This window comes from Bactrocera tryoni, unplaced genomic scaffold (genome assembly GCF_016617805.1).
Source record: "Bactrocera tryoni isolate S06 unplaced genomic scaffold, CSIRO_BtryS06_freeze2 scaffold_189, whole genome shotgun sequence".
In the NCBI taxonomy this organism is placed as follows: Eukaryota; Metazoa; Arthropoda; class Insecta; order Diptera; family Tephritidae; genus Bactrocera; species Bactrocera tryoni.
In genome coordinates, this window is record NW_024395910.1 from 12,100 (window position 1) to 84,188 (window position 72,089).

The 72,089-nt window shown below is 37.7% G+C and overlaps 1 protein-coding gene and 2 long non-coding RNA genes across 3 annotated transcripts; 2 read left to right on the forward strand and 1 right to left on the reverse strand.

The window, feature by feature from the left end:
- Positions 1-7,880: 7,880 nt before the first annotated feature.
- Positions 7,881-8,828, forward strand: LOC120780142. Its single transcript, XM_040112429.1, has one exon. The coding sequence runs from the start codon at positions 7,881-7,883 to the stop codon at positions 8,826-8,828; it is 948 nt and encodes a 315-aa protein (XP_039968363.1).
- A 2,245-nt stretch (positions 8,829-11,073) lies between these two features.
- LOC120780144 lies at positions 11,074-35,635 on the reverse strand. The gene is made up of 2 exons (XR_005705820.1): positions 35,497-35,635; positions 11,074-11,347 (listed from the first exon to the last, which is right to left on the reverse strand). It is a non-coding gene; the product is annotated as an uncharacterized LOC120780144 (long non-coding RNA).
- A 429-nt stretch (positions 35,636-36,064) lies between these two features.
- Positions 36,065-36,342, forward strand: LOC120780143. The gene is made up of 2 exons (XR_005705819.1): positions 36,065-36,184; positions 36,243-36,342. It is a non-coding gene; the product is annotated as an uncharacterized LOC120780143 (long non-coding RNA).
- Positions 36,343-72,089: the final 35,747 nt, after the last annotated feature.

The following is a 72,089-nucleotide window of genomic DNA, read 5'->3' on the forward strand; positions in this document are numbered from 1 at the left end:
TATAGAGTCGTTTCCTTCAGGCATTTCCATATACAGTTCAAAACTGGAGGAAATCGGATAATAACCACGCCCACCTCCCATACAAAGGTTATGTTGAAAAACACTAAAAGTGCGTTAACCGACTAACAAAAAACGTCAGAAACACTAAATTTTACGGAAGAAATGGCAGAAGGAAGCTGTACCCAGGCTTTTTTTTAATTTTAAATGGGCGTGGCGTCGCCTATATCTCAGGAACTACTAATCTAATTAATTTTACAGCAAAATAAAAAAATATGTAAATGACGGATTATGAAATCTCGATTATCACTTTATCATGCGAGAGTATAAAATGTTCGGTGACACCCGAACGTAGCTCTTCCTTACTTGTTATTTGCTCTTTTAGTTCCCTTATACGATTTCTTGAACACCTACATATGTGCCTCAGCTGATGAAAATGATATTTCGAATTCATCAATTAAAGCTTGTTTTAAGGATATCCAATCACGGATTCCGGTTTGGCTTCGAACAAATGCCCTAGCTGTTCCTCTGAGAAGCTGTTTTCCAAAAATAAATTTATGTATTTCCGACCAGCCTACTATTGTGCGTTTTCTTCAAAAGATTCTGCCCATTAGTTTACTTCCTGCCCGTCTGTAACGTTAAATAACGCTAAACTTTCTTTAAATTCTCTAAATGTAAAATGAGGAACCGTGGGTGGCACCGGACCTTTACCCAACACACTTTCACAAAGCGGCTCCACTGATTCGACCTCACTCTCGCTTTTATCGTTATCGTTAAGAAGACCGTAGTGTGTCAGAAGTCTGTCTCGTAATTCCTTCTTGCGTCCATTTGTCGGTAGCCCTGTTCTTTTAGCATTTCTTTTAACATTGTCACTGTTATGTTTAATATGGTCTGAGCCTCCATTTTGAGTACTTTTTTACAATTATGTAATGCAACAAATGATAAATACAAGTATATATAATCTTATGTGATAATGTTTATTTAATAAAACTGTATGAAAGTAACCTGTGATCCTCGTTGTTACACGAACCAGCCGATCGAGGTTTGCTGTTGGCGATGAACACACGCTGCTGTTGCCAACACACTTTTCACCGCTTGACGCCGACACTGCTGCTGCAACCCGTTCGTTGCCAACTTGATAGTAACGCGTAACGCTCGCTGTCTGTTACGCTTATACACTTGTGTTGCCGTACCCCCTGCTTCTGCTGCGCTATTATGTACGTGTGTTGTATATGATGCGCTGTTGCGGCGCAACCGTTTTTGCTGTATGTCTTGTTTGCCGACACGAACCAACTCCAATTTGGTTGTTGTACACATACCGTAACGTCGCTGCTTGCTATGCTTCTGCACTTCTAGAAAACTCAAGTGTACTAAAACTGTACTTCACCTGTATTTTATGCACCTCCAAAAACCGCTTCCAACACTTAGATTTGTCTCGCTGCTCCACTGTACAGTCTACCAGAATCTCGATCTGGTGCCGAATGCTGCTGCCTTCGAGTTTGCTTTTGCAATGCACAATATGGCCAATAAAATCGGTTGAGTTGAGCCCCCAATTTCTAGGATAGACGTACGGCTAACCGACCAATATATAGGAAAACGTAGATGACTCGCTAAGTCCGATTTGCTGGAGACGAATGATCTACTGATGTGCAGAAATAAGAGACTGGACCATTTTCACTTCACAATAGATCAATTTTACTTTTATTAAGAACTGGTGCTTTTAATACACTTTGCAATGCGAGGATTAATTTTACTTTTATTAAGAACTGGTGCTTTTAATACAGTTTTACAATACTTAGATCAATTCTTTATCAAAGAAGTGCTGCTTTACAATAGATAGATACTTTATAAGTCCGTTATTGGTTTTATTCCGTGCGAGTCCCTTTTTCGTTCAGTCAGTGTTGTCGTGTGTCAAAAACGTTCAGTCCGCACGGTCGCATTTCTTTGTCCTACATAAATGAGTATAATACTCGTAGAAAAATTTTCAAGACGATGATATACATAAGTTGAAACCAGGGTGAGTGCCTGTCCGCCCAAGGGTTAACTTTAGTGATAATTGAAATGAAAATGACGACTGTACACTCACTTCTTCCAGGAAGGTCTCCGTGAGACGTCTAAATCTGCTGCTTTTGTAGCTTCGGTTCTATTGAACTGAAGGGAATTTCTGTTTAATTTATTAATGCTGTAGTTTCTAAATGAAACTAAAAATAAGTAAAAAAAAAAAATTTTAAATAAAACTATCGAAAAAATTAATTCTTCTTTATCGGATTTTTTCGACTGCTTTTGCTTCCAAACATTTATTTTTATATTCTTGCAACCAGTTGCTATAGAATAGTTCGCCTAACGGTTGTACGTATCACGTACAACTAATTGAAATAATAAATATACAAGGTGTGTTCCAAAATAAATAGGACTTTTTTAATCTAGCGCCCCTTGGTGCCGCCATCTACATATATATCGACTGGTGCATCTGCTATCTTTATCGATTGTCCAGTGAAACAGTGAATTTCATGACATTTCATTGAAGGTGAAGTTATTGCGTTTTAAGTGTCAGAATATTTGTGTTATCGGTGCGAAAATGAGCTTCGAACAAAGAGCCAACATTAAATTTTGTTTTAGAATTGGAAAAACTTTTACTGAAACGATTGATGAAACAAGTTTATGGCGACGATTGCCTTTCCCGTAGCAGAGTGCACGAGTGGTTTCAAAGTTTTCAAAGTGGTCGTGAGAACATAAGTGACGATCAACATGTGGGCCAATCAAAATCCGTGATTGCCGGAAATTCCATCGAAACTGTGCGTGAATTCATCAAAAATCAGTCGAAATCATCATTGACATTCATGGAAATGGAATTGAACATCTCCAAAACATCGATTTATCGCATTTTGACTGAACATTTGGGCTTACGCAAGGTATGTGCACGGTTTGTTCCGCACAAATTGACTGACGACCAAAAATTGCTCAGAATCCAACATTCGAAGGACGATTATTTGACCAAAAATTACATTTTAACCATTAACCACTCCCCGTACTCACCTGATATGGCGCCATGCGACTTCCTTTTCGGCTCTTAAATTCGGCCCTCACTATTGCCTTCCCCTCAAGAGAGGACAAGGGTGAGGTACAAATTGGATAATTGAGCAAAATCAGAAACCAAGCGGATATCCCAGCAATTAAATAAAGCGTTTTTGTTCTGAAAAATAGGATGCTCTCAAAAATATGTAAGTATTTATATTCACAGATAGCCTAGCGGCTTTCGAGCTAGATTTGCTAGCAAAAGTGGGAGGATTCTGTAAAAAAAATAGAATTTATCTAAGGTTCTTTTGTGAATCTATTAGTACTATTAAATTCTCGTCGAAGATATCCTAATTGATATATCTGAACCATTTATTCGGAAATCTGAGAATGGTATAGAAAGTAGGACCCTTGTACCGCTCACAAAATACTGGTTATCGGAAAATATAAATTCTCAAATAATAAACTAATATAGAAAATATAGGTATTAACTATTCGACCATCTCGAACCATATACCATTTAAAGCCCCTAAATGCCAATCATTAAAAGCTTTGTTTTTATATATATCAGATGTACTCTTATGTAGTTACACATATATTCTAATGGAATGTAATATATTATTCTATGGATATTAATCATGGTAGTTATTTGATTTGAAAACTTAGACAAAAAACTGTTTTGATATTGGGTAGTAGAAAAGGTCTTGAAATGAAACTTGAGAAGTTTACGGAGACGATGCTGTATTAGCTCGTGCAGCAAAACAATGATTCGCTCGCTTCCGTTCTGGAAATTTCGATTTACACAGATGAAAGTTTTACACCGATGGAATAATGCCTCTAGAGGAAAAATGGCAAAAAGAAGTCGACCAAAATGGTACATATTTGTATAGTTATTTCTAATATATAAAATTCTCGTGTCCCGGTGTACGTTATTGAACTCCTCTGAAACCGCTCGACCGATTTTCGTGAATCTTAGCGTGCATATCGGCTAGGGTGGAGAATCGGACAACATCTATTTTTCATCCTCCTAAATGTTAAGGGAAATTGGAAATTGGAAAATTCCCAAAAAGTAACATTTTTCCATACAAATTTTTTTTTCAATTTTTATTTGTTTTGTTTTTCAAAATTTTTGTTTGTCAAATATTTGAATCATTCAATTTCGGTCGCATGCTTTTTTTATTCCGGCTGTTCAAAAGAAAAATTATTGAAAATTATTCAGTGAAAACGTTATGTTTCACATAAAGTTATCAATTACAGATTGAAATTTCTTACGAAGCCACGAAGAGGTCGCGCTAATATCGATCGGAGTTCCTTTTGCCATCAACGTATGGCAGCCCAAGACAAATGAACGACTACTCCCAGGATGCAATGACATACATGTGGAATTATGGAACGCGGTCAATCAGCAAGCGATCGTCACGATGTCACAGCACGACTTTTCCAACAACAGCAGCGAGTTTGATGGATTTTATCTTGAAGCAACATATGGTACATACATATATATGGTGCTGTTAGATGCTGGATGTATTCTTTGAGTAGCCAAAAAAAAGTTAGCCGCACGCACTCATTCTTCTTTGGTTGGTGGATGGTGGTTACACCTGATCAAACTGATGAACTCATTTCTGCGGAAATTCCTGATGCAGAGAAAGATACAGTATTATACCAAATGTTGAAAACCAATATGGTTCATGGACCTTGCGGACACCACAATCCCACTTCGGGTTGTATGTCTGATAATAAATGCACGAAAACCCGTCGAACTCCGTTTCGCTATTGAACTCCTCTGAAACCGCTGGACCGATTTTCGTGAATCTTAGCGTGCATATCGGCTAGGATGAAGAATCGGAAAACATCTATTTTTCATCATCCTAAATGTTAAGGGTGGTACACTCATACATTTTTTTAACTTTCCGCGAAGAAAATTAAAAATTTTCTAAAATCGGGAAGTTATTGGACCCGCTTATAACTTTTGAACGGATCAAGCAATTCAACCCTACCCAACGGCATTTCAAAGAGTTTCACTTAACTTAGATTTTCTAAAATTTTGAGCTGATTCGGATCACTAGATTTCGAGAAAACTCAAAAAAAAACAGCAAAAAAAAATTTTTCAAAAGTGGTTTTTTGGGAATAACTTCTAAACGGCTATATCGATCAATTCCATAAACTAATCAGCACTCAACCTCACAAAACTACGCCGATTACCGCAAACCGGGTCAAAAACGATCAATTTTCTTGCGAGAAATCGTTGACGAAAGAAATCGCAAAAATAGATTTTTTTGAAATAACTCTGAAACGACTCGACCGATTAATTCTGACTTATCAGCTTTCGACTCTGAAAAATCACGTCGATGGCCGCAAACCGTGTCAAAATCGGTTGATTTGTTCGTGAGATATCGTTGACGAAATTCTATCCGCATATCCGCAATAGGGTTGCAAGATGGCAACCGAATATTACAATTGTAGTACGATAAATTCTTATTCATAGTTCATAATTTCAAGTTCCTTTAATTATGAGAATAGGGATGAGGGCGATGCTGGTTTTCTGTCTTACTCACTATACATTTTTCAGCAATTTTTTTTTTGGTTTTATTTGTGTATCAATCGTAGCAGTTTTTTCTGTGCAACTCTCATGTTAATTTTACTGTCATCATAAATTTATCATTCATTTCCAGTGTAATAATTATTTATTCACAATTTATTAATCTGACAAAGACAGTTTTAACTCTCAGTTTATTAAGTGATATCATGTAAATAAACACGTGTTGTAAGCTCCCGTCAACAATGGCCATTATCGTACCTGTATATATTGTTCTTAACTATTTTTTGAAATAGTTTGAAAACAAAACGAAAAAGTGTAGGTGATTAATAAATATACCGGTTTTATTATTGTAGAAGGTAAGTCAAATAATAAGCAAATGAATACCATATTATGTCACTGTTTTTCATCAATGCACTGATAGAAGGATTTATTACCTATTAATAATTTAATTATTGCCAGTCAGCAATGCCAAAAAAAGCAAAGGGGCCAATTTGAGTCGTCGAACGACCATTTCTAGAGCCATGCGAGATATAAGAGCATGAAGATCAAGCGACCAAGTTCAAGAAAATAATGCAGATACGCGTGTGAGAGTGAGGCAGTTACGTGAATCACAATCACAAGAGACACGAGATGAAAGAAATCAACAGAGACAATTAAAACGAAGAGAAACTCGCAGATTCATAGTCGACAGACGTAGAGGAATTGACCAACAACGCAAACAAGTTTATCGAGCATTAACATCAGATTCATTTCTTCGACTAGCATTCCAGTACGAGCCTGATGTTGAATATTACGCTCATTTCAAAGTGGTTATAGGTACTTTGGAAAAGGATTGCTCGCATTGTCATGCACTTAAATTTAAAAATGAACCAGTTGGGATGTGTTGCTCATAAGGAAAAGTACAACTAACTGAAATTGAAACACCACCTGAACCATTGCACAGTTTACTTATCGGTACAGATCCAGATTCTAGCCTGTTCCTGAAGTCAATTCGCACATTTAATTCATGTTTCCAAATGACATCGTTTGGTGCAACAGAAATAGTTAATAATATTGCTGCAAACAGTCAACAATTTAATTCAACGTTCAAAATCAAAGGCCAAGTATATCACAAAGTGGGCTCATTGCTGCCAATGCCAAACGAATCTCATAAATTTTTACAAATCTACTTCATGGGTGGCGAGAACTCCGAACGTGCACTCGCCAATCGCGTGGATGTACGTTGCGACCACCATAATCTCAATTCAGCTTTTGCCAGGCGTATCGTCAGCGAGCTGGACGCTCTGTTAAATGAGCAAAATGAATTATTAAAGTTATTCAAATCACACATGCCCAAGCTACAAAGTGACAATCACGCAATTGTCATCAACCCTGATAGAACACCAGCTGGAGAGCATATACGTAGATTCAACGCACCTGTTGTTGACGACATTGCTGGAATCATGGTTGGCGACCGTACATCTACGCAACAAATTGTGATTCGAAGAAGAAATAATGATCTTCAGTTCATCAGTGATACCCATCGTTCATATGACGCTCTCCAATATCCACTAATTTTCTGGAAGGGACAAGACGGATATTGCGTAAATATTAAACAACGAGATCCCGTAACAGGTAATTCTTTTATTATTAAGAACATAATTATTTGGTTATATTATATATTACAGGAGCTGAAACAAATAAGAACGTTAGCTCAAAGGTTTTTTATTCATATCATTTGATGATTAGACGCGGTCGAGACAACATCATTTTACGATGTCGTGAGCTTTGTCAACAATTTATAGTCGACATGTATGTGAAGATAGAAAGTGAAAGACTACGATACTTGCGATATAATCAACAGAAGCTCCGTACGGAAGAATATATTCACTTACGAGATGCTGTTGCGAACAATGCTGACACTGCCGAAATCGGTAACTCTGTTATCTTACCATCATCGTTCGTAGGTAGTCCACGTCACATGCAAGAACACATTCAGGAATATGGACGACCGTGTCTTTTCATCACTTTTACATGTAATCCAAAATGAAAGGAAATTACATCGTTGCTATTACCAGGACAAAATGCAATACATCGTCATGATATTACAGCACGTGTGTTTAAACAAAAATTAAAGTCTTTAATCAACTTTATTACAAAATTGCATGTATTTGACTCCACACGTTGTTGGATGTATTCAGTTGAGTGGCAAAAGCGTGGATTACCTCATGCTCACATTTTAATTTGGTTGGTCGACAAAATACGTGCTGAAAACATCGACAGTTTGATTTCTGCAGAGATTCCAGATCCGTCTACTGATCAATTACTGTTTGATATTGTTACTGCAAACATGATTCATGGTCCGTGCGGAAATCTGAATCGTTCATCACCTTGCATGGTAGACGGAAAATGTACAAAGCGTTTTCCTAAAGATTTTACTAACGATACGGTCACACATGTTGACGGATATCCAATATATCGTCGAAGAAGTACCGAAAATGGCGGACAAACTTTCATTAAAACTATCAGCTACGCAGACATCGACATTGACAATCGTTGGGTGGTACCATATTCACCTCTGCTGAGCAAAACATTCAATGCTCATATTAATGCTGAGTCATGCAGTTCGGTAAAGAGTATCAAATATATTTGCAAATATGTGAATAAAGGGAGTGATATGGCTGTATTTAGAATTGAAAATACTAATGTACATTCTCCTCCGTTGAATCAAAATGATGAAATTACGAATTACCAAATTGGCCGGTATGTCAGTTCCAATGAAGCTGTCTGGCGTATTTTCGGTTTCCCAATTCATGAACGGGATCCAGCAGTTATCTATTTAGCTGTCCACCTTGAAAACGGCCAGCGCGTATATTTCACGAACGATACAGTGCTTGATTGTGCTATAAATCCACCAAAAACTACGCTGACCGAATTTTTTGAACTGTGCAATCGTGCGGATGCTTTTGGTGCCTTCGCACAAATATTTCTCTACTCTGAAGTTCCACGGTATTTTACATGGTCTCAAAAAAGGAAATGGATACCCCGCAAGCAAGGGACACCAGTTGATGCGCCTCCAGGTTTATTTAAATCAAATACTTTGGGTTGTGTATATACAGTCAATCCAAGGCAGACTGAGTGCTTTTACCTGCGACTATTGTTGGTTAATGTCACCGGGCCATTGTTATTTCAAGATATACGTAAGGTAGATGGACAACAGTATCCTACGTATAAAGATGCATGTCTTGCTCTAGGGTTGCTAGAAGACGACAATCACTGGGATACTGTCGCTTGCTGAAGCAACATTAAACTGCACAGGATCACAAATTCGTCTACTATTTGCTATAGTACTGACTACATGTTTCCCGGCCCGAGCACAAATGTTGTGGGATAATCACAAAGATTCAATGACTGATGATATATTGTATCGACATCGTACAAGGTGCAATGATCTAACGATATCATTCAGTGATGCAATGTACAATAAAGCACACATTGTCTGTATGTGGCTTAGATTTGGAAACACCATGCTTTTCCCACGGACAACTATATGTGGCATATTCTCGCGTGGCAAAACCCTCCAGTTTGTTTGTGTTGGCTAAAGACGGACAAACCAAGAATATTGTACACTCTATTGCACTGAGAGATTAATTTTTTTTCCAATTGCCATAATTGATAGGATAATATGAATAATTATTTTTGATATTTAATATTAATTTATTAACTTAAATAAAGCATACTTTAATTGTTTATAATGCTTTCGATTACAAGTACATCCCAGCACACTTAGTAGCAGATAGTTATTTTTATTGAACTAAAAAAATGTTTCCTAGAAATAATATAAATGGCAAAACAACGTTTGCCGGTTCAGCTAGTATTATTATAAATATATAAAAAAAATTAGTTGAAATTTGAATAAAAATACGAAAAGTCTTTTTCCCAATAATATTATGGAAGGAATTTGGTTAAAATTAATGAACTAGTTACCGAGGTATTAGATTTGACCCAAAAGTGTACGGTCACACTCTAACATTCGATACCGATTTCAAAACTAAAAGGTTAAATTTAACGATGTTTAACGGCTTTATTTAAACCTTTCTAAGCCGGACCAAGTGGATATGGTTTCATTCACTTCCTTCTTCTTCTTTGTTGCCGTAAACACTGCGTAAGCCGAGTTTAAGGATGCGTATGATGAGTGACTTGTGGAATTTGGTCTTTGTTCGTCGAGGGAGGACTTTACTTCTCGACTGCCTACTCAGTCCAAAGTAGAACTTATTCTGCGTTGTATTTCGAGGCTGAGGTATTAATATTGGTTCCAAACAACTGTCAACAATGACGTGGGAGCCTAGTCGCGAGTGTGATGACTATTTGTTTGATGACAGGAGATATTTCACCTTGATCTCGTTCACTGCCACACCCATTTGCTTCGCTTCCTTTTTCAGTCTGGAGAAAGCAGAACTTATTCTGCGTTGTATTTTGAGGCTGACAATATAGTAGGTGTTAATATTGGTTCCAAACAACTGTCAACAATGACGTGGGAGCCTAGTCGCGAGTGTGATGACTATTTGTATGATGACAGGAGATATTTCTCCTTGATCCCGTTCACTGCCACACCCATTTGCTTCGCTTCCTTTTTCAGTCTGGAGAAAGCAGAACTAACGTCGCGATTGTTGGGTACATTGAAATCAATAACATCGGCATACGCCAGCAGCTATACACTCTTATAGAAGATTGTATTTCTTCTATTCAGATATGCAGCTCGAATTTTTTTCTCCAGGAGTACATTGAAGAAGTCGCACGATAGGGAGTCGCATCGCCAGACATAGCGGCATAAAGGCACCATATTCTACAAAAAAGCTGATGCATGCTTATAAGATAAGATAAGTTCTTCGCCGCTGTGTTTGAATAGCTCTGCCAGCAATCCATTGGCTCCGCCGCCTTGTTGCTCTTCAGCCGTGTAATTGCTATTCGAACTTCTTCATGGTCGGGCAATGGAACGTCTGCAGCATCGTCATGGATTGGGGAATCGGGTTCGCCTTCTCCTAGCGCTATGCGTTCACTGCCATTCAGCAGACTGGAGAAGTGTTCCCTGCATAACTTTAGTATGTTCTGGGCATCAGTTACTAGATCACCTCTGCATCTTCTACAAGAGTAATCTTCTGTTAGTCGCCGCATCTTTTAGAGGAACTTGTGAGCATTGCCACTTTCGGTCCCCTTGTCAAACTCTTCGTGCCCACGCATCTCGGTCTCTCTCTCTTTTTGTATGCAAATGCGTCTCGCTTCCCTCTTTAACTCTCGGTACCTATCCTACTTTGTTTGGCACTTGAACATTATGCAAAGAAAATGTATGCTCGAAATAGCAAATAGCGAGGACAACCGCTTATTACGACTATTCAATGGATAACGATTATTTTCATAATAAAATTGAATAATTTGAGAACGTTGTTCTTACCTTTATTTTTCCATGATGAAATTGTTGATATTATTGAATACAATGAAAAAAATTACAGATTTTTACGTAATAAAAATGACCGAATCGACACTTTGAAATCATATCATTCCTATTGGAAAACCCGTTATTTATTCAAATTATTTTTACATCTTGATAGAAGAGTATATTTAGTATTATATCTAGGTATCAGTGGCTTATTATTAGTTTCCCTTGATTGTATGTTAAAGTTGTTACATCGAATGTTTAAAATTTTCCTTCGATTGGAGGGTATTTATAAATTACTACAAATGTATGCTGATATCCACACTTAAACACTTCTGAATTCTCGGGATTGTCAATTACTGGTATATTTGCATTTTTACTAGCTTTAATGTAAGGAAGTAGAAATATTTATTTCTTGTAAAGTTGATGGTAGTAATTATATCTAGCAGTTCTCTGTGAACTTCGTTTAATACCATTTGTTTTCGCAAATGTTTATAGTTGAATTGCGTAAATAAATTGAAAAGATTGGAGTTTACGGCTCTTTGTCTGCTTCTATGTGTTAAGTCGTCATGATCGGGAGTACCAGCTAAGAATTTTAATGTTGAACCTATGAAGCCTAAACTTCTTCTATTTTGCGAGTTAGTAGTTGATTTTTTAACATTTCCATCTTCTATATGCTATTTTGTATTGATCCTATTATTGTTACATAATGCTTAAACACTATCCTTAATTTTAACATATGAAATATGTAGTCTTCCTTTTCGAACAAGTAGGATGGGTCTGTTTACGTTAATAATTTACGGCTGCAACAAGATAGTGGTCTGATTTGATGAACCTCGGAGCGTACACACATCTAAAACACTGGAAACGAGTCTTCCGTCTATCACAACATGGTTGATCTGGTTGATGGTTTTTCGATTTGGAAACAGCCAAGTAGCTTGACGAATTTTTAATTTTTTTGTTTTGGAATCTAGTACGAATAACCATATTTCGGGCCCGGTGAAGTCGATTAGCATCAGCATGGGGATGTTCCCTCGTGGAGGCTGAGTTTACCGACCGTTGTGCAAAAGATACCTTCTATGCCCACCCTGGCGTTAAAGTCGCCAAGCACAACTTTGACTTCGTGGCGAGGGCAGCTCTCAAATGTAAGCCGTCATAGAAGACATTTTTGGTCACATCGTCCTTCTCTTCCATCGAGTCGTGGGCGCTTTACTGCGAATTGCGGGTACACGTTCATCCAGCGGAGTGAATGCCAGTACTCTGTGACGGAGTCTCCTTCCCGCCACGAATTCCACACAGAATTTACACTCCTCTATAAGGCCACTATAGGTAATGCCACCTATTCGCCTCAGTCTTTGTCCCGTCTATTGCATATCTTGGACGGCGGTAACGTCAGCCTTTACTCTAACGAGGACATCAACCTGCTGGACAGCGGAACGTTCCCTATTAAGGGGCCGGACATTTCAGGTGTATGCCCTTAAATCATAGTCCCTCTCATGTTTGCTAGGGTCGTCATCAAAAGAAGTGTTTCTCTTCGAAGGCTGATGCTTATTTTCCATTGGTGTGTTTTTTACGTGGTGTATCCCAAACCAGACACACATCCCTGCGGAGGAGATATTTCGCCTTCCTACTTAACCTGGCCTTCAAACGGATGTTTTTGGCTACCCAGAGGATACTTGGTCTATGATCGGAAGTCGTGAGCTGCTTGAGCCATATGTAAAATAATCGTTTCTGACCACTCCCATGTGAGCGGCAATCAGAGAACTGTCCTCATTTGCGTGAAGTTTTAAACATCCATCTTCCAAAAACAATTACAAACTAATAAGTACTTATCGCTTACTACCAGATAATTCCTTAACCTAATTCTGTCAAAATGAAATAGATTACTGGTCTTTACATAAAAACTTTTATTATTTATCGTGTCCTTAAAATAAAATCTCGTAAGATGTTTTATTACCTAAGTAATTTTGTAAAAATGGACAAAAAATTCAAAGAATGTCTTATTTGTTTAAAAATCGCTAAATACAATGCAAAAAATTCTAAATAACATGCGTCCGACAACGTCGCCTACCTTCCACTACTGACCGTTCGTGTTAACGTTGTTTGCGATGAATTAAGAGAAAATTCTTTTGTGGTAATGAATGTCAAAATGGATTTAATCGGATCAATAATTTGCTTAATCTAATCGAAAGATTTTCGAACTCCCGCCGAATTTCTTCCGCAAATATGTCAGTTATCCAATAAAATTTGGAGAATGCACTTTCGGCCAAAAATGGATAAAATTCGGTTAAAACTTGCCCTAGAAGCCATGCAAATGGTGATGGTGGGTGATGTACGTTAATGAAATTCAGAGATCATCGTTTTCTGTTAATCATATGAAATAATGCCAAAAGTGGATAAAATCGGGTCAGTACTACTCTTATCTCTCATATACCTAGTAAAAGATTTCCAAACTTCTGGTTGGTTTTAGAACACGAAATTCTTTATAATCAATCACCCAAAAGGCCATAACTCATAAACTAATAGTTCGCAAGCTGTCAAATTTCTACAGGTACATATATTTTTATGGTGTTATATTAGGAATAACATCTATGTATCCGCTTACCGACTTTTCGGCCCACCTATTGTATTAATAACATGTAAGAAATCTTAGAAAAATTAACTGAATATATAATTTTAGTTAAATTAGTCTACGAATTATTATGTTATCAAGGTTGGAGTAGTATCAATTTTATCCATTAAGTATAACCATGGCATGTACTAAATAATATTTCTTGAATTTCATTAAGGTACCTCATATGAAATCACTCAGATGGAGCAAAGTCAGCCGGATGTTCGAAAATCTTTAGACTAGGTATATGGGGGCTCAGGGAGATATTAACCTGATTCAACCCATTTTTGATATACAGAAATATTATGGTCAAGTAAGTTTTCTGTATGTATTTCAATTCTATATCTCACACACTAAACGAAATTTTCGGTCAAATGTCATATAGATACTGGGGTCCACATATTCGGTACCTAGGGTATTGAGCAGTTTTGGTTGGATTTGGACAACTTTGGTCAAAGGCATACTTTAATGGAATTATTACAGCAAATTTTATTCCGTTATATTAAGTTCTTCTTAACTTGTGTACTGGAAAGTAAAAGATTCAAATGAAATTTTATTGATTTATTGTACTTTTAGCAGTTTTAAACAGTACCATTACAAGGATATGAACACATTTTGGTCAAAAGATGGCATACTTTAAGGGAATTATTACAGCAAAATTTTATTCCGTTATAATAATTGCTTCTTGATTTGTGAAAGAATCAAATGGAATTTTAAATTATGTTATACGGGAAGTAGGCGGGGTTTTCCTCCGATTTCATTCATTTTCACACTGTCGTTAGTAGTTCTTATAGTATTCAAGCTTAGCTAATTTAGTTCTTGTAGCTTTAGTAGCTTATACAGCTTATATGTATACATTAAACATATTAGAAGGCGAGGCCACACCCAGTTTTTCAAAAAGGTGAACAACAGGTTGAAAGAGTATAAAAGATATTTTCCTGTGGCCGAAAATAAACATCTAAAGTTGACAAAGCGGTGTCGTTTGAAAAAAAATTTTAATTTTGCACAAAATTCAATCCGATTTTGTACGTCCAAATTAATTATTTAAAATCATCGAGATAGACCGAGCTTTCAATCTAAACGGACGTGTATTGATGCGCTCCGTAGAAACTTTCTTTAAAAAAAAAATAAAAATAAAAATAAACAAATACCAAAAAAGTGCATTAAGTGCAAGCGTTAGGCAATAACGCCGAAAGTGTTAATAAAAACATAAAAAAACACAAAAAATTAGACTTTTGGTAAACAATAAAAATAATTAAAAAAACAAATACATAAGTGCGAAATAAACAATAAAAGAAACAAAAAACCTGAGCGCAGCGCAGCCCCACCAACAAGGCCGTACTTCAGCTTTATCGAACCTGCGAATACAGGTCATAACAACAAACAAGGCAACGGTGAGAATGATGAGTCATCGAAGCGAACAACTGAGCAGCACTATAAGCAGAGCGTACTAAATAGAAAAGCAGCAGAGAACGGCAATCCACAACGGCCATCAACAAAAGTGACTACACCAACAACTAAGCAGGTACCATCAAGCGCGCAGGCAGCGAAGAATAACTTAACGCAAGGTGAGAATGTACCATTAAAAAAGGCCAGTCTGTGCAAACTACGTAAATATAAAAAGGAAATTAAGTCCTTCAAAGGGAGCGCTCAATCCTAAAAAATTTCGAGTCGGCACACCAAATATGAATAAAACGGGAGTTTTAAATGGCAACGGATTTGCCTTACTAAGCAAGAGTTCAGACGACGTTGCGAAGGGTACCTCCACAGACGTTAATGCCAAACCCCCTCCAATTTATTTGCGTGAGCGTAGCAGTAATGATCTCGTTGCTGAATTAAGTAAAATTGTAGGTACTAACAATTTCCATATAGCGCCTTTGAAAAAAGGCAATATAGATGAAACAAAAATTCAGTCCTACACTGAAAAAAGTTTTATGGACATAGTTAAATTTTTGTCAATTAAAAACAAGAATTATTACTCGTATCAACTGAAGAGCTCTAAGGGCCTAGTTGTTGTAATCAAGGGTATAGAGTCCGCCGTAGACTCTAGTGAAATCAAAGAAGCATTGGAAGAATGTGGCTTTGGAATTAAAACAGTTGTAAATATATTTAATAGAAACAAAGTACCACAGCCATTGTTTAAAATTGAATTGTTGCCGAATTCGAATCAACTTAAAAAAATGAGACCCATCCAATATATAATTTGAAATATTTGCTGCATCGTAGAGTAACTGTGGAAGAATCACATAAAAGAAACGGTCCGGTACAATGTACTAACTGCCAAGAATATGGGCAAACTAAATCATACTGCACTCTACGCAGTGTTTGTGTGGTATGTGGTGATTTACATCCCTTTTAAATGCACCCTTAAGAAAGAAGAATTAAATAAAAAATGCAGCAATTGCGGAGAAAATCACACTGCTAACTACAGAGGTTGCCCTGTATATAAAGATTCGAAATCGAAGTTGTCGCAGGGCATTCAAGCACGTCGTAATCAAATGTCACAAACTCCCCGTAATGAAATTATTGCAACCTCAGAAAAAAGTTCAAATCCTATTACTTCTAACAATAATAATATGCAAGGACGCTATGCAAATGTGGTGAAAGGCAACACTGTGCAAATGCAACTTCCGCAAAATCCTCCAAATGGAGGTATAGAAACTATGATTATAAATCTTACACAGTGTATGACAGAATTTATGTCTACTATGCAAAACATGATCCCAGATTTAATAAAATCACAAAATCAAATGCTGCAAAATTTATTAAGTAAAAAATAAGCTACTAAATATCTGTATATGAAATGCTAACGGTGTTAACCAACGTAAATTAGAGATTATCAGATTTCTGTCTGAAAAGAATATAGATGTATGTAATGCTTATTTTAGAAACTCATCTAACATTAAAAAATAATTTAAATATACCGGGATTTAGACTATATGTTACAAATAATCCGGATGGTAAAGCGCATGGTGGCACGGCAGTGTTGATTAGAAATCGTTTAAACCACTGTGCTCTAGAATCTCATGCTACACCACAGTTACAAGCTACAACAATATCACTAAAAAATCGGGGTTGTGACTTAAACCTTACGGCTATATACTGTCCACCTCGTTTTAAAATTAAAGAAATCGAATTTAAAGACTTTTTTGGAACACTAGGTCAAAGATTTCTAGCAGGTGGAGATTACAACGCAAAACACACGTACTGGGGCTCACGTCTTATTAATCCGAATGGACGACAGCTGTATCAAACTGTTATAAATAGGCACAATAACCTTGAAATAATATCTCCTGGTAAGCCGACATATTGGCCTAGTGATCGTAAGAAAATACCAGATTTAATTGATTTTGCCATAAATAAAAATATAGATAAATCGCACATAACAGCTGATACATGTACTGATCTATCTTCTGATCACTCTCCTGTACTAATAAAGTTATGTGAAGACTCCATATTCGTTAATCCAAAGGTGGGTCTAACTTCTTATAAAACGAATTGGCTATATATAAAAAATACGTCAGTAGCCACATTAATATTGAGTACAAAATAAATACAGGAAGAGATATTGACGAAAGCATAAGAGAAGTCAATGATATAATAACTAGCGCAGCTGTCTTAGCAACACCAAACAAAAGCTTTAATCCGCTTGGTCTCAGAAAAATCTCTAATAAAGAAATAGAGATGCTTGTAAATGAAAACAGACGTGCAAGACGTGAATGGCAGATAAATCGCTCTCCCTCCACTCAGCTTCAATTGAAAGCTGTTGTACGTAGATTAGCGCTCAAACGTGAGGAAGAATTGAACACCAAAATGTGTATAAAGAAGCTATGTCCAAGTTCAAACAAGCAAAATTCCCTTTGGAAAGCCCAAAAGTCCATGAAGCCACCAACTGACTCCAACATGCCTTTACGAGACTTGGGCGGAAATTGGGCTCGAAGTGACGAGGAAAAGGCTAATTGCTTTGCAAATCACATAGAAAAGGTATTTCAACCCAATTTGCCAAAGAACAACTTTAAGCTGTCAATCTTACCCAACACAGCTAAAGAGTCGCTCGAGTCTCTTATGACTTCACCTTCTGAAATTATTGGTATCATCAAAAAACTTAATCCAATAAAGGCGCCGGGACATGATAATATTTCCCCAAAAATGCTAATTGAGTTACCAATTATTGCTGTAGGGGTGCTGTTAATAAAAAATGAGAGACATTTTTTGCAATTAACTGAAATATTATTTAATACCGAATTCTATTGTTACATTAATTGTTAAATAAATAAAGCGTTAAATAGAGTGTTAAATAATGTTAAGTAATGTGTTAATTAAAAAATTTGGTCTCAACTGCACCCTCTGAACGTTATCGACGCACATTGGGGTAAAATGTGTCGATTTTGGAGATTAATTCAAAAATCAAAATTCAAGGTACAAGTAAATTTTTGGTATCAAAGAAAAGTAAATTTTTGGTATCAATAACTGAAAAAATATTTGGCAAAAAATTTACAGTTTTCTTGTAATATTCTCTGAAAATTGCAAGTTTATTTCTTTTTGTATGCGCACAGTGATATACGTGATTTTTTTAATTTTTCGAAGTTTTTTATTTCCTTTAACTGGACAAATCTTGAGTAAATTGTAATGGAGCCTTCTTGTTCAGGTATTTTAGTAAATACAAAAAGATTTCATTTGTGTTTTTACGTGTCTCTAAGTATTTTAATTTTTTTTTTGGGCGAAAGCCTTAAAATATTCGGATTTCGACCTTATATGCAGACATATAGTTGTGAGTTAAGCGGGGTAAAGCAAATCTTGTTTCATTCCTGTAATCTATGGCTGTTGTAGTTTCTTTTTGTAAAAAAAAAAGTTGCGCCAATACTGCGCACTTTCTCAGTATATGCATTTCTTTATGCGAACTGCCTGGTCAAATATACACGAATTTCTCAAGGCAGAAGAAGAACAAATACAGCAATTGCAAAAAAAAAGGTTGAAAGATAGTGAAAGAGGTTGCAAGTTCACCATCAAGAGCGAAAAAATTTCATAAAAGTATTGCCAAATCATCACTATCACAGCAAATGTCCAAAGAAGACGCTTTATTTGTTTTGGTGGAAGCAAAGTTATATCGACAACAGTACAATGTTATATTGCAATCTGCTCCAGATAGGTTTCCTTGCTATTCATATGTCCAATCAGCAAAAAAAGGATTGTTATCCTAGACGTGAGAGCATGCATTTTTGCGAGATTTCAGCACAAGTAAGCTTGCAAGCCCTTTTAGACCATACCACTGAGCGTATAACTTTAGCCCAAAATAACGTTATTAAAACATTGAACGATGAGGAAATGACGAATTTATGCTTGTACACTAAGTGGTGATTCGATGGAAGCTCTGGACACAGCTCATATAAGCAAGCGTACCATAATCCGGGTGCAAATGATTCATCAGTTTTCATCACCTGTATTGTTCCAATCAGGTTGATTTGTGGAAGCAAAATTATGTGGCAAAATCCGCGCCCAGCTTCTACTAGGTTCTGCAGGCCTTTAAAAATTGAATTTGTAAAAGAGTCCACAGCTGTTTCTAGAACTGAAAACGAAAGAGTTGGTATAGAAATAAGAAATCTTGTTAATTCGGTTATACCTTATGGAAATAAATATTTGGAAGTTAAACCCAATTTAATTTTATCTATGGTTGATGGAATAGTATGCAACGCATTAACAGAAACAACATCTACACAAAAATGTTATTTATGTGGAGCTAGCTCGAAAGATTTTAATAAAATTGATGAAATGGTGAAGAAAGTTGTAAAAACAGAAAATTTACAATTTGGGCTTTCAATACTTCATGGGTGGATTAGGTTCTTTGAATGTCTTCTCCACTTATCATATAAATTGTCTATAAAAAAGTGGAAAGCTCGAACAGAAAGCGAGAAAATATTAGTCTAGGAAAATAAAGCACGGATTCAAAAAGGATTTAAAGATAAAATTGGTCTGATTGTTGACCAACCGAAACCTGGCTTTGGGAATTCTAACCATGGCAATACAGCTAGGCGTTTCTTTCAAAATCCCGAGATGTCAGCTGCAATTAAAACTAAAGTTGACATAAATTTGATTAAAAAGATACTCGTAGTTGTTTCTAGTGGGCACGATATTGAGGTACAGAAGTTACGTGACTACGCTTTAAATACAGCAAAATATTTCGTTGAATGTTATCCTTGGTATAACATGCCTCCAACACTTGACAAATATTTTATCCATGGACCAGAGATAGTGATGAAGAAACAGTTTATATGTTTTAAATAAAATGTGAAGTTTAAAAAAATTAAAAATTTAGAAAACCGATGTTCAGCATATTTTTGTTTTTAAGATATAAAAAAAAACAATCAAAAAACTCGAATTGCATTATTTTCTTACTTCTTTATGATTAATTAACTAAAAAAAATAACTTTTCCATAACTAGAAGACTTGTGGGAATTAATCTCCATTTTGAGCACCATTTACCCCACTGTGCGACGGTATGATCGTTTTCCCACTGCCTACTTTGCTAACTAGACTAATTGCTCCCGGTTTCCCAATTGGACCAATCAGAATGCGCCACGTCAGTTCAAGCGTAAGCAAGTAGGACTTAAAATAATTGCTCCCGCTTTGCTTATTAGACCAATCACAACGCGCCACGCTAGTTAATACGTAAGCAAGTAGGACTTACGAAGATTACGTGAGTCATGCTGCCAGATCGTTCGTAACACTCCCCCCCGGTATATCCTGCTGATCAGGGTGTATCGAATTAATCACATCTAGAACGGCTATTTTGGCGGCAGGTCTCTCAAAGATGCCACAGACAGTCTTCAGAGTGGCGCTTCTGACCTTTCCATCTTCACTCTTTCGTACTTGGATCACTCTGCCTTTAGTCCAGCAGTTCCGTGAATTATTACGATCAACTATGTATGCTATATCACCGACTTCGATTGCTTTTGCATCTGTAAACCATTTACTTCGCTTGGTTATGGTGGGCAAGTACTCCACTATCCAACGTCTCCAGAAGGCGATTGCTAGTTGCTGCGATGTTTGCCAGTTACGACACAATAAAATGTTCTCAGTAAATGGTTCCGCGATTGGCTTAACTCCACTGGAGCTACCTAACAAGAAGTGGTTAGGAGTGAGTGCTTCTTCCTCTTCGTGGTCGATCGGGATATAAGTTAATGGCCGAGAGTTAACCGTCATTTCCGCTTCCATTAAGACTGCACGAAGAAGTTCATCATTGGGGCGGCTAGTTGTCAAAATTTGAAGCACCTGCTTTACTGACCGAACTAACCGTTCCCACGCTCCGCCCATATGTGGCGAAGCTGGTGGTATAAAACGCCAGTTGGTTGCAGCAGAAGTAAATGTTCTTGTTATGTGATTTTTATCAATCAGTTGAAATGCTAACTTCAACTCCTTCTCAGCACCTTTAAAGTTTGTACCATTATCACTCCATATTTCTACCGGACTACCTCGGCGGGCCATAAAATTACGTACAGCTAGAATGCAGGAGTCTGTCGAGAGTGAGTATGCGCTGCTCTGGTTGTTAGGCAGGTAAATAATACTCCGTATCTCTTCTCCGTGCTTCCGTAACCAGGAGGGGACCAAAGTAGTCAACGCCTACGTAGGAGAACGGTCGACTAAATGCTGAGGTCCGGAATGCGGGCAGAGAGGCCATCATGGGTGGCCGAGGTTGAGATTTTCTGTTTTTACAGTGCTGACAATTGCGTCGAATCTTATTAGCGACTGTTCGTAGTTTTATGTTCCAATAGGATTGCCTTATCTCATTCACCACTGTTTCCAAGTTTCCATGATGATACTTTACATGGAAGTGGTTAATGATCAGGTACGTAATATGATGATTTGAGGGCAGTAATATTTGATCTGGTCGCCCTGTTATCTTAACTCTACCATTTATTCTCAAAACGCCGTGATCATCCAGATAAGGTGATAGCTTCAGAATATTGCTGGATTTGTCAACTGGCTTTCCGGCTTCTAGAGATGCGATAGAGTCTCCGAAGTTGTCGTGTTGAGCCTTTCTCCAAAGATAACATTCCGCTTTACGAAAATCTTCAGTAGTTGGTCCATTACCAACAGGTTGATTATCTCGAATAGTGCTTAGCCAGAGCCGAACACAATACATTGTCATAGCTGTTGCACGAAGTAGACGGTTCCAAGTTGAAAATCTCAGCGGTTCTGGTACAACCTGATGTTGTTTTGAGGTTGGGTGATGAAATCAAGTAAACTGTGGACGGAGTTCTTCAGTTGCAATGCACTGCAATTCATCAGACATAAGCCACTTATCAGGCGAGAGGTACAAAAATGATGGCCCTCTAAACCATCGACTGTCGTTAGAAAATCTGCATCACCATTCCATTTGCTTGCTTCGTCGGACACGTTTTCCTCAGATCGAAGCCAATGCCATTCCTTGACGTCAGTCAGCTCTAAAATTTCACTAACCCGGAAGGCTACAAATTGTTTGTAGCGCCGGTGATCGGATCGTAGCCACGCTAATACCCTTCGGGAATCTGACCAGTAAACGCAATTATCAATGTGGATAGAGTGCGATTCGATAACATGTTTGGCGAGGCGAGCCCCTAGAAGTGCTGCTTTCAGTTCTAAACGGGGAATGGATATTAGTTTCAATGGCGCTACCCTTGTTTTGCTTGTGATCATTGTACAGCTAACCGTATCACCATACGAGTATCGAAGGTAACAAACTGCTGCGTACCTAGTTTCGCTTGCATCAACGTATGTGTGTAATTCGATTTGTGGAACTCCGCCAAACACAGTTCCCATATAGCATCTTGGAATTCTTAGACTCTCTACTTTCGGAATTAGTTTGAGCCATCTTAGCCACTTGGCAAATTGGTCATCAGGGATTTGAACATCCCAGTCGCATCCAGCTCTCCATATCTCTTGTAGGATAACCTTGGCATATATTACGTAAAAACTGATGAGTCCAAGAGGATCGTAAATAGTCATGACCAAACTCAAAACTTCGCGCTTAGTGGGCCGCCTTTGATGAAGAAATATGTCGGAATCTCTATACTTAGCGGACACGCGAAATGCGAAATGGTCACTGGACGTAATCCACCACATGCCTAAAACCTTTTCAGTAGGCAGTTCACAGTCAAGATCGAGAGATAGCTCATCGAGCGGATCCTTATTTAGGGCAAATAATACCCGACTTGAATTGGACAAAAAATTTCTTAAATGAAAGCCTCCAAGTGCATGGACATGACGAACGTCTTGAGTTAATTTAATAGCTTCTTCTTCGGTGTCAACACTTACCAACATATCGTCGACGTAGTGATTTTCGGTAATGCACTTTGAAGCAAGAGGGAATTTCTCTTGAAAATCTTTTGCATTCTTATTTTTTACTTATTGCGCGCAGCTTGGTGAACATGTGGCCCCAAATGTCATAACTGTCATTGCAAATGTAGTCGGCTCATTGGCGTTTGGTTCATACTAAAGAAAACGTAGGAAGTTTTGGTCTTCTTGTCGTACACGAACTTGGTGAAACATTTCAGCTATATCGGCTGTCATAGCAATTCCCTTTTGTCGAAACTTAAAGAGCACCGAGTGTAGAGAAGTTGTTAGGTCTGGACCTTTCAGCAGCATGCTGTTTAGGGACACTCCATTTACCTTAGCAGCTGCGTCCCAGACTAGTCTAACCTTTCCTAGTTTATTGGGGTTAGTAACTGCGAAAATCGGCAAATACCAATATTTTTTGACGGCGGAGTCGAGAGGTCCTAAACGTCTGATATACCCCTTTTGAATATATTCGCGTAACTTTGTGTGAAGAGTTTCAGCCAAATCGTGGTCTCGTTGCATCCTTTTCCTTAGACAATTCGCCCGAAATAAGGCCATTGATAAGCTATCGGGGATTTCAGTGTCCGGGTGCTTCCACAATAAGCTGGTCGCGAAACGACTTCCAGTGCGAACGGTGAATTTTTGTAGTTGCTCCAAAGCAACCTCATCCTCCTTAGACATTAAGGAAACATGTTTGGTGGACACACCTAAGTTCTCGAGGCAAATGTACGCTTTGGTGATTTCAAGCAGTTCAGCTTGAGCGGAGCAATCACAGATATGATAAACGTGGTGTATAGGGTCGGTACCGGCTTTATGCATCAACCCTTTCAAGGTCCAACCTAATTTGGACTTTTCTGCGATTGGACCATTTTCTCCCCCATATATGGATTTTATTGGAGATCCGAGAGCCGCGTTATTTAAGCCTATCAGCAGTTGTGGAGTGGCGCTTGAATAGGAGTGCAATGGCAATCCTTTCAAATGTTTGAACTGTAATCGTAGTTTGTTAGCGTCGAGCGATTGAGTAGGCAACTGGAGTTTCTTGACAGAGCGAACCCCTTTAAGAAAAAATTGCCTATGCCCATTTACAGCCGATATGGTAAGGTCGGCTACGACAGACTCGTTCTCGTACCGATGTGTGTCGCCAGTCCAACGTAGGCAGAGTGGTTGAGGTGTTCCTCTTACATTCAGCTGTTTTAAAAGCTCTTCGTCGATTAGAGTAAGAGATGAGCCATCATCTATGAAGGCGTACGTTGATACACTTTCGTGACCAGAATGTATGACTACTGGTAGTATTTGAAACAGTGTGCTTGCCCCTGTTGCTATATGCGCATTAATATTGGCAGAATGCTCTCTGGCTATCATTTTGACATTATTTGACGCTTTCGAAGCTACAGTTTGATCGAATTCCGATTTGTGTAAAAGTGGATGATGACTGCGCGTGCATCCGTTAACGCCGCAAGGTTTGACCCAATTACATCTATTCATCGAATGCGTTTTCAAACATCGACGACATAATTTTAGTTTACGAACAACTTGCCACCTTTGACTTCGTGGCATCGTCGCAAACGATACATCTTACCGAACTAAAATGGTGATTAAGTGCCCCTCGTTTGCGCTCACGTGTTGGATCCTTTGGAACAAGAACGCAGTTGGCACCTTGAGCCAACTGAAAGAGCCAATCACTGAAGTTTTGGAGATTGCATGCTGTGAGGCTCCGCTTATGCATTCCCCAATACGCTGGTAGAAGCCCAGGAAATTTCGAAACCAATCGCTGTTCAAATTCGGGATTGTTCAAATGACCAGTCAGGCCTGATACTGACATCGTTGTACAGATATTTTGCACTTCTACGGCGAAATCGACTATAGATTCCAAATTGCTCTCCGATGGTGGCGGTAGTTCACAAATTTGGCGTTGAAGAACACTGATGATCAATTCTGGTCTACCAAATCTCATTTGAAGAGTGACCATAACTTGACTGACGCATGAGGAGTGCAATAGCAGATTTTTAACAGTCTTTAGCGCTGGACCTTCCAATGCCTGTCATAGTCTTAGCAGATTTTCTTCGTCAGAGAATTCGCAAACCTCTGTAGTTTGATTGTAAGAGGCATAAAACAACGGCCATTCGCTGGGTTTACCATCATATTTGGGTAATTCTTTAGCAAGGCTGTTACGGGAAGCAAGTTGATTCCGAGTTAATCGGCGACAGGTTGAATAACCAAAAGACAAGCTGTTACCGCAGCCAGCTGTCGGAAAAGTGTTGAATTCCGTCTGGATTGAGTGTTGAATTCCGTCGCAACTGCTGTTCAATTGACTGCATTCGGTTCAATAACGATTGAAGTACCGGTGTTTGAATATCAGTTTCACCTTGTTGACCCGTTAACATTCCGGTTGGAATACCGTTAGGTAGTGAAGATCAGCTATTTGTGATATCGTTTAGACCAGGAGCGGTTGCATTAAATGGCGCCACAAATTGTGGTGGCAGCTGCAGCATTTGGGATGGAAGAAGCGCCTCATCCCTCAACCTGGTTGAGATCCTAGGCATTGAATATTGCCTTTCATCAAAGTCGTCATCAAAACCCATTGCATCTATGCGATCCAAAAAGCTGTGCTGTTCTTTAAATAAAGCCTGCCCCTGTCGTAAGATTTCGCTTTGCTCTTGTAGCAACTCGGCGCGACGACGAAGGCCTAGTGAACCAAAACAATTTGAGGAGTGAACAGGACTTATGAGTTCACTTTCTTGTAGATGTGCTTGTTGGGGTGATACCGTATACACCCGACTTCCATTTGGAGGAGCTGCATTTGATACGCCTGCGTTTAAACTCTCAGCGTGTGTCACAGGAATGCGCTGATTAGCAGCCCGATCAGTCCCACAATTATCCTCCAGGTTGCTCACAATTGGAATGCTTGTTGAGGTGGTGAGATTGACGGCTGCAGCACAATTAGGGCCAAGAACGAAATTGGCAGGTGCAGCAGATGACTCTAAGTTATTCGCGCGCGACATTTTAAGATGTTAAATGTAGCGCAAGATGAGGGTGCAATAAATTTTTTAAGATGTTAATAAAAAATGCGAGAAATTTTTTGCAATTAACTGAAATATTATTTAATACCGAATTCTATTGTTACATTAATTGTTAAATAAATAAAGCGTTAAATAAAGTGTTAAACAATGTTAAGTAATGTGTTAATTAAAAAATTTAGTCTCAACTGCACCCTCTGAACGTTATCGACGGTATGATCGTTTTCCCACTGCCTACTTTGCTAACTAGACTAATTTCTCCCGGTTTCCCAATTGGACCAATCAGAATGCGCCACGACAGTTCAAGCGTAAGCAAGTAGGACTTAAAATAATTGCTCCCGCTTTGCTTATTAGACCAATCACAACGCGCCACGCTAGTTAATACGTAAGCAAGTAGGACTTACGAGGATTACGTGAGTCATGCTGCCAGATCGTTCGTAACAGGTGCTCTCTTTGCTCTTCAATGCAATTCTTAGTTTCGGATACTATCCAATTTCATGGTATCTTAATAGATAAACCTGGGAAAGACTTAACACAGCCGTCTTCATACAGACCAATCAGTCTTCTACCCTGTCTTTCAAAAGTATTTGAAAAAGTATTACTATCAAAAATGTCTCCTTTCCTCCACGTAAATAACACAATACCAATGCATCAATTCGGATTTCGTGCGAAACATGGCACAATAGAGCAAGTAAATAGAATTACTAACGAGATAAGGAAAGCATTTGAGCACAGGGAGTAGGGTAGAATGGGGAACATTCGCCAGTGGGGCACATATGCCACCACCAATTATCTTCAAAATTAAATAAGCTATTGATAATCGAAAAACGATATTTTGTGCATTTATCGATGATCTTCCACCTCTCACTCTTTGGTAGTTTCATTTTACATGTGTTCGAGGACGGACGAGGTTTTATGTTTTACGGACTACCGCGAAAATATTTGGTTGCAAGTATTTTTTGTAATAACTTTTTCAGTTTTTGTGATTTAAAAAAGAAATTTCACAGATGTGTGCTATTGACATTAGTGACAAAATCTTGCCAGTGCTTGTTTTAGTTAATTTATTAAAAGTGCCAAAACTCTTTAAATTAGTTTAAGAGGTTTCTCCTGGGGCTCATTTGCCAGGCTGTTGGTGGGGTGGTTTCGCCGGCGATTCTGCCCCATGGGTATGATTCGCCACTGCCAAATGTACCCCATGGGGTGAATTCACCACTGGCCAATGACCTCCAAGCCATAGATTCGCCACTAGCGTAATTAGGGATTTGCTTTTAATGTATAATCTTGAAGTGCTTCTAGTACCATGAACTCAGGACAAATTTCTAAAATATTTATTTATACCTGTAGGTATGTTAACAGACAAATATTTCCTGAAACAGACTTCATAAACGAACCAAATGAAGAACATCCAACCGCTGACAATGATAATGAACCTATACTTCAACAAGATGCGATTTCAAATGAACCTGATATCCTGTTTGAGCCTCCAGTCACACCCCCACCTCTTCCTAAAACTCCGGAGCAAATTCGTCCATTCCCTAGAATTCAACAATCTAAATCTAACAAAAGAAAGGGAAAATCCACAATCTTGACATCTACTCCATCATAAGAAGCAAAGGAACGAACACAGCAGCAAAAGAAAAAACAAGCAAAGAAACCATTGGTACGAAAAGGAGTTCCGAAAATAATTAATAAAAAACGTAAAACCTACGTCGACTCATTATCTGACTTAGCAGATGCCTTAAGCTTTGCTGAATCCGACAGATCTGTTGGTTCGTTTGTAGAACCAGAGAGCCTTGGTGAGACCAAATTCGTACTTGTTCGATTTGGTGGGCAGGTAGATAAGTTCTATATTGGAAAGATATTGTCTGAATGTCCGAAATCGGTAACTGTTGATTTTTTAAGAAAAAAGCCAGGTTCATGGACATTTTATGAACCATGTGTTAACGACATATCCTATATTCCAAAAGATGACATTGCCCTGAAGTTGCCGGACCCAAGCCATCCCGCAGGAACGTCCCGATCAGCTGCAACATACATATTAGATGTAGATATGTCGCAGTACAATGTAATTTAAAACTCGTCACTATATCGCATTTATTTTTTATGAATTAGTTCTTACAGGTGTGCAATATAAATATTAACATATGTAGGTATTTCGAATTGTCATTTGTACCTTTAATGAATAACTTAGATACCAGCTTTTTTTTTTTACAATGAACTGCCTTGTTGATCTCTACCAATATAATATTACACTTTTTTGTTACTTTTATATGAATTAATAAAATTTAAGTTAATTTTTTGTTAAACATTGTTTTAATAAATAAACAAAAAATAGTTGTGCACAAACTTAAAATTGCATTTTCCCTTTGACGATTGCGCCCCATCCCACTGGCGAATTTACCCCATGGATGGGGCAGTTTCACCCTTTTGGGCATCTTGGGAAATCCGTAAAATTTGTAAATAAATATGCGAGGTAATCAGAATTAAACGGGTAACATTTAAAGCCAACAAATGTAATCTCTTAAACAAAAAAAGTTTTGAAAAACCATTAACAGGTTTTTTTTGGAGGGCACCTCAAAAAAAAGAGGCGAATGCTCCCCCTTCTACCCTACTGTTCAGCAATATTTCTAGATGTAGCCCAGGCGTTTAATAAGGTGTGGCACGAAGGTCTTTTATATAAGATTAAAAAAAATCTACCTTTAGAATTATATAAAACATTGGAGTCTTATTTATGGTAAAAGTGGGGGATTTCATATCTGATGAACGACAGATAAGGGCTGGTGTACCACAGGGCAGTGTTTTAGGCCCAACACTATACATCATATATACAGCAGATCTTCCAACAGCTAATAATGTATTAACTTCAACTTTTGCGGATGACACAGCTATAGTCAGCCGTAACAAATGCCACATTTTAGCATCACGAATATTAGCGAAGCATTTAAGTTCTGTCAAAGAGTGGCTAGCGAACTGGCGTATAAACGTGAATGAACAGAAGTGTAAGCATATTACATTTTCGCTAAGACCAAAGATGTGCCCGGGAGTAAAAATTAACAATATTTTAGTACCCCAAGCGAACGAAGTAACATATCTTGGTATTCACCTAGATAGAAGGCTCACGTGGAGAAAACATATATCTAGTAAAATAACATGTATTTAGATTAGAGCTGCAAATTTAAATTGGCTTTTAAATAAAAACTCCAAACTTAGCCTAGACAACAAAGTGCTTTTATATAATGCGGTCATAAAGCTGATTTGGATCTATGGCATTCAACTGTGGGGTATGACCTGTGCAACTAATATTGATCTAATACAAAGGTTCCAATCAAAAATGCGTAGAACAATCACGTGTTCACCATGGTACATGCGTAACGAAAATATCCATAAAGATCTTGGTATTCCTACGGTAAAAAAAGAAGGAGAAGACAGCAGAATTAAATATATATCTAAACTCCGAGATCACCCAAACCCTTTGGCGAATGCTTTGGTACATTCCTGCGATCAAACACGACTTAAAAGAAGATATATGCCTGCGTATTAAAGAGCGACATATCACCAAAACAGCTCAATCACTTGCTTGAGTCTGTCTAATTAAGAAACATCAGCTTTCCTGGCAAGGTCATGTGGAAGGTATGAACGAAAACACTCCAACTCTGAAAGTATTCGACACAGTAACCGCTGGGGTAAACTGGGGAAGAGCAAGATCTCCACTCAGTTGGAAAGATTTTGTGTTGTTCCTAAATGTGAAATACCGCGACATTGGAACAGTTGCCGGAACAACGCGTTCTCAAATTGAGGGCGAAGGTTAGGCGTGATGTCGATGGGAATGCCAAAACGCGCAATCCAGCCATTAAACAAGGCCTTAGAAACCGGTGCCGTCATGTTTGGTATTTTTAAGGCCTCTGATCATCGGGTGAATCTGTCAACTATCGTAATGCAAGAGAATCATGGATTGAGACACGAGTTTAATTTTCCATCGTCGACTTGATCCCTGGCTAACTGGGCGTAATTGACTGCAGCAGCGGCTAGCGATTGTATTCATGAAAAAAGATCAGCGGCGTTCCCTTCACCTTTAACATGACGTATTTTGGTAGTGATCTGTGATATAAAGACGAGCTGCCTGGCTCGTCGGCTTATCGCCTTGGATAGCGACTGAAGAAAAGCAAAAATAAGAGGTTTATGAGCAGTGCACATATGACACGTCCTTCAGCCATGTAACGAAAGTGACGAACAGGAAAATACAGTGCTGTCAATTCTCGATCATAAGTGCTGTAGCGAGTTTCAGCAGCCGAAAATTTACGGGAAAAAAAGCAAGCGGCTGAAGAGAACCGTCAACGATTTGATCCTAAACAGAATCTACTGTGAAGTCGGACGCGTCTACCCAAATGATTGTTCTACATTAGGCAGCGGATGAGCTAGCTTGCTAACTATGATTCGCAGGTTTCTAAATGGCGTTAAGTTGCTTCAGTCCAATGAAGAGAGCTATTGTCGTTTTTTCTGTTACGCGGCAACATAACAAAAAGTGGTCCTTGATGTCCCAGCACGTTTGGCAAGAATCGACTATAAAATTTCAGCATAGCTAAAAAACGCTTAAGCTGCTTCGCGACCGTCGGAAGTGATTAAATGTCCCAAGAATTCAAGCTCGGAAACTCCAAAGTTTGATTTACGAGGTTTAATCTTGACAACTCGTTCTTAACCCAAAAGTCATATGAGTGAACTCATAAAGTCCAAACGGCGCTGCGATGGCAGTTTTGCAAATATTATTAGGATGTACATATGTGGGGTGGATTCGTGTTTATTTTATAAAAGTGTTTATAAGTTGATTTTAATTTTACAAACTGATTTTATTTTAAGTTTACAAACTGATCCTATTTTAATTTTACCAGCTACTTGCAACTTGAATCGTGCTCGCGTATCGACTGACTGTCGTTTTCAAAGTCTTCGTTACTCGTTTCTTTGTCGCAACTCGTTGTCTATTGCAGCCAGTGTTGCATGTTACTGTCCGTACGTTCGCCCACTTCTAGTCTAACCTTTCTTCGGTCCCACGTGTATTGACACCTGATGAAAGGCTTTTCGAAAGTCAATATTTGAAAACACACTTTTTCATGCTAACATTGTAGAAAAGTCCTGCAGAAACGAAAGCGGGTGACGGAACGGTACTGTCATGGCGTTTAGCACTTTATAATCGTCGCACGGCCTCCACAACCCGTCAGCCTTGTGCACTAAGTGTAATAGATTCAGCCCAGTTCTGCAGAAAAGACGACAAATTTCCAGTTTAGTTAAGAGTTCAAATTCTGACCCCGAAGCTGTTAACTTTTGCGGCGATAGTCGTCGTGGTCGGGAGTACATAGGCTGACCAATCGTGATGATACAACTAACCACAGACGTGATAGTTCGAATCCCAAGTGGTCTCGGACAGGTAATATTAAGAAACTCGTTGAGGACGTAGGAAAATCTCTGTAAAGTGTCGATTGTAGTAATGCTTGGCGTTGCTAGTCGTGTTATTGAGCACGATGTATTTAGCAGGATGGTGCGATCGACAAGGTGCCTCCCTTGCAAGTCCACAACTAGACCGTGATGTTCGAGAAAGTCGGCGCCTGTGTGACGTCTGCTTTAATAAAAATCCATAGCAATTCGCTGCATAAATTCAGGTTTAACTTCAGGACGAGCCCGCCGTAGTTAAGTACAGGTGAGCCATTTTCTGCAAACAGTTGCATTAAAGTTGGGCATGCTCGACCTAGCTACCTAGACCTTGGAACGACAGAAACGTCTGCCCACGAATCAATTTAACAATTCATGTTGGCTGATGTGCCGAAAACGCCAAGTCGAATACTTTTTTTTAGTACTAGGGACTTTGCCAACTTCTGATACTTATCTTGCTGAGCTGCCAATTGCAACTGTCTGTGTGAATGTACACGGCTGTCGGCACATTGTCGCATTGCTACCAAATTTAGCGGGATACCAACAAAGGCTGTGTGGATTTCGGTTAACGGATTTGTTGCGCGACGTAGATCGGCCCCTGGAGTGGTTGTTACTTAAAAGTAAACTAACTTTTTACGATTTTTCCCGTCCTTTAAATACTTTCCATAAGCACATACACACTTTCAGCTTCTTCGGCTAATTTTGTTTTATCTCTTCGATGGACTAAAAGGGGGTTCACGATATTCCGTGCCTCAATACGACCCTTTGGCCATCTGTCCTTCTGGGAAAAATTCATGATGCCCCAAACCACGAATATCGAAAAAAACAGTGAGCATCACTTCGAATTTTGAGCTACTTTGGCTCGTCTTTTCCCTCCATTCCGATGAATGAATCAAATTAAATTAAAAATTGCGTTGAAGAATGTTATGTACAGAATTTGGTTGAAATCGGTGGAACAGGTAGTGAGATATGTGAATCATATATTAAAAAGAAAAAGTACAAGTTCATAGGTGGACGTAATTGGACCACTTCCACTCCCACAAAACGAAATTAACTGAAAACGTATAAAATGCCATAACTAAGAAGCAAATTAAAAAATAAAACTGTACTTTATGGAAGCCGGTGTGAAAATTGGACGATGGACGTAGCACCGCCCACTGTTTGCTAAAATCAGATATCTCGGGACCCGAAATTCAGATTTTGACTAAATTTAGTACATAGCATTCCTCTTATATTCCTATCCGACAGTACAAAAATGGGCGAAGTCGGGCAACAACCACGCCTACTTTCCATATATTACAAACTTATAATTCCTTTAAATATGACACCTTATGACGCAAAATTTTCCAAATACAATCAACACTTTTCTAGGTACTGAATATATATCAAAAATCTGGTCAATACTTCCCTGAGCTCTCGTATATCAAATATAAAGATTTGCGAACCTCCGGGTGACCTTATACTGCATATATCGGACAACATTGGAGATATCTCAACGAAACATTTACATATGACAGTGTATCTTTGTGCATAAAATAGATAAAACTGGGTGAAAACTTCACCTAGCCCCTATTTGTATATTTCAAGTTATTAACATTCTTTAAGTACATGCAAATATGAACCAAAATAAATAATTATGACCTAGGAGAAAATTTATATAGGTGTTTCTGGATTCACTGCTTTCAAACCTTTTTACCAACGTTGTCAGTTTATATTTGTTTAATTATCAATTTGAATTTGATATAACTCAAATAAATTGTGCTCCAAATTTAAATTTTCTACCGTTTTGGTTTTTTTTACACATGAAATGATATATGGTTTCAAAGTTGTGTGAAATCGATTTACGAATTACCTCAGCTCTCATATACCACATATAATATAATGATTTTTGGTAAACTAAAATACTTTATGACCAATATGTCGGTTAATATACCCGACATAGTGATTTCGGATTTTCCTCCCAGTTACCAATTAAGAAAGCAAGTTTCTTATTATCCGTACGTAGTGGTCCGCTAAATATAAAATAAAGTATTAAAGACCCCAAATCCCTAATATATTGACTTCAGAATATTGGTTAAATTTTTCCTCATACACACAATATATGAAGTATAAGCATTTTTTAGTTTATATTATACATATGTCAATATATATACTTATTTATATATCTGATTTCATGCTTATTTTAATTATGTATGTAAATGTCTGGGACATGAAGCAAAATGTAGTACTGAAACTAAGTGAATCTACGACCTGTAGTATAAGTTAATAAGTAATCCCTTCATAATTAGGTAATAGGCTAAAACATTGAATTGTATCTAAATTAATACATATAACTATATTGTATTTTTAATGCCTATGAAATTCCTATATGAACTTTTGTTGTTTAGAAAGGCACACCTAGTTTGAACACATAAGAATAAGTTGAAAGAGCGGTTCATTGTCGTTCATGGAATTGTCTGCCATTATACAGGTTGGCGCAAAAGTTATCTTCCTATCAGAAGATGCCATAAATTTTTCAATTGACCATTAGAGGTCAGTTCTGTTTTGATATTTGTGTACTAAACACATGCGAAATACACGTAAATAAACAATGTACGCTACATGCTTGACACAACCGATATGCTGAAGTATGCATTTCCCGGGCGCCAAATCTCTCGTTTTGGCGATTTGCTCTGGTCAGCAAGATCGCCTGATTTGACTGCTTCAGACTTCTTTTTGAGGGGCTTTTTGAAGTCGCGGGCTTATGTCAACAAGCCTCAGACTCTTGCAGCTCTTAATGACAATATCCGTCAAGAATGTGAGGACCTATCGCCGGAATTTCTGGCCAAAGTGATGGAAAATGTCATAAAAAGGGCTCAAGCGACAATCAACTGTGGCGGCGGCCAATTTTATGATATCATATTCTCGATTTGATGTAAAAAAATTTAAAAGACCAAATAAAAATAATCCACTAGCAGAATCAAAGTTTTTGATTTTTTAGAAAAAGTTTTTCATTTTCCAAAAAACATCGGAAGGTTATTTTTGCGCCACACTGTATTTGATTTATAGTTAGTTGTTGTTAGTATTATGGACAACTATTATGGTAGTTTAAAAAATAGCGTTTCTGTGTCATTTCATTTGAAATTATGAGTGAAGGTAACTTGAATTAATAAAAATACAAATATATTTCAATCAGAATTTACCTTCAAGTGGCGGAATGAACGAATATGAAAGTATATATTTTCTTACAAGTTAATTTGTTAAAACTGCCTCTGAGCTGAAATCCACGTGAGGGACCACATCGTTTATTTAGGTAAACATGTATAAAATTATATATAACTAAACATTCATATATATGTACTTGTAGGGTTATTCAATAGACCGATAGTGACAGCAAAAGACGCCATATTTTTCCCCACTACGTTGACATTTCTCTTCAGTACGGTTTGCTATTTGATCATGGAAAGATATACGATCCAACAACTAGTCGAAATTATTAAAACTTACTATCGAAATTCGTAGTCAGTGGCCTTAACTTCAAGAGCGGGTGTTTTCAAAAAGAGCGTCACAAAAGTTTTTTTTTAATAAAACAAAAACGATTTAAACTGGATATCAAAGAAATTCTTTATTCTTGTGTAAGTACATCTGTACGTACTCCATGGTGGTTTCGTGCGGTTTATGGCCCAGCGGCGTCATTGGGCAGTACTTTTTCCGTGATTATCAAGACAAGCACGTTACTGTAAACGAGAATCACTACCACTCAATGATAACCGATACGTGGATAACAGGATGGCGCCACAAGCTACACAGCGAATGTCGCAATTGATTTATTGAAAACCAAATTTGGTGAACGTGTTATCTCATGAAATGGCCCAGTCAATTGGCCGCCTTGGTTGTAAGATTTGACGCCGTTAGACTATTTCCTGTGGGGCTACGTCAAGTCTATGGTCTATGGCAACAAACCAGCGACGATTGATGAACTTCGTAGGAATATCGAACGTGAAAATGGTATCGGCCGATTTATGCTTGAAAAGCGTGCCCGGGGTGGCCATACAAAAGAAATCGATTTCCATACATAATGGCATTGAATGTACATACTTTCACAGGAATACAGAATTTCATTGATATCCCAAGCAGTTTTTGTCTAATTTGCATACATTTTCCCCGATATGTATTTATTCAATATACATACATGTATTCTACCGGTTTTATATAAACATATAAAAGTTATATGTAAATTCAACTACCATTCACAGGGTAAAATGTTACGAAAATTTTAAAAATACCTCGAATGTACAAATCTCTTTCTTAGGTATATACGTACATTACTAATCATGCCGACAAGGGAGACATTACATGTACATATACTAGCTTATGGCAAGAATTCTACTTGAACTTTCATTTGCCTCCTGCTCCTAATTTATTGGAATGCCAGATTATGCTTTAATGCAATTCTTTTCGCCCAAATTAAACACAAAATAGGTATTTTTATTAAAGCTATTAAGCCAACTGTTAAACTTAAAATTTTAAATTGTTATATGGCTTGGTCTGATTGTATCATTTAATTTTTTTTTTAACTAAGCTTTTTTTGTCTTATCATTCGTCATCATTTGGAATGTATAAACAAATCTGGCATCATTTTTTTTTGAATTTGCAATTGTAAGAGTTGCAGTGCGCATGCGTTTAATGCCGTTAGCGTTTGTACAGTTATATATATTTATGCATGTACGTATATATATATATTTGTAATAAAGCGAAGTTAAAAACCACTTGAAACTATTTATTAATTAAGTTTTTCCCTGTTTCCTGCAACATCAGCCATCGAAAATCGTCGGCACCCCAATGCAGGAATTTAGGAATTCATCTAATTTCTTGTTTAAGTATTGCATGGAATTTCTCTGCACAAGTAATATCTTTTAATTGGTTTATTTTTTACAGTATGAAAGGAATTTGCAAAGTAAGAGGTGGAGCCGGAAGATTTATAGTTAATTTTTATAAGATTAAATATACGTTATTAGGATGTTTTCTTTAGCCTTTTCGGGACGGAGTTTTATTTAGAAAATGGGAATAGCCACAACCAAAATTTATGCTTATATCTATATATTGGGCTAAAAAATTATGTTCTGCATACTCAAAATTCCCAAAATCGTTCTTTTATCCTGGGACATATGTATAATCCCAATAAGCATTTTCTGTGGGATATAAAATCCCAATCATTTTTTTATCCTTCATAAAAGGAATAGATAAAAGTTGAATTTATAAAATAATAAGCTTTATTTCGAACAAAAGTGATTTAATACAATGTAATTAATAACTTATTTATGAAAGGGTCCAAAACATTTGAAGCAGTGCGCGTTGTTACAGCCTGAGCATATCATTTATGTTCGAGTTTCGATTCCAAGTGATGTGCAGTGTACACAACGGCAACGCTTTTCTTGTTCGACTGGCAAGTGATCTCCACTATTAAGGCAATCAGTTCTTGAGCGTTTGGGTCGTCTACCTCCCTGTCGACGAGGCATTACTTCGCGCCTTTTACTTACTTCCGCAATCATTTGCTCAGCAAGTGGGACCAGAAAGTCTTTCAGTGGTGACTTTTGCTTTTTATTTTCACTGTAAATTATCCATGCATTTGTCACGCTTGTCATTAGAAGCTTATAGAAAATTTTTTTCCACCACTTTTGAGATTTGCGGTTGAAATCATAAACGGATGTCTTCTGGTCAGCCAAATCAACGCCACCCATGATTCTACTATAGTCACTAATACTTTTGGGACATTATATTTTCTTTTTTGAACCGTCCTTTTGCTTTCTGTGAATTTCTTCAAGTGATGCCACGTGACAGTTTGAAACTAAAAAGACTTCTTTTGAATCCATCCAGCGGGCTGCCAAAATACCACTGGAATTAACTTGAAACTGACTTTCCTCTGGCTAACTTCTTGGTAAATTTAGGTGTATTTTTTCTATTTTGCATATATGTCCCAAGGGCTGGATATGGGATTGTTTCTAATTGTTTTATGGATGTAAAAAAGCGATCAAAGGCTAGACAAACATACATCCTTTTCACGAATGGAAGAAACTAACTTAAGAATGACCTTTTCTCCAAGAGTACTTGTTTCCGAAGGTATAATATTTGCCTCCTTACCAGTATAAACATTTAGATCGTAAGTATACCCCGTTTTTGAGTCGCAACGCATCCACAACTTAATTCCCCGTTTTATTGGTTTCATTGGTTTCATTGGCATATATTGCTTCATGCTCGATCTGCCTTTAAATTTGACCATGCATTCATCGATAGACTGGAATACACTTTCGCTGCAAGCAGCTGCGAATGTATGTTTTAGACATTGCAAAACATCAGAAATGTAATAATCTTTTGACACGTTGTCGGGCTTATTGCAGTCATTAAAATAAAGCTTCGATGATATCAACAAAAATCGTTCTCGCGAGATACAATTTTTTATAACAGAGTTTCCCATCGATAGATTTTTACTCCAATAGTCTTTCAGGGACGGCAACTTGTTGTAATGCATTATTAATGAAACACCAAGAAATACAAGAATTTCATTTGTGCCGGTTAAATTTCTTTGTGATTGAGCTCGACGATTCAAAGCGACCAATCACTGATTAGTGCATTCAGCAATTCTAATACACAAACTGTATGGTAATATTTTTGAAAATACATCAAATTCGCTGTCATCAGGAGTTATGGCAAAAAGAATTTGGCAAATGCATGCTTTGCAGTAAAGTTCTGATAATCATCGGGTAAAGTATTTACCCACTGGGCAACCAAATGCATCTCGCTGTTTGCTTCGGAAGGTCCGGGGACCACATCAAGATTATCATGATTTTCTACTTGCGCAACTAAATCGTTTACTGCGGTGGTTCCATCGACCACATCAACACAGTACTCAATTTCTGAAGCATCTTCAGTCTCTTCGTCGCTGCTGTTTTCCAAGTATTCGCTTCCAGAGTCTTCAAAATTAGTATCCAAGTCTGATTCTTCACACATTATACGTTCCAAGTCCTCAAGTTTTAACTTTCGTTTCGCCATCTAAGAGCAGATTGGGATAATTAATCCCATGTAAAAAGCTTATTAGGACAAGTGATCCCAGGTAGAAAGCTTATTGGGATTATATGTCCCACATTTATAAAATTTATTTTAACTTACCCTCTTGTAGCAAAAAAGGTCGATATATCGCTTGATTCCACTTATTAAACTCTTCTTAACATAAACGAAATTTAAAATTTATGATCAGGCTTTTATTGCGAATGATTTTGCCAAAAAACTAAACAAAACTGATGAAAATTTGTGAAGTTGTGAGATTCCGGTAAATGTGACATCAAAATGCAAAAATGTACCGTTATGTTTTTGTTTACAATGCATAGACGATACTTAAACCTGTTCTTTGGAGCTTTTATAAAACCAATAACGTGCATTGTAAAGAAAATACAGAAATTCGAAATTTGCTGGGATGTATTATTCCAGTAGTCCCGAAAGGGTTAAAACAGATTTCACATAATTACCAAAAACATATGTATGTACATATATGTACAGGGTGGGCCAAAAGAAACCAAGGGGTGTAAAAGTTTAATAACTTTTTCGTTTATTAATTTTTTTTTTATTTTTTCTTTCAGATTATATAGACAACACTTGGATAATTTATAATGGAGAGGTACACAACTGAACAGAGAACCAGAACAATAGAATTTTATTATTTAAACCAGAGATCAATTATTTTAACGCAAAGAGCATATCGTCGACATTTTAACGTCAGAATTTCGCCCTCTGAAGCAATGATTCGTTGCTTAGTTGATCGTCATCACCAACATGGCAGCGTAACAGATTTGCTTCGAACCGGTAGACCACGTTTAAGTCGCACTGCGGAAAATATTGAACGAGTACAGCAAAGTGTTAACGAAACACTAGAAACATCTGCCAGAAGGCGTTCTGCTCAGCTAGGAATGTCTCGTACGTCACTATGGCGCATTTTAAAAAAAGATTTACAGATATACCCATATAAGGTGCAAATGGTGCAAGAATTAAAACCCGCAGATCATCGGCAACGTCTAAATTTTGCAGTTAAATTTCAAGAGTTGGCCAGAAATGAAATCAACTTTATTAAAAATTTGATTATGAGTGATGAAGTTCATTTGCATTTGAATGGCTTTGTTAATAAGCAGAACAGTAAGAAATTCGGAAATTATTTGGCCAGCGCGATCGCCAGATTTGACAGCACCCGACTATTTTCTTTGGGGTTATTTGAAGGAGCGAGTGTATGTGAACAAGCCAGAGACAATCCTTGAACTCAAGGCAATCATTGGTGCAGAAATTCGAACGCTACAGCCACAAGTTTTGAAAGATGTTATTGAAAATGCTCTAAAAAGAGCCCATCAGTGCGAAGCTGAAAACGACGGTCATTTAAGAGACATCATTTTTCATACTTAGTGTAAAAAACTTTCCCTTTTGTATGTAATATAATCTGAAAGAAAAAATAAAAAAAAATTAATAAACGAAAAAGTTATTAAACTTTTACACCCCTTGGTTTCTTTTGGCCCACCCTGTATATATACTCTTGCAATATGTTAGTAAAGAGTGCAATAGTTTTGTTCACCTAACAGTATCACCTAAAATTAATCACAAATAACTAAGGCGCACATTAGTATACGAAACTGTATTTTGGTACATGAAATCGCAGAGGTGAGGGACGCATGTGGGATAAAGATTTTTGAAAAGAGGGCGTGGCTCCACCTCCTAATGGGTTTAATTTAATATCTCCCAAGCAGTGGCGTTGTGGGGGCAAATTAAAAAATGGGGCTCCACTACTATGTAAACTTATACTGGTTTCATCAAATAAAAGAATTAAATATGCAAATATTTCAAAAATGCGAAGCTGCTTAAGCTTTTTTTTTTGTGCACTGCAGAGCAGGTACTTATTAAACAGTACCAACATCAATTACAATTAATACTTGGTGTAGTTTTGGCAAATAAAACGAAATAGGGAAGATTCAAGGGCTTATAATAAAAAGTTCGGGCGTACCAACTGACAAAATAACAATTATATTTGCAATTTTTTCCTAGCTTTAGTTTTCGCAAAAGTACCAATGACTTCGTTTAAATCCAAGCTTGATTTTTTTAATTGCTATTAGCGATAAAAGTCGAAGTCGAGTATGGCTCTTATTATTTCTTAAAATTTTGTATTATTTTTAATTTGCAAAATGATCTTTCAGCTGCTGCAGAACCTGTAAAAACTTCCATTATATATTTAGTTCACTACTTCCTTACGTGATGCTTGAGTTAGTAGAAGTAAAACTAGGTGGTAAAATTGAAGTGAAAAAGGATGATTTAAAAATTATAAAATAATAAACTTGTGTATTTTGCAATTATAAATGCTTACATATATACAAAATATGCAAAATAGCGTAACAAAATACGGGACCACGATCGTGTATATACAAACACACATTTATATACACAAAACGTTCTTGGTATCGTATTGCATAAACATTATATTGCTTCTTTTATGTATGCCGAGTCGTTGATGGCGGGAAATGTCGAGTCAGCACAACGGCTCTAAGTAAGACTGTAATTAAATTTTTAATAAAAGACCAGACGACAAACCGCTCGGTATGGCAAATCGTAGTATTTATATTCAAAATAATACATATTTCTATAAAAAAAGAGAAATCGTTAGACCCCTTTTTCGTCTAAAACAAAAATACTAAATTAAATCAAAAAGAATCCTTAAAAGCAACGAAAACCAAAAAGTGAAACAATTCTCTAATTCAAGAATAAAACAAAAAAATTTAATTGAAACAAAAAGAATATCTAAAAGCAACCAAAACCAAAAGGTGAAACAATTCTTCTTCAGCAAATAAAAATATTAAAACGATAAAAAAAACACTGCACTAATTCAGGAGTAAGCAAGAAGTTTGCGTAAAACAAGAGAAAAGAAAAACGCCACAGAAAGCAAGATAAAAATCTGTGAAAAAAGTAGCAACAAGTAAAATTTGCAGCAAAGGTAACAGCAAGACCAGTAGCAGCAAACCACAGTAGCATCATAGGACACAACAACAACAGCAAGGTACAAAAAACACTAAATATTAAACTTTTAAATAATTTAACCTAAGTTCAATAAAATATAAAAATATATATGTATGTGCATACAAGTATGTATATGCCTAAACAAATTAACCTCAGATATTATACAAAGGCATTTTGCCGACAACGACAAAATCAAGTTTTTCAGAAGGCCCACAAAACCAAAATTCCTCAGGACAACAGTATCATCCACAATCTGAACAATGTCGTATCGAATGTACTATGGACAACAATATAACCAAACAAGACAGTCATTGGGGCAAAGTCATCCAAATTATTCAAGATAAATTCAAGCAAATCGAAACCATTTTAGTTACTCCAGACAGCGAAGAACCTCGGAAAATAGTAGAAAACAAATACAAAGAAGAAGACCAGAACCCATTTCCGTGCACACAATGATTAGAAGAGGCGATCTACTATACAAATACGAAACGAGAAGTTTTTTACAAATTAGCTTGGAATCTGGGGAAAGTAAAATTATAATTGTATTAACCATTTTTGAGAAACAATTTTATGCTCTGTTTTGGAGGAGACGGTTGGGTTTTTGTAAGAGAGAGGAGTAACACTTTCACAAATTTATTCAGAAGATAATTTAAATAAAGTACATATCTTGAAGGCCAATAATGAAATTTTAGCACTGCAACTATACTGGAAGAATTTGGCGCACCATCGCCATATATGTAAATAAGCCTAATTACAGTGCTATGTGAGCTATAGAATATAGTCGTGCGATGTAGCCAATTTCTTTACAATAATTTCAAAATATTTTTTGTAACAGCATCGTCTTCGTAAACTTCACAAATTTCACTGGTGGCTTGCGTGGCATTCTTTCGCTTTTTTAAATAAAAATTTCAAAATATAGCGAATTTTTTGCTAATTTTTGAACAGCTGTTACTTTTTGTCAACTTCCTAAATTTTCGGTTAAATGAAGCTTAAAATCACCTTTCCATCACTATATGGTATGATACAATGTGATTGGTAGCACTGGAGATATACGACTGCAACGACATCTATTGACAAAATACATACGAAAAGATTACTCAATAGATTACTTCTCAAACATGAAGATGTGACGATAAGTATCCTCTACTAAATATCAAAGAAATCTTGGATAAATTGGGCAAAGCATAGTATTTTAGCACAACAAATTTGGCAAAAGGTTACCACCAGATTTTAATGGCAGTAAGGGAGATCGAGAAATAAGCCGATTGCCTTTCGGGTTGGAAAATGCCTCAACTACATTCCAATAATGTTTATTGCAGGAAATATATGTATAAATAAACACGTAAGAAAAAGCAACCGAACATTTTAGACTCTTGCAACTTGCAAGAATCAAAGCCAGGGGAATACTTTAAGATGTGAAAACAATTATATAGTTACTCTAGTAGTCAGACGGATGTTCGAAAATCCTGAGAGTAGTTATGTAGGGGTAGGCCAAACTTTCGCTCAAATTTGTCTATTTTAGGCACAAAGATATACTGCTATAAGTAAAATACGCTCTCCCATTTTCATTGAGATAACTCATATATTGGCCGATATATGCGGTACAAAGTCAACGGGAGGTTCAAAAATCTTTATAGTAAGTATATAAGAGCTAATGGAAATACTGGTCCGATTCAACCCAATTTTGACATACAGCGTACCATTATAAGAGAAAGATTATCCCTTAATTTCAGTTATATATAAGGTTGGCAAATATCTCTTTATAAAAATTGTTACAGTGATCGGATTTAGTTCAAATATGCCCCGTTTCGTTCGCTAATCTGTTTCCATCTAGACGGCAACTTCATAATACCCCCCTCGTATAAGCACTTGCGAAGAACTCGGACAGCCACTTTTCACAAGCTTCTTCTGTGTTCAACTTGGTGGACGCAATAAAACCTCCCATCCGAGCTCCCGTAGCTTCTGACGAGTTATCAACGAAGTGTGTGGTCTGGCGTTGTCCTGGTAGACGTACACCTTTCCTGTTGGCCAATTCTGGACGCTTCTGGTCGATTGCCTGCTTCAAGCGGTCCAGTTGTTCGCAGAAGATGGTAGAATTAGGCGTCTGGCCATATGGGAGCAGCTCATTGTGGATGATTTCCTTCCAATACCACCAAACAAACAACAAACCTTCCTGACCGTCATTCCCGCCTTGGCCACTCTTTGGGACGATTCTCCGGCCTTCGACCAAGACCGTTTTCGCTTGATATTGTCGTATGTGATCCATTCTTCGTCGCCAGTCACCATCCGCTTTAAACATGGGTCGAGTTCGTTCCGTTTCAGCAGCATGTCGCAGGCGTTGATTCGGTCCAGAAGGTTTTTTTCAAATCATGCGGAACTCAAACATCAAGTTTTTTTGTGTATCCAGTAGGCCGGGTCGATTTGTGGGGAGGCAAAAAAATCGCCCATTGCTCTATGAAAATCATATTCTAGGGATCAAAATAAGATACTTTGCCCAAGGAACCATACCTCTAAAACGAACTTTGATGTCCTCCAATTTGGGTCGAACCTTTGGGTAGGGGCAAATTTTGAAAAATCCCACTTTGACCCATTTAGAGTGCTCCAATCGAGTCCAAATGTATGACCGACCCCCACTAACTTTGAACGGCCGATCCACCCATGCCAGTGGTACATCCCCTGGAACTCCCCTGGGGGAGCTCTGTAGCGCTTTATACATAGCCGCGAAATACAAAAGACAAAAAGGCGGAAGAGAGATATTTGACAATTCTAATATATCGCAGATTGACCGACATTTTCGATCAAAAGTCTACTATAGGTGCCGGGGTATAAATATTTGGTACATATTTTTGGTCATAAGGTGGCACACACTAAAGACATTATTCGTGCAAAGTTGTATCCTGTTATATTAATTGCTTCTGGAATTTAAAATTGTGCTATTAGGAAGTAGGTGTGTTTGTTGTCCGATTGCGTCCATTTTCACAATGTTTTATAAGAATATAAAAAGAATGTCATGTACTTAATTTTGTCGAAACCAATTGGTCAGGTCCCGAGATATGTGATTTCACCAAAAAGTTAACGGTGCCACTTCCATTGTCCAATTTTCACACCGGCTCCTATAAAGTTTTATCATTACCATCTCGGTGGTAAAATTTACTGTCTCTGGCGTATTTAGTTATTGATTTGACGCGGTTTTGGTAGTTTTGAACAGTATCGTTATATCCTCCGTTTTCATCTATTTTCACACTGTCGGTAGAAATTTTCATAGAATTTGTACTCAGCAAATTTGGTTGTTGTAACTTAAGTGGTATAGGAGATAAGTACATTCAACTTGTTAGAGGACGGGGCCATGCTGCCATACAAACTAAACTATCGGAAAAAAGTTCTTGTATTGAAAACTTTTGCATTTGGCAAAATATGTTCACAAAATTTGGTAAAAGATTATTTTCTAAGGCAACAATGTACTCCGAAAAAGTTGTTCAGATCGGATTACTATAGCTTCCATATAAACTGAACACATAGTTACTAAAAGAAATGCACCTGTGAAGGGTATAAAGTTAACGCTTTTTCTTGTTCTGCTTTATCAAAATACCTGGACGAAAATAAAAAATCTAAATTAATTAATTAATTTAAACAATTTTTGGCCATAAAGTGGCACACATTAAAAATTATTCGTGCAAAGTTTTATTCCGTTACTAGCTGACCCCGTAGGCGTTGTCCTGCGTTAAATTATGTGTTTTAAAATGAAAAGAAGCTTAATTTATATTGTGTTAAAAATTATTTATTTGCAATTTTTCCACATTTTTTTTTCAATGTAGCGTAGAGAATGGTTTTCCAACTTGTGAACATGCCACGTATAGCTGGCCGTGTGGAAAACATGGCATTTCCAGATTTTTGTCACACACTTCTAGCAACTATCCTTGTATCTTGTTGATTGTCATCTCAAATGCAATTTTCCCTGGAAACGGAATAGGTTTGAACTGAAATGGCAAATCGTTGGAACTCAAAAGAATTCATAGAATCAAGCATTCTGCCCCATTGTATTCTATAGCTGCGTCACAATCAATCAGGTTCCATTACACAGTTTCGGCGCATGAAGATTGGGAAAATGATGCGGCGGGGTACCAAGCCTCTCCAAAGAATTTAGAAATTTCGCTGGATAATTCTCGGTATCGTATTCATTGTCAAGACGATCGATTTGTATGAGCGCAAACCTCCGGGAATTTGACACAGAATCTTCCAGTTTAAGTCATTAACATCGGTATTTTTGGCTGCTAAAATTACGCGTGCACTCAAGAAATCGTAGTTACGATAATTTGGTTAATATTCGGATAAACATTCGTGATGAGCTCATCTTTCGTTGAAGTGAATTGACAAAAGGCAGGTGGAATTGAAGTATCAACCGGAATTTGCCTATTTCCAATTCTTATCGAATACGATTGAAAATGTCCTCGGCAATGTCATTTTTGTTCGTTTCCCATAATTGACTCCGATTTGCAGGCTGATGTGTCGAAATGGTCATCGCGAAAAGTGTGCGAACTTCAGTGGTATGCGAAGTAGCTATCGAATCGCCCACCGTTTGATTCCATTGATTATCATGTTTCAACAATTGTAATTGCTGGAGTTATATCGTCACATCAACCCCCACCAAAACCCAGAAGACACCAGTAAAAGAATAACAACAAATCATTAAATTTATTTTCTTATTGTACTTTATTATTTTTATTGACTCATCAAATTTTAAACATTGCAACAATTGCAATTGATACTTACTTCCTGTTTACCAACTTTTATACAATTACTAGCTGACCCGGCAAACGTTGTTTTGCCATTTATATTATTTCTAGGAAACATTTTCTTAGTTCAATAAAAATAACTATCTGCTACTAAGTGTGCTGGGATCTACTTGTAATCGAAAGCATTATAAACAATTAAAGTATGCTTTATTTAAGTTAATAAATTAATCCTTATTAAAGTAACGAATATATTTTAAATTACAATTTTTGATAGCTTTCTAAATATCAAAAATAATTATTCATATTATCCTATCAATTATGGCAATTGGAAAAAAAATTAATCTCTCAGTGCAATAGAGTGTGCAATATTCTTGGTTTGTCCGTCTTTAGCCAACACAAACAAACTGGAGGGTTTTCCCACGCGAGAACATGCCACATATAGCTGTCCGTGGGAAAAGCATGGTGTTTCCAAATCTAAGCCACATACAGACAATGTGTGCTTCATTGTATATTGCATCACTGAATGATATCGTTAGATCATTGCACCTTGTACGATGTCGATACAATATATCATCAGTCATTGAATCTTTGTGATTATCCCACAACATTTGTGCTCGGGCCGGGAAACATGTAGTCAGTACTATAGCAAATAGTAGACGAATTTGTGATCCTGTGCAGTTTAATGTTGCTTCAGCAAGCGTACTGTCCCAGTGATTGTCGTCTTCTAGCAACCCTAGAGCAAGGCATGCATCTTTATACGTAGGATACTGTTGTTCATCTACCTTACGTATATCTTGAAATGACAATGGCCCGGTGACATTAACCAACAATAGTCGCAGGTAAAAGCACTCAGTCTGCCTTGGATTGACTGTATATACACTACCCAAAGTATTTGATTTAAATAAACCTGGGTGCGCATCAACTGGTGTCCCTTGCTTGCGGGATATCCATTTCCTTTTTTGAGCCCATGTAAAATACCGTGGAACTTCAGAGTAGAGAAATATTTGTGCGAAGGCACCAAAAGCATCCGCACGATTGCACAGTTCAAAAAATTCGGTCAGCGTAGTTTTTGGTGGATTTATAGCACGATCAAATACTGTATCGTTCGTGAAATATACGCGCTGGCCTTTTTCAAGGTGGACAGCTAAATGGATAACTGCTGGATCCCGTTCATGAATTGGGAAACCGAAAATACGCCAGACAGCTTCATTGGAACTGACATACCGGCCAATTTGGTAATTCGTAATTTCATCATTTTGATTCAACGGAGGAGAATGTACATTAGTATTTTCAATTCTAAATACAGCCATATCACTCCCTATATTCACATATTTGCAAATATATTTTATACTCTTCACCGAACTGCATGACTCAGCATTAATATGAGCATTGAATGTTTTGCTCAGCAGAGGTGAATATGGTACCACCCAACGATTGTCAATGTCGATGTCTGCGTAACTGATAGTTTTAATGAAAGTTTGTCCGCCATTTTCGGTACTTCTTCGACGATATATTGGATATCCGTCAACATGTGTGACCGTATCGTTAGTAAAATCTTTAGGAAAACGCTTTGTACATTTTCCGTCTACCATGCAAGGTGATGAACGATTCAGATTTCCGCACGGACCATGAATCATGTTTGCAATAACAATATCAAACAGTAATTCATCAGTAGACGGATCTGGAATCTCTGCAGAAATCAAACTGTCGATGTTTTCAGCACGTATTTTGTCGACCAACCAAATTAAAATGTGAGCATGAGGTAATCCACGCTTTTGCCACTCAACTGAATACATCCAACAACGTGTGGAGCCAAATACATGCAATTTTGTAATAAAGTTGATTAAAGACTTTAATTTTTGTTTAAACACACGTGCTGTAATATCATGACGATGTATTGCATTTTGTCCTGGTAATAGCAACGATGTAATTTCCTTCCATTTTGGATTACATGTAAAAGTGATGAAAAGAAACGGTCGTCCATATTCCTGAATGTATTCTTGCATGTGACGTGGACTACCTACGAACGATGATGGTAAGATAACAGAGTTACCGATTTCGGGAGAGTCAGCATTGTTCGCAACAGCATCTCGTAAGTGAATATATTCTTCCGTACGCAGCTTCTGTTGATTATATCGCAAGTATCGTAGTCTTTCACTTTCTATCTTCACATACATGTCGACTGTAAATTGTTGACAAAGCTCACGACATCGTAAAATGATGTTGTCTCGACCGCGTCTAATCATCAAATGATATGAATAAAAAACCTTTGAGCTAACGTTCTTATTTGTTTCAGCTCCTGTAATATATAATATAACCAAATAATTATGTTCTTAATAATAAAAGAATTACCTGTTACAGGATCTCGTTGTTTAATATTTACGCAATATCCGTCTTGTCCCTTCCAGAAAATTAGTGGATATTGGAGAGCGTCATATGAACGATGGGTATCACTGATGAACTGAAGATCATTATTTCTTCTTCGAATCACAATTTGTTGCGTAGATGTACGGTCGCCAACCATGATTCCAGCAATGTCGTCAACAACAGGTGCGTTGAATCTACGTATATGCTCTCCAGCTGGTGTTCTATCAGGGTTGATGACAATCGCGTGATTGTCACTTTGTAGCTTGGGCATGTGTGATTTGAATAACTTTAATAATTCATTTTGCTCATTTAACAGAGCGTCCAGCTCGCTGACGATACGCCTGGCAAAAGCTGAATTGAGATTATGGTGGTCGCAACGTACATCCACGCGATTGGCGAGTGCACGTTCGGAGTTCTCGCCACCCATGAAGTAGATTTGTAAAAAATTATGAGATTCGTTTGACATTGGCAGCAATGAGCCCACTTTGTGATATACTTGGCCTTTGATTTTGAACGTCGAATTAAATTGTTGACCATTTGCAGCAATATTATTAACTATTTCTGTTGCACCAAACGATGTCATTTGGAAACATGAATTAAATGTGCGAATTGACTTCAGGAACAGGCTAGAATCTGGATCTGTACCGATAAGTAAACCGTGCAATGGTTCAGGTGGTGTTTCAATTTCAGTTAGTTGTACTTTTCCTGATGAGCAACACATCCAAACTGGTTCATTTTTAAATTTAAGTGCATGACAATGCGAGCATTCCTTTTCCAAAGTACCTATAACCACTTTGAAATGAGCGTAATATTCAACATCAGGCTCGTACTGGAATGCTAATCGAAGAAATGAATCTGATGTTAATGCTCGATAAACTTGTTTGCGTTGTTGGTCAATTCCTCTACGTCTGTCGACTATCAATCTGCGAGTTTCTCTTCGTTTTAATTGTCTCTGTTGATTTCTTTCATCTCGTGTCTCTTGTGATTGTGATTCACGTAACTGCCTCACTCTCACACGCGTATCTGCATTATTTTCTTGAACTTGGTCGCTTGATCTTCATACTCTTATATCTCGCATGGCTCTAGAAATGGTCGTTCGACGACTCAAATTGGCCCCTTTGCTTTTTTGCATTGCTGACTGGCAATAATTAAATTATTAATAGGTAATAAATCCTTCTATCAGTGTATTGATGAAAAACAGTGACATAATATGGTATTCATTTGCTAATTATTTGACTTACCTTTTACAATAATAAAACCGGTATATTTATTAATCACCTACACTTTTTCGTTTTGATTTCAAACTATTTCAAAAAATAGTTAAGAACAATATATACAGGTACGATAATGGCCGTTGTGGACGGGAGCTTACAACACGTGTTTATTTACATGATATCACTTAATAAACTGAGAGTTAAAACTGTCTTTGTCAGATTAATAAATTGTGAATAAATAATTATTGCACTGGAAATGAATGATAAATTTATGATGACAGTAAAATTAACATGAGAGTTGCACAGAAAAAACTGCTTGCTGATTGACCGCGTTCCATAATTCCACATGTACATATGTCATTGCATCCTGGGAGTAGTCGTTCATTTGTCTTGGGCTGCCATACGTTGATGGCAAAAGGAACGCCGATCGATATTAGCGCGACCTCTTCGTGGCTTCGTAAGAAATTTCAATCTGTAATTGATAACTTTATGTGAAACATAACGTTTTCACTGAATAATTTTCAATAATTTTTCTTTTGAACAGCCGGAATAAAAAAAGCATGCGACCGAAATTGAATGATTCAAATATTTGACAAACAAAAATTTTGAAAAACACAACAAACAAAAATTGAAAAAAAAAATTTGTATGGAAAAATGTTACTTTTTGGGAATTTTCCAATTTCCCTTAACATTTAGGAGGATGAAAAATAGATGTTGTCCGATTCTCCACCCTAGCCGATATGCACGCTAAGATTCACGAAAATCGATCGAGCGGTTTCAGAGGAGTTCAATAACGTACACCGGGACACGAGAATTTTATATATTAGATTATTGTTTTAATTTTTACTGTATTTTTCTTGACTCATGAAATTTCTTTTATTTATTTACCTTCATGTAAAATTAATTTTAAAAATTAAGCTTATTATTGGTGTAACCTTCAAAGAGATAAGGTGTTTTATTTAACGAAGGAACATAGTAAAAAAAAAGTAAAGTAAAAGTGCTAACAAAATAATATCTTTGTTAATAATTAAATCCTTGGACCACATGAGGGGCCGCCTGTTCAAAAATTCGAGGGAATATCGGACGGAGAACAAATATCAAGAGCATATTGGTACAAGGCTACAAGGAAAACAAGTGGAAAAGAAAAAGGACCTAAATCTCTCATGCGTACAATTCTCATAGGGGCTCTGTAAGTAAATCAGTGGTTATTGAATTACAAACAAAAAAAAAAAAACAAAAAATCAACATATGTACATACATATATTGCGAAAAAAGATGAAATTAGAAAAAAAAATTAAATAAAAATATATTAATTCAAAAGAAAGATTGGAATGATCATTAGAAAAAATATAATCTTTAGAATTTAAAAGAAAATATAACATACATTGTCAAAATAAATAAAATTAAAAAGGAAGAAGTGGAAAAGTTAAATAAAAATTAATTACATATATATACTAAAAAAAAACAAAAAAACAAAAAAATCCAAATAAATTATTTTGTGTAGGCATTATTTGATTCCAAATTCCTATCAATCGGAACCAAATTATCTTACGTAAATAAAACAAGTTATTATTTTTGATGAGTAGTAAACTTAGATATTTTCCATATCCTAAAAGTTTTAAGATTTTTAAGTCAAGAAGCCTACCCGTTATATCCGAGGACATTACATTAAATTTTAATATGCTTTTAAATACAGAAGTTCCAAGTATATCAGGGACTCAAACGACGAAAGGAATAGTAACAACATGAATAATATCGACATTTTTATCTCACTTAGAATTCCAGATGCAATCAAGGACCTACCCAAATTTGATGGTAATCCAAGATTGCTCCACGAATTCATTAGTAATGTGGATGAAATACTTCGGGGAAACTTTAGTATACCATCCCACGATTTCAGGGTTAAAAGTGGTATGGTTGGACAGTGCTGATGCTCCAGATTAAGAATATATATATAATTATTGCCTCCGCAAACTTATAGTTTTCGAGATATTTGCATTTAAAGTTGAAAATTTTGCAAATTTAATTTTGCAATTTCTCGACTTTGGTTAGTTTTTCTTCCGTATTATGCACTTTTTATACACTTACAACTCACTACAATATTTCTACATATTTATAAACTTTCTTTTGCTTTGGCGGCCTTCGGCCGCGCTTCAAAAAAATAAACCTGGCCGATCCAACACCGGGGTGTGCCAACACCAGGGTGTGTCAGGGTTTTTTTCGAGTAAAACTCCTTTTGTGATTATTACTCATGATATAGCAAGAAAAAGGATAATGATTTATGTATTTGGCGTATAAACCTATTTTTTATTCGTTTGATAAATGTGTAGATATGGCAATACTTATTATTTGACAACACGGAACACTTATTGTTATTGTGCATGTAATAATATTTATGTAAAATATAAAATGCTTATTTTAAGCAAACATCTAAAATATTAATAAAAAATAAATATGTAGAAATATTGTAGTGAATAGTAAGTGTATAAAAAGTGCATAATACGGAAGAAAAACTAACCATAAGTCGAGAAATTGCAAAATTAAATTTGCAAAATTTTCAACTTTAAATGCAAATATCTCGAAAACTATGAGTTTGCGGCGGCAATAATTATATATATTCTTAATCTGGAGCATCAGCACTATCCAACCATACCACTTTTAACCTCAAATCGTGGGATGGTATACTAAAGCCGACCCAATACTTCTTCACATTAGTGGAGCAGATAACACTCCTCATGGACTAATCCTCTTGAGGGCCATAAGAAATAAAATAGATGGTCAAGCCAACGAAGTCTTAAATATGTATGGCACATCCTTCAATTGGGATGAGATCAGAGGAAACTTGATATTGCATTATTCAGATAAAAGGACAGAAACATCCCTAATTAGAGATCTTCATTGTTTAAAACAATGCGGCAAACCGATTGAAAAATATTACAGCGAAATAATGGAAATCCAATCAGCCTTGTCTAATAATTTATCTATCCATGAGTCCGACACTAATGTAATTAATGCAAAGAGAAATCTATTTTCTGAAATATGCCTAAACTCATTTTTGTCGGGTTTACGGGAACCTATGGGATCTACGATTAGAGCAATGAGACCAGAATCATTGCCGATTGCCTTTGACTACTGCCTCAGAGAACAGAATATTCATTATATTAGGTCCAATCTGAATAAACCCAAATATCCTCAATGGAGACCAAATTACCAATATAATCCATATCCTAAATATCCACAAAATTTTGTAAATACTGCACCAAGACAAGGAAATTATTACCAACCTAAAAGGTATTCTAATTTTTCAACCAGACCTTACTATGTTAATAACAATAATTTTGAGCCAAATTCAAACAATCAGAATCGTAATTTGTTACCCCAAAATTCCCAAGTACACCGCGGGAATTTTTCAAATTTTAAACCCAGCCAACGCTTCGATAATTTTTCGAGACAAACAAATTGGAGGCAATCACAGCCCCCACCAGAACCTATGGATACTGGTAGTGGATTTTCAAAATTTGAAAAGGGCACAAACAAATTTAAAACTAACCCAAGCACTCATTTTAGTAGAATAATGAATAGGAATGAAATGAATAATATTAACGAATTTAGAAGCCTTCGAAATGAAAGCTCTATCCCATGTCTTGACCACGCTAACAAGATAAACCTGGGCCAATATGAAAATTACAATATTGACGATAATCAGGATTTTTTACAGTTAGCCTCAAGAAACAAACAGGATATATAGACTGCAATTAACATGCTAGTATTTTACCCTATATCAGTATAAGCTCTCCATTTGGCAGACAATTAAGATTCCTAATAGATTCTTCATTTATAAACCCGGAATTTATAAATCCCTTAGATATCGAGAAATGTATTCCAATAACTATCATCTACTATCTTACATAAATATATAATTAACAAGCAAGCACTCTTACATTCTTAGTTTTTAAATTCCATGATTATTTTGACGGACTGTTAGGCTTAGATTTTCTGACATATCAGAGATGGAATTATTAGGCCGAGTTTTTCCCCATGGAGCTCTCCAGTATGGATTGTTCAAAAAAAGGACGCATCGGGGAAAACGAAATGGAGACTGGTCATTGACTATAGGAAGTTGAACGAGAAAACCGTCTCGGACAGGTACGCACTCCCGAACATATCTGAGATCTTGGATAAACTGGGCAAATGCCTTTACTTTTCGACTTTGGACTTAGCAAGTGGCTTCCATCAAATTGAAATGGATCCACGGGATATATCAAAAACAGCCTTTGGCTTAAAAAACGCACCCTCAACTTTCCAGAGGGTTATGGATAATGTCCTAAATGATTTGGTTGTAAAAATCTGTCTAGTGTATTTAGATAACATTATTATATTTTCAACGTCCCTCCAGGAACATATTGAGAATCTAGAAAAAGTCTTTCTAAAGTTAAGATGTTCAAATTTTAAGGTCCAGATGGACAAATCAGAGTTTATGCGAAAAGAAATTGCTTTTTTAGGACACGTATTTACGACGGAAGGCATAAAACCGGATCGGACAAAAATAAAAACTATCCAGAAATTTCCAATACCACGAACTAATCGTGAAATAAAATCGTTCATAGGCCTACTTAGTTATTATAGGAAGTTTATTCCGAATCTGGCAAAACTTGCAAAACCAATGACAGAATGCTTAAAAAAGGGCAGATGCATAACATTAAACGCCAGATATCTAGAAGCTTTCGAAACATGCAAGAACATTTTAATGAACGATCCAATACTGCAATACCCTGATTTCACAAAGCCATTTTTACTCACAACAGACGCAAGGTCACATAGGTAGTGACAAACCTATTTGCTACGCAAGTAGGACTCTTTCTATGAGTGGGATTAAATATTCCACTATTGAGAAAGAGCTTTTAGCCATAGTGTGGGCAACCAAATATTTCCGCCCATATCTCTTCGGTCGTAAATTTAAAATAATTACTGACCACAGACCACTTACGTGGCTAATGAGTCTCAAGGAGCCCAATTCGAAATTGGTGAGATGGCGCCTGAAGTTGGAAGAGTATGACTACGAGATCGTATACAAAAAAGGAAAATTGAACAGTAACGCAGATGCATTGAGCAGGATAAAATTAGTGTGATTCGGAAGAACTGTCTACAATACATTCATGTAAGGAAAATGTGAATGATGGCATACCAATTTCAGAAAAACCTTTAAATGAATTTAACTTGCAACTTTTATTAGAAAGATCTGACAAAAAACCCAGTATGACTGTTGAAACCATCTTTAGAAACAAACAACGTAGAAATATAAGAAAAAAAGAATTTTCTCAAGACATAATAGCTCAGATTTTCAAAAAATTTATACCTTCAGGTAAACTAACTGCCATCTTCTCCGATGAACCAACTCTCAGAACTATTCAACTGATATACTCAAAATACTTTTCAAATGGAAAACAATTTCGTATCGTCCGATGCACTAAAATCCTATCAGATGTAACTGGCAATGATAAACAAGTTGAACTAATTCGTACCTGTCATGAAAATAGGAACCATAGGGGAATTACCGAAATTTATGAATACTTAAAGAGACAATATTATTTTCCCCTTATGCAGTCTATAATAAATAAAACTTTAAATAATTGTGAAATTTGCAATATACTCAAATACGACAGACATCCACCAAAATTAGAATTCCAAGTTACAGAAACACCAAACGAACCTCTTCAAATTTTGCACATTGACATACATATATACTATAAATAGTAAATGTATTTTGACCATCATCGATAAATTTTCTAAATATGCGACAGGCTATACATTACCATCAAGAACAAGTGTTTGTGCGCTCAAAGCTTTAAAAACATTTATGAACCTTGCGGGAATACCTAAGAAAATTGTTTGTGATCAGGATACCGAATTTACATCTAACATTTTTAAAGATTTTTGTAGACAATATGAAATTATACTTCAATCGTCACATCAACCCCCACCAAAACCCAGAAGACACCAAAGGTGTTTTATTTAACGAAGGAACATAGTAACATAACTCTGGCATGCTTCTCAAAAAATTACACATACCGTACCATTCACGCAATGACTCAATTGAACCACGTACATTTATCAATAGCAACCGAAGATAGAAGCAATCGTCGTTTTTCGGGAGAACACACCTGGATAACTATTTCTTCGACGATGCATCCCATGTATAATATCAAATAATTTCCGAATAGAGCAATGTTCTCACAAACGGATCACTGACGCAAGTTGAGAAAAAACTCGTCAATGTAAATTTTGTTTTTGGAAGTGTTTCCGCTGGCTTTACTGTATTCTAAGGGTTGAAATACACAAATGAACTGCGAGATGCGCAACAGTCGAAAAAAATAATGAAATGCTAAAGTAAATATCTCAATGCTTCATTGCAGTTCACGCATCGACCCATTTGATACTTGCTGCTCTCATCTCGTTCACGGCTACATCGGTTATTGGCCGCTACGCCTTTTGGTGGCGTACTTACAAACTTAAAGTGTAAACACATAGACGGCGGCAGACTGCAAACTACATCTGTCAAATATTAAAATACACACGTTCTTAAGGGAAGTGTTATTTTGACAGCTGCACGACTACACGACTGCAGGCCGACAGTTGTCGTTCTCGCTAACTTCAATATCCTCCTATTTTTGCCAACGACAGTAGGACGACAGTAGAGTTGACAGTAGAATGGAAGATAGAAAGAGGAGGTAGAGTGGTGATGCCACTAATATGTAAAATGTAAAATTATTCACACCTCTAACAAACTTAAAATTATTTTACAAATAAAAGCATAAAATAGCTATATTATAGCTCTATTATATCATTTGTAATAACAATTGATAATTTAAAGCAAAAATATTGACCTATTTACTTATTTTTTGCATAAAAAATTTCACTTTGAACAAAATATTAAAATTTCATTGAAGTGAAAGGAATTAGTATGGCCACAACGAAATTGTGTACATACAAAATGGACAACTGCGTTGTTTTGTGTACATGCCGGCCATTGTGTTGTTGTTGCTTCTCAAAATGTACATGTAGTAAGATGAACAACGACGTTTTCAGTTCACTGTCGTGCTGCTGCAGTCTGTCGCAGTCATTGTGTTTACACTTTTTCTTGATCGATTTCACAAAACTGCAATACTCAACATTGATATGAGTTTTGAATGTGAATTAGGCAATAGTGGCGAATATGGTACAATCCATGTGTTGTCAACTTCGTTATTCACACCTCTAAATGTTCTGTGTTCAGTTTGCGTTCCCGAAAGAAAAGCATGTGGATAGTGTTTCGTGCAATTATTGTCAGACGTACACACCGAAGTGCAATTGTGATGTCCACAAGGTCCATAATCCAGATTGGTTTTCACCACTTCGTATAATTCTGGAACTATCTCTGGTCAGGAATTTCCGATGAAATGATTTCATCAATTTGATCTTGTCAACAATCTGGCAACCTATGTCCTAAATAGGTAACAGCCAAGGGGTGGCATCTACACAGAAGAGTCGTCGAGTGGTGTCGGCTGCGGACACACGTTTCGCTGTTCGCTTTTGTAATTATTATTTCTATATCCTTTAAAAAAACTTTGTAAAACCATCTATTGAAAAAGGTTAAATAAACTATATCTGAAAAGAGGTCTCCTGACAGCCTCAGAAGTGAGATTAAAATCTACGCGTACAAACGTAAAGTCGTATTTGTAGAAAATACAAAATTCCAAAGTTGAGACTCGCTGGCAGAGTTCTTGGAAATCGGGGCTCCGCTGAACATTCGTTGTGAAATTATTCGCCGTTAATTTAAAATTGTCTCGTTGCTTCTCACAAGTTCAGAGACAGTTCGTTACCTCTCATCTTCTTTCGTTTCGTCGCTCTTCATTCAGCAGAATAAGCTGAACAACACTCGCTAAAAATTGAAGTGTGGTTATCCCACTCACGCATGCACACATATCGTTAACGAAAAAGAATACAACGATCGTTTATCACATTGTCGCCACATATTCGTAAATCGTCGCTTATACAACAACACGGAGAACAATGCAAAATTTTCTCACTTACGTTTCACACAGCTATACGCTCGCATAATATTTTTAACGTTCTACGAGTTCCATTGATTCGCCTATATCATTGGAATGTGTTGTGCCATAGTCACAACATAAACGAATATAACGAAAATTAATCGTGTGTAACTTAAAACGTAACGTAAAACTTCAACTCGTTGAACATCGGTAGCAAAACAAAACGTGATAATGGAAAATTTGCGCAATAAAAACGTCGTTGATCTAAAGCAAATGTGTAGAGATGCAGGACTCGCCTGTAGTGGTAACAAAAATACGCTCATAAATCGTCTAGAGAGGTATAAAACATAACGAGGAGCATTACGGAAAGCGCTAGTTCGGTATTGTTAGAACGAGTTGCTGAGTTAGAGAAAACAATTCGCGAAATAGGACTGCGGCAAAATGTTGCTGCAACATCTGCAGACTTTGTACCACAACGTATTTCGTCACCATTGGATACAAATACACTTCTCACATCCTCGAACGTACACACCGTGCAATCAGTAGTACCCCATTGCAGGTACCAACCACGCAAATGCAATTTCCAGTACCTCTGTTGCCGGTACCGACCTCACAAACGCAAATACCGGTATCCTCGTTGCAGATACCGGTCACGCAAACGTATGAGCAAGTAGCTTATTCAATACCTGAGCATACCCCTAGGTACACGCATGTTCCTGTTTATCCAACTTGTCCCGTAATATCTGATCCATCGTATGCGCCAATCCACCACCAGCAAATTGGCAACCGCATCCAATGTTTAATGTGCGCGAAATAATTGATCTATTGCCATCATTTAATCCAATTTCAAAGATGTCATTAAATGCTATACAGTATATTCAACGCGTCGAAATGCTACGTAATGCATACAGTATCGATGATTAACGTTCTACTTTTTTCTGTGCAACAGAAAATGCAAGGACCAGCCAAGCAGTGGGTCGATTCCTTGCCTGTTGTATATTAATGACCTGGACCGAGTTTTCAAACCGATTTATTGAAGATTTTCCAACGTTGCACAGTGTCGCCGATGTCCATATTAAAATGTCGCAAATGAAAAGAGGGGAAAACGAATCTCCTCAAGAATTTTATTATCGCATGGTAGCTTACGGCAATAAATGTGGTATTTTTGAAAACGATATTGTTGTTCACATCATCAACGGTATTAATGATAGTGATTCGAAAAGAAAAATTTCGAACAGTTATACACGGCGTATTGATTTGTTGCGTGATATAAATAAACTTATTCCATTTATAACGACGGAAAAATAAACACGTATTATAAACCAAAGCCAATACAATCCATAAATCCTACGTTCGGTATGCGTAACACAATTCTAAATCGAATGAGAATATAAAGTGTTACAACTGTTCAAAAACGGGGCATTATTCCATTAAGGAGCCACAGAAAAATTCGTTGTGCAAAAATGTCAACGCACTAACCATACAACCGAAAAGTGTCCCGAAAAATCAAACTCTGTAAGGGCAATCGAGCCAGTGAAAAACAAAATCTCTGACGGTATTTTAAAGCAAATTAAAGTTAATGGTGTAAGTACAAATGCTTTCGTAGATCCGGGAAGCAGTCGAACTCTGGTCAAAGAAAGTTTTGCGATAAAACTCGGTAGTATCAGTACATGCTCTATCACACTGAACGGATTCGGTGGAGGTAAATACGTAAGCGATGCAAAAATAAACGCAATCGTCGAAATCGACAATGAGAAGTTTGAAAGTGACATTTTAATCGTGAAAGACAATTTATTAGATGAAAATATCTTGCTTGGAACTGACTGCTTATGTAGAAACGGTGGTCGACTAGTGATTGGTGAGAACGGTGGTTGTCGTGTCGAAAATGCTTTAAGCAAACGTGCCGATACAATAATCGATAAAAAAATTATTTAATTAAACTCGAGCAAATATTTTCATCGTACCGTGATGTGTTCTCAGAGAAAGTTTCTGATCTTGGTCGTTGTAAACTAAAGAAAATGGAAATTGAACTGAACTCGTATCGTATTCCTTTTTCAAAAAGACCAATCGTCGCCGATATCATCAAAGAATTACTAGAAAACGAAATTATACGACCATCCGAATCTCCGTACGCGTCACCAATCGTCCTGGTTGAAAAACAAAACGGTGAGCATCGCCCTTGCGTAGACTATAGGTGCCTAAATAAAATTACAACCAAAATGTCATACCCAATGCCAGTTATGGAGGAACACTTCGCACAGCTCGCAGGTAATAAATATTTTACAACGCTAGATTTAAGAATGGGGTACTATCAGATTGAGCTCGAGGAGAAATCGAAACAATTCACGGCATTTGTCACCAATGAAGGCACTACGAGTTTAACAGAATGCCTTTTGGGCTGGTCAATGCTCCGGCCGTGTTTCAAACTGTTATGAATACGTTGGTGGCTAAAATGAAAACGGGTGAGGTTTTGGCGTATCTAGATGACGTCATTATACCCAGTCGTACGATTGAAGAAGGTTTACAGCGTATTGAAAAGTTCCTGACTCTCCTTAGAGAAAGCGGTTTGACTTTGCGAATCGACAAATGCAAATTTTTAGAAAGTAAAATCGAATACCTTGGTCACGTGATAACCGAGAATGGTATAATGCCTGGGAACCGTAAGCTATCAGCCATCTCCAATTTCCCAGCGCCGACGAATATTACTGAGTTATGACGTTTCCTAGGACTCACGGGATTCTTCAGAAAATTTGTCCCTGAATTTTCATTAATCACTAAACCTTTAACAACAATGTTACGAAAATCCGAACGCAACTCATTTCGCTGGAATGAGCCACAGCAATAAGCATTTCAACGTGTTATCGATCTTTTGACATCCGCTCCGGTGTTGGCCCTTTACGACCAAAATGCGCAGCATGAGGTACATACAGACGCTAGCAGTATCGGCCTCGCAGGTGTCTTAATGCAGTCGTATGATGGTAAACTGTGGCAGCCAACTATGTACTACAGCCGTCATTGCACAGAGCCCGAAAGCCGATATCATTCATATGAGTTAGAAGCTCTCGCCGTTGTCGAAGTGCTGGACCGTTTTCGCATATACCTTCTTGGTAAGAAATTTCGTCTTGTGACCGATTGTGCAGCCGTAGCCAAAGTTCGAGATAACAAAGAGCTCAAAGCAAAAATCGCTCGATGGTGGCTGAAATTATCCGAATTCGACTTTGAAGCAGTGCATCGTTCCGGTAGCAGGCTACCACACGTAGATGCCATGAGTAGAGCACCTGACCAGCCCGCTGAAAACGTGGAACCGGTAGGTTCTATCCTCGAGATACAAACCGACGTCAACGATTGGCTTTACACTATGCAAATTCAAGACGAGAAGTTACGAGAAGTAGTCGCCATTCTACGAAGTCACGTTAAATCTGATCGAGAAACAGAAATCAAGAAATATTTTCGAATCCAAAATCACCGCCTTTATCGTCTAGAAGACGATGACCTTAAGTTCGTCGTTCCAAAAGGCTGTACGATGGCGTATTGCTCAACTATGCCACGACAAGATGGGTCATCATGCGTTAGAGAAGACTATCACCCGTATTCGTAGTAAGTTTTGGTTTCCCCAAATGCGTAAATACCTAAAGAATTACATCGCCGCGTGCATTGATTGTTGCTATCGAAAAGCCCAATCCGGTAAAGTCGAAGGTGTAATGCACTACGATCCGATAGAACCGATACCGTTTCGCGTAATTCACGTTGACCACCTAGGTCCATTCATTCGCAGTAAGAAAGGTAATTGTTACATTTTGGCTATATCCGATGCCTTTTCTAAGTATCTTATAGTTAAAGCGGTGCGCGACACGCGGATGATTCACGTAATAAATACCTTAAACGAGATAACTAGCTATTTTGGGTTACCGGCTAAACTAATTTCTGATCGTGGTACCGCTTACACATCCAAAACATTTACGGCCTATTGCGAAGAGAACGGGATAAAACACGTTAAAACGGCCGTACGTACCCCGCGGTCGAACGGTCAAGTCGAACGCGCAAATCAAACAATCCTTAGTTATTTGCGGACGTCTGTAGATAATCAAAAAGAATGGGATTTAATGTCACGAAATTTACAATTTTCTATTAACTCGCAGAAAAATAAAACGTCGGGTTATAGCCCAAACGAACTCATTTTTGACTTTAGCTTACGCGATCTTGCATACAATCAGTTAGTTGCCGCCGTACATGAAGACGTAGACGAATCTACCAATAATATTCCGATAGTTGAAAAACGTACCCTTGCATCCAAAAACATCGAGCGCGAAAGAGAAAAATGGAAAAAACGATTCGATGAAAGACATTCCCTTCCTCGTATATATCACAAAGAAAACGATTTAGTAGTCATAGAAAACGAAGTTTCCGCAACCGGTGAGTCGAGAAAATTAGAACCGAAATATCGTGGACCCTATCGTATCGCGAAGGTATTGAATAATGATCGGTATTTAATAGAAGACGTGCCGGGTATGCCAATAAAATCGCGAACTTTCTCATCCGTTTACGAGTCAAGCAAACTGAAGCCGTGGTGCCACAACTGTCCCGAACTTGATGACGAACTAGTACCCGAAAACTACAATGACGCAGAAATCGAGGACGATTTCCTGTCAGGAAAGGCCGACTGTCAACAATCTGGCAACCTATGTCCTAAATAGGTAACAGCCAAGGGGTGGCATCTACACAGGAGAGTCGTCGAGTGGTGTCGGCTGCGGACACACGTTTCGCTGTTCGCTATTTTGTATTTATTATTTCGATATCCTTTAAAAAACTTTGTAAAACCATCTATTGAAAAAGATTAAATAAACTATTGGTGTGCTAAACTTAATTGGACTAATTATTATCTGAATAGAGGTCTCCTGACAGCCTCAGAAGTGAGATTAAAATCTACGCGTACAAACGTAAAGTCGCATTTGTGAAAATACAAAATTCCAAAGTTGAGACTCCGCTGGCAGAGTTCTTGGAAATCGGGGCTCCGCTGAACATTCGTTGTGAAATTATTCGCCGTTAATTTAAAATTGTCTCGTTGCTTCTCACAAGTTCAGAGAGAGTTCGTTACCTCTCATCTTCTTTCGTTTCGTCGCTCTTCATTCAGCAGAATAAGCTGAACAACACTCGTTAAAAATTGAAGTGTGGTTATCCCACTCACGCATGCACACATATCGTTAACGAAAAAGAATACAACGATCGTTTATCACATTGTCGCCACATATTCGTAAATCGTCGCTTATACAACAACACGGAGAACAATGCAAAATTTTCTCACTTTCGTTTCACACAGCTATACGCTCGCATAATGTCTTTAACGTTCTACAAGTTCCATTGATTCGCCTATATCATTGGAATATGTTGTGCCGTAGTCACAACATAAACGAATATAACGAAAATTAATCGTGTGTTTGTTTTTCTACGCTCGTTTATTATTCAGCACGCAAGCGTACTTTGCTCGCTGATATAGTAAAACTTCAACTCGTTGAACATCGGTAGCAAAACAAAACGTGATAATGGAAAATTTGCGCAATAAAAACGTCGTTGATCTAAAGCAAATGTGTAGAGATGCAGGACTCGCCTGTAGTGGTAACAAAAATACGCTCATAAATCGTCTAGAGAGGTATAAACATAACGAGGAGCATTACGAAAGTGCTAGTTCGGTATTGTTAGAACGAGTTGCTGAGTTAGAGAAAACAATTCGCGAAATAGGACTGCGGCAAAATGTTGCTGCAACATCTGCAGACTTTGTACCACAACGTATTTCGTCACCATTGGATACAAATACACTTCTCACATCCTCGAACGTACACACCGTGCAATCAGTAGTACCCCAGTGCAGGTACCAACCACGCAAATGCAATTTCCAGTACCTCTGTTGCCGGTACCGACCTCACAAACGCAAATACCGGTATCCTCGTTGCAGATACCGGTCACGCAAACGTATGAGCAAGTAGCTTATTCAATACCTGAGCATACCCCTAGGTACACGCATGTTCCTGTTTATCCAACTTGTCCCGTAATATCTGATCCATCGTATGCGCCAATCCACCACCAGCAAAATTGGCAACCGCGTCCAATGTTTAATGTGCGCGAAATAATTGATCTATTGCCATCGTTTAATCCAATTTCAAAGATGTCATTAAATGCTATACAGTATATTCAACGCGTCGAAATGCTACGTAATGCATACAGTATCGATGACAACGTTCTACTTTTTTCTGTGCAACAGAAAATGCAAGGACCAGCCAAGCAGTGGGTCGATTCCTTGCCTGTTGTATACACGACCTGGACCGAGTTTTCAAACCGATTTATTGAAGATTTTCCAACGTTACACAGTGTCGCCAATGTCCATATTAAAATGTCGCAAATGAGAAGAGGGGAAAACGAATCTCCTCAAGAATTTTATTATCGCATGGTAGCTTACGGCAATAAATGTGGTATTTTTGAAAACGATATTGTTGTTCACATCATCAACGGTATTAATGATAGTGATTTGAAAAGGAAAATTTCGAACAGTTATACACGGTGTATTGATTTGTTGCTTGATATAAATAACTATTCCATTTATAACGACGGGAAAATAAACACGTATTCTAAACCAAAGCCAATACAATCCATAAATCCTACGTTCGGTACGCGTAACACAATTCCTAAATCGAATGAGAATATAAAGTGTTACAACTGTTCAAACACAGGGCATTATTCCATTAAGTGCCCGGAGCCACAGAAAAAAATTCGTTGTGCAAAATGTCAACGCACTAACCATACAACCGAAAAGTGTCCCGAAAAATTAAACTCTGTAAATCTGCAATCGAGCCAGTGAAAAACGAAATCACTGACGGTATTTTAAAGCAAATTAAAGTTAATGGTGTAAGTACAAATGCTTTCGTAGATCCGGGAAGCAGTCGAACTCTCGTCAAAGAAAGTTTTGCGATAAAACTCGGTAGTATCAGTACATGCTCTATCACACTGAACGGATTCGGTGGAGGTAAATACGTATGCGATGCAAAAATAAACGCAATCGTCGAAATCGACAATGAGAAGTTTGAAAGTGACATTTTAATCGTGAAAGACAATTTATTAGATGAAAATATCTTGCTTGGAACTGACTGCTTATGTAGAAACGGTAGTCGACTAGTGATTGAGAACGGTGGTTGTCGTGTCGAAAATGCTTTAAGCAAACGTGCCGATACAATAATCGATAAAAATTATTTAAATAAACTCGAGCAAATATTTTCGTCGTACCGTGATGTGTTCTCAGAGAAAGTTTCTGATCTTGGTCGTTGTAAACTAAAGAAAATGTAAATTGAACTGAACTCGCAAACACCCGTAAATATGAAGCCGTATCGTATTCCTTTTTCAAAAAGACCAATCGTCGCCGATATCATCAAAGAATTACTCGAAAACGAAATTATACGACCATCCGAATCTCCGTACGCGTCACCAATCGTCCTGGTTGAAAAACAAAACGGTGAGCATCGTCTTTGCGTAGACTATAGGTGCCTAAATAAAATTACAACCAAAATGTCATAGCCAATGCCAGTTATGGAGGAACACTTCGTACAGCTCGCAGGTAATAAATATTTTACAACGCTAGATTTAGGAATGGGGTACTATCAAATTGAGCTCGAGGAGAAATCGAAACAATTCGCGGCATTTGTCACCAATAAAGGGCACTACGAGTTTAACAGAATGCCTTTTGGGCTGGTCAATGCTCCGGCCGTGTTTCAAACTGTTATGAACACGTTGGTGGCTAAAATGAAAAGGGGTGAGGTTTTGGCGTATCTAGATGACATTATACCCAGTCGTACGATTGAAGAAGGTTTACAGCGTATTGAAAAGTTCCTGACTCTCCTTAGAGAAAGCGGTTTGACTTTGCGAATCGACAAATGCAAATTTTTAGAAAGTAAAATCGAATACCTTGGTCACGTGATAACCGAGAATGGTATAATGCCTGGGAACCGTAAGCTATCAGCCATCTCCAATTTCCCAGCGCCGACGAATATTACTGAGTTAAGACGTTTCCTAGGACTCACGGGATTCTTCAGAAAATTTGTCCCTGAATTTTCATTAATCACTAAACCTTTAACAACAATGTTACGAAAATCCGAACGCAACTCATTTCGCTGGAATGAGCCACAGCAACAAGCATTTCAACGTGTTATCGATCTTTTTGACATCCGCTCCGGTGTTGGCCCTTTACGACCAAAATGCGCAGCATGAGGTACATACAGACGCTAGCAGTATCGGCCTCGCAGGTGTCTTAATGCAGTCGTATGATGGTAAACTGTGGCAGCCAACTATGTACTACAGCCGTCATTGCACAGAGCCCGAAAGCCGATATCATTCATATGAGTTAGAAGCTCTCGCCGTTGTCGAAGTGCTGGACCGTTTCCGCATATACCTTCTTGGTAAGAAATTTCGTCTTGTGACCGATTGTGCAGCCGTAGCCAAAGTTCGAGATAACAAAGAGCTCAAAGCAAAAATCGCTCGATGGTGGCTGAAATTATCCGAATTCGACTTTGAAGCAGTGCATCGTTCCGGTAGCAGGCTACCACACGTAGATGCCATGAGTAGAGCACCTGACCAGCCCGCTGAAAACGTGGAACCGGTAGGTTCTATCCTCGAGATACATACCGACGTCAACGATTGGTTTTACACTATGCAAATTCAAGACGAGAAGTTACGAGAAGTAGTCGCCATTCTACGAAGTCACGTTAAATCTGATCGAGAAACAGAAATCAAGAAATATTTTCGAATCCAAAATCACCGCCTTTATCGTCTAGAAGACGATGCCCTTAAGTTCGTCGTTCCAAAGGCTGTACGATGGCGTATTGCTCAACTATGCCACGACAAGATGGGTCATCATGCGTTAGAGAAGACTATCACCCGTATTCGTAGTAAGTTTTGGTTTCCCCAAATGCGTAAATACCTAAAGAATTACATCGCCGCGTGCATTGATTGTTGCTATCGAAAAGCCCAATCCGGTAAAGTCGAAGGTGTAATGCACTACGATCCGATAGAACCGATACCGTTTCGCGTAATTCACGTTGACCACCTAGGTCCATTCATTCGCAGTAAGAAAGGTAATTGTTACATTTTGGCTATATCCGATGCCTTTTCTAAGTATCTTATAGTTAAAGCGGTGCGCGACACGCGGACGATTCACGTAATAAATACCTTAAACGAGATAACTAGCTATTTTGGGTTACCGGCTAAACTAATTTCTGATCGTGGTACCGCTTACACATCCAAAACATTTACGGCCTATTGCGAAGAGAACGGGATAAAACACGTTAAAACGGCCGTACGTACCCCGCGGTCGAACGGTCAAGTCGAACGCGCAAATCAAACAATCCTTAGTTATTTGCGGACGTCTGTAGATAATCAAAAGAATGGGACTTAATGTTACGAAATTTACAATTTTCTATTAACTCGCAGAAAAATAAAACGTCGGGTTATAGCCCAAACGAACTCATTTTTGACTTTAGCTTACGCGATCTTGCATACAATCAGTTAGTTGCCGCCGTACATGAAGACGTAGACGAATCTACCAATAATATTCCGATAGTTGAAAAACGTACCCTTGCATCCAAAAATATCGAGCGCGAAAGAGAAAAATGGGAAAAACGATTCGATGAAAGGCATTCCCTTCCTCGTATATATCACGAAAACGATTTAGTAGTCATAGAAAACGAAGTTTCCGCAACCGGTGAGTCGAGAAAATTAGAACCGAAATATCGTGGACCCTATCGTATCGCGAAGGTATTGAATAATGATCGGTATTTAATAGAAGACGTGCCGGGTATGCCAATAAAATCGCGAACTTTCTCATCCGTTTACGAGTCAAGCAAACTGAAGCCGTGGTGCCACAACTGTCCCGAACTTGATGACGAACTAGTACCCGAGATCTACGATGGCGCAGAAATCGAGGACGATTTCCTGTCAGGAAAGGCCGACTGTCAACAATCTGGCAACCTATGTCCTAAATAGGTAACAGCCAAGGGTGGCATCTACACAGAAGAGTCGTCGAGTGGTGTCGGCTGCGGACACACGTTTCGCTGTTCGCTTTTGTAATTATTATTTCTATATCCTTTAAAAAAACTTTGTAAAACCATCTATTGAAAAAGGTTAAATAAACTATATCTGAAAAGAGGTCTCCTGACAGCCTCAGAAGTGAGATTAAAATCTACGCGTACAAACGTAAAGTCGTATTTGTGAAAATACAAAATTCCAAAGTTGAGACTCCGCTGGCAGAGTTCTTGGAAATCGGGGCTCCGCTGAACATTCGTTGTGAAATTATTCGCCGTTAATTTAAAATTGTCTCGTTGCTTCTCACAAGTTCAGAGAGAGTTCGTTACCTCTCATCTTCTTTCGTTTCGTCGCTCTTCATTCAGCAGAATAAGCTGAACAACACTCGCTAAAAATTGAAGTGTGGTTATCCCACTCACGCATGCACACATATCGTTAACGAAAAAGAATACAACGATCGTTTATCACATTGTCGCCACATATTCGTAAATCGTCGCTTATACAACAACACGGAGAACAATGCAAAATTTTCTCACTTACGTTTCACACAGCTATACGCTCGCATAATATTTTTAACGTTCTACGAGTTCCATTGATTCGCCTATATCATTGGAATGTGTTGTGCCATAGTCACAACATAAACGAATATAACGAAAATTAATCGTGTGTTTGTTTTGCTACGCCCGTTTATTATTCAGCACGCAAGCGTACTTTGCTTGCTGATATAGTAAAACTTCAACTCGTTGAACATCGGTAGCAAAACAAAACGTGATAATGGAAAATTTGCGCAATAAAAACGTCGTTGATCTAAAGCAAATGTGTAGAGATGCAGGACTCGCCTGTAGTGGTAACAAAAATACGCTCATAAATCGTCTAGAGAGGTATAAACATAACGAGGAGCATTACGAAAGCGCTAGTTCGGTATTGTTAGAACGAGTTGCTGAGTTAGAGAAAACAATTCGCGAAATAGGACTGCGGCAAAATGTTGCTGCAACATCTGCAGACTTTGTACCACAACGTATTTCGTCACCATTGGATACAAATACACTTCTCACATCCTCGAACGTACACACCGTGCAATCAGTAGTACCCCCATTGCAGGTACCAACCACGCAAATGCAATTTCCAGTACCTCTGTTGCCGGTACCGACCTCACAAACGCAAATACCGGTATCCTCGTTGCAGATACCGGTCACGCAAATGTATGAGCAAGTAGCTTATTCAATACCTGAGCATACCCCTAGGTACACGCATGTTCCTGTTTATCCAACTTGTCCCGTAATATCTGATCCATCGTATGCGCCAATCCACCACCAGCAAAATTGGCAACCGCGTCCAATGTTTAATGTGCGCGAAATAATTGATCTATTGCCATCATTTAATCCAATTTCAAAGATGTCATTAAATGCTATACAGTATATTCAACGCGTCGAAATGCTACGTAATGCATACAGTATCGATGACAACGTTCTACTTTTTTCTGTGCAACAGAAAATGCAAGGACCAGCCAAGCAGTGGGTCGATTCCTTGCCTGTTGTATACACGACCTGGACCGAGTTTTCAAACCGATTTATTGAAGATTTTCCAACGTTACACAGTGTCGCCGATGTCCATATTAAAATGTCGCAAATGAAAAGAGGGGAAAACGAATCTCCTCAAAAATTTTATTATCGCATGGTAGCTTACGGCAATAAATGTGGTATTTTTGAAAACGATATTGTTGTTCACATCATCAACGGTATTAATGATAGTGATTTGAAAAGAAAAATTTCGAACAGTTATACACGGTGTATTGATTTGTTGCGTGATATAAATAACTATTCCATTTATAACGACGGAAAAATAAACACGTATTATAAACCAAAGCCAATACAATCCATAAATCCTACGTTCGGTACGCGTAACACAATTCCTAAATCGAATGAGAATATAAAGTGTTACAACTGTTCAAAAACGGGGCATTATTCCATTAAGGAGCCACAGAAAAAAATTCGTTGTGCAAAATGTCAACGCACTAACCATACAACCGAAAAGTGTCCCGAAAAATCAAACTCTGTAAGGGCAATCGAGCCAGTGAAAAACAAAATCTCTGACGGTATTTTAAAGCAAATTAAAGTTAATGGTGTAAGTACAAATGCTTTCGTAGATCCGGGAAGCAGTCGAACTCTCGTCAAAGAAAGTTTTGCGATAAAACTCGGTAGTATCAGTACATGCTCTATCACACTGAACGGATTCGGTGGAGGTAAATACGTAAGCGATGCAAAAATAAACGCAATCGTCGAAATCGACAATGAGAAGTTTGAAAGTGACATTTTAATCGTGAAAGACAATTTATTAGATGAAAATATCTTGCTTGGAACTGACTGCTTATGTAGAAACGGTAGTCGACTAGTGATTGAGAACGGTGGTTGTCGTGTCGAAAATGCTTTAAGCAAACGTGCCGATACAATAATCGATAAAAATTATTTAATTAAACTCGAGCAAATATTTTCATCGTACCGTGATGTGTTCTCAGAGAAAGTTTCTGATCTTGGTCGTTGTAAACTAAAGAAAATGGAAATTGAACTGAACTCGCAAACACCCGTAAATATGAAGCCGTATCGTATTCCTTTTTCAAAAAGACCAATCGTCGCCGATATCATCAAAGAATTACTAGAAAACGAAATTATACGACCATCCGAATCTCCGTACGCGTCACCAATCGTCCTGGTTGAAAAACAAAACGGTGAGCATCGCCTTTGCGTAGACTATAGGTGCCTAAATAAAATTACAACCAAAATGTCATACCCAATGCCAGTTATGGAGGAACACTTCGCACAGCTCGCAGGTAATAAATATTTTACAACGCTAGATTTAAGAATGGGGTACTATCAGATTGAGCTCGAGGAGAAATCGAAACAATTCACGGCATTTGTCACCAATGAAGGGCACTACGAGTTTAACAGAATGCCTTTTGGGCTGGTCAATGCTCCGGCCGTGTTTCAAACTGTTATGAATACGTTGGTGGCTAAAATGAAAACGGGTGAGGTTTTGGCGTATCTAGATGACGTCATTATACCCAGTCGTACGATTGAAGAAGGTTTACAGCGTATTGAAAAGTTCCTGACTCTCCTTAGAGAAAGCGGTTTGACTTTGCGAATCGACAAATGCAAATTTTTAGAAAGTAAAATCGAATACCTTGGTCACGTGATAACCGAGAATGGTATAATGCCTGGGAACCGTAAGCTATCAGCCATCTCCAATTTCCCAGCGCCGACGAATATTACTGAGTTAAGACGTTTCCTAGGACTCACGGGATTCTTCAGAAAATTTGTCCCTGAATTTTCATTAATCACTAAACCTTTAACAACAATGTTACGAAAATCCGAACGCAACTCATTTCGCTGGAATGAGCCACAGCAACAAGCATTTCAACGTGTTATCGATCTTTTGACATCCGCTCCGGTGTTGGCCCTTTACGACCAAAATGCGCAGCATGAGGTACATACAGACGCTAGCAGTATCGGCCTCGCAGGTGTCTTAATGCAGTCGTATGATGGTAAACTGTGGCAGCCAACTATGTACTACAGCCGTCATTGCACAGAGCCCGAAAGCCGATATCATTCATATGAGTTAAAGCTCTCGCCGTTGTCGAAGTGCTGGACCGTTTTCGCATATACCTTCTTGGTAAGAAATTTCGTCTTGTGACCGATTGTGCAGCCGTAGCCAAAGTTCGAGATAACAAAGAGCTCAAAGCAAAAATCGCTCGATGGTGGCTGAAATTATCCGAATTCGACTTTGAAGCAGTGCATCGTTCCGGTAGCAGGCTACCACACGTAGATGCCATGAGTAGAGCACCTGACCAGCCCGCTGAAAACGTGGAACCGGTAGGTTCTATCCTCGAGATACAAACCGACGTCAACGATTGGCTTTACACTATGCAAATTCAAGACGAGAAGTTACGAGAAGTAGTCGCCATTCTACGAGGTCACGTTAAATCTGATCGAGAAACAGAAATCAAGAAATATTTTCGAATCCAAAATCACCGCCTTTATCGTCTAGAAGACGATGACCTTAAGTTCGTCGTTCCAAAGGCTGTACGATGGCGTATTGCTCAACTATGCCACGACAAGATGGGTCATCATGCGTTAGAGAAGACTATCACCCGCATTCGTAGTAAGTTTTGGTTTCCCCAAATGCGTAAATACCTAAAGAATTACATCGCCGCGTGCATTGATTGTTGCTATCGAAAAGCCCAATCCGGTAAAGTCGAAGGTGTAATGCACTACGATCCGATAGAACCGATACCGTTTCGCGTAATTCACGTTGACCACCTAGGTCCATTCATTCGCAGTAAGAAAG

Coding starts and splice junctions, on each gene's coding strand:
- LOC120780142 (XM_040112429.1), top strand. CDS start 7,881: ATGATTCATGGTCCGTGCGGAAATCTGAATCGTTCATCACCTTGCATG.